This window comes from Cyanistes caeruleus, chromosome 7, assembly GCF_971803275.1.
Source record: "Cyanistes caeruleus chromosome 7, bCyaCae1.hap1.1, whole genome shotgun sequence".
Taxonomy (NCBI): domain Eukaryota; kingdom Metazoa; phylum Chordata; class Aves; order Passeriformes; family Paridae; genus Cyanistes; species Cyanistes caeruleus.
Window position 1 is genome coordinate 34,072,492 of NC_141707.1, and position 61,565 is coordinate 34,134,056.

Sequence of the window (61,565 nt, forward strand, 5' to 3'; positions counted from 1 at the left end):
CCAGCGATGGCCATGGCCACAAGCCTGACCTTCTGGACTTCAGCTACAGAAAAGTGATGTGGATTCCATGCCCTGATGTCTGTGGGTCTGCAGATACACTCTCACCATGGCTGGCATTTATAATTCAATGGAGTTTTGATTGTCTCTGGGGGAATTAAGGAAAATGGGGTTACAGTGAAAGATCTGTTTATATTTTAAAAATGTGCCTTGTGAAATCCCTCACAAGATTCACCTTAATGCATTCCTTGAGTCAGGAGTGAGTAATGTGATTTAGCTTCTACATTTTACAGGATCTGCAGCTGTAGAATTAGAAAATGGAGGTAAAATAAATAATAAAAATAAAACAAGTGCCAGAGAGACACAATTGCCATTCTAAGCAGAAGGCAACTCCTGTAAGTGGGAGTGTCAGGTAGAGCCTGCTGGGCTTCTTTAGGGAAATAACAGGACAGCATCTTTCCATCACTGAAACCATCTGGGAAACAGCTTCTGTAGGAAGTACTCCACAGCTCCTCGTTTCTCATGTTGTCTTATGTTAGGCCAGCCACTACTCAGGGACCTGACACAGATTCTAATTTGGCAAATAAAGGTTTGTATGTGCCCAGAATGGGGAGCAGATATGGCAAGAGTGAAAATGGGCAGTGGTGGCTGGTTTCTGGTTTGGGTTTTTACAGCAAGCCCTGCCAGATGCTGAGTTTGTCCCTGCCCTGGGCTGGCCTCTGGGATTGCTGTGAATGCAGAGCTGTGATTGCAGTGCTATGATTGCAGTGCTCTGATTGCAGGGCTGTGAATGCAGGACTGTGATTGCTGGGCTGTGATTGCAGTGCTCTGAATGCAGTGCTGTGACTGCAGTGCTCTGAATGCAGTGCTATGATTGCAGTGCTCTGAATGCTGGGCTGTGATTGCAGTGCTGTGAATGCAGCACTGTGACTGCTGAGCTGTGATTTCAGAGCTGTGAATGCAGTGCTGTGATTGCAGAGCTGTGAATGCAGTGCTGTGATTGCTGAGCTGTGATTGCAGTGCTGTGATTGCTGATCTGTGAATGCAGTGCTGTGAATGCAGTGCTGTGATTGCTGAGCTGTGATTTCAGAGCTGTGAATGCAGTGCTGTGAATGCAGTGCTGTGATTGCTGAGCTGTGATTGCAGTGCTCTGAATGTAGTGCTGTGAATGCAGAGTTGTGATTGCAGTGATCTGAATGTAGTGCTGTGAATGCAGAGCTGTGATTTCAGAGCTGTGAATGCAGTGCTGTGATTGCAGAGCTGTGATTGCAGTGCTGTGATTGCTGATCTGTGATTGCAGTGCTCTGAATGTAGTGCTGTGATTGCAGTGATCTGAATGTAGTGCTGTGAATGCAGAGCTGTGATTTCAGAGCTGTGAATGTAGTGCTGTGAATGCAGAGCTGTGATTGCAGTGCTCTGAATGTAGTGCTGTGAATGCAGAGCTGTGATTTCAGAGCTGTGAATGTAGTGCTGTGATTGCAGAGCTGTGATTGCAGTGTGGGGTCCATCACTGCCCTGGCTGGAGCGCAGCACCAGGGGATGCACAGACATCCCAGAGCAAGCTCCAAGCAATGTTAAAGCAGATCTCTGTAGTACCCTGCAGCGTTAACACATTTTAACTCTCTTCCTTCCCTTCCCTCCCCCTCCAACCACCCATCTGTAATGATTTTGCCTTTCTATTTGCTAATGAAGTCGAAGCAACCGGGAGCAGCAGCCTTAATGCTGGATGAAACGCTGCTCCCTGGAGTGCTGTGTGTGTGACACAGCGGGGGGAGCGCTGGATGTCGGGTTGGTCTTTCTGTGAGATACCTGTGCAGTGAACTTGACATCCCTGTCTAGACAGATAACTTATTTCCTTTTCCCTATCACTTTGCAATGTAAGTCTGAACATTCTTAGTCTTTCAAATACGAATGAAACAATTTTTTTTTAACAGTTTGCAAACTTCTTTCTGATTTTATTCCTTTTCTCCTCTGTCTGGTACTCACTGGAATCGATTTTTAATTGAAATCGCTCCACCTCTAGGTCAGCCTGAAAGGTGCAACCATTACATTTCTGTCTTCTCAAGTTTGGAACATATTTTTCATTTTGCAGCTATAGAAATTAGCTCTCTTTGCTTCCAAAAGAGCAGCAGTTACAAGAAACAAGCAGCCTGAGCAGCCAAAAACCAAAAGGTAGCAATAAGCAAAGCCCTGGCAGAAAGCCTGGGGAGTGCACTGGTGCCCCACTGCTATGTTTTGGGGCAGCTTTTTTGTACATAGCTAACTGGGCCAAAACTCAAGGAGCTCCCTGGGGACTGGGGAAGATGTCTGAACTGAGGGGGAAAGGGTCTGTGAAGGTGCAGCCACAGGGCAGAGGCACCAATTTGCTGTGATTTCCCTTTGGATGCAACGATCAGATCCATACTTCAACGTGTTTGGGCAGATAGTTCCACTTCAGGTTTTTTAGGGGTTTTTTGGGTTTTTTTGGTTTGTTTTTTTTTTATACAGTTCTGTTCAGTTTTCATGAAAATCTGAAAATGATGAAAATTTATATTTCCTATCAGTTCCACTGAACTGATGAACTTAGAGTTACTCCTTTATTTTTCAGTGTGGCCAGAGCTCTGCCTCTCCAAATACTGTGTGCTTTGTCCTGTCTAGCTTCCATTTATTTTTCTGCTTTTGTGCATGCTGTTCACCTTTCACATTCTGGAAATTGCTTTAAATGTAGATACATCCATTTGTGACTCCACACTCAGGATTTTAAAAGTTACTAGAAAATTCAAAGTAACATACGTCAGATCTGAGTCTTTGCTGCTGATTCACATAATTGGTTTTTGGGATTTTGGTTTTCTCATTTTCTTCTTTTATTAACAGATGTTCTCTTCCATTTTAAAGGGCTTGAAAATGTCAATTGTTTAAAGTACCAAGTCTGATCATTCTTTATCCTCTCTGTGTTTTTCAGCTTTTTTTTTCCTGCAAGATCACCAAGCAGCACTCAGCACATTTAATTCACTCTGTAGACCTCAGTTACAGATTAGTAGACTCATTCCCTTCACACAGCAGAATTTAGAGAAATATTTATTTCTCTAAATAATATGGGATTAAAGAATATGGGATTTAGAGAAATAGAAGTAAGCAGAAAACACCGGACTTTAAGCAGGGGCTCAGACACAAAAACAAGTTACCTGGCTTGGGAAGTTTTAAAGGAGCAGCTGGGCTTCAGGAACTGGCTATATCCATGCTTTTAGCATGACTCAGAAAGGAGGATATTGATTTAGTTTTGTCTGGAACACAGAAGGATGGGTGAAGTCCACCTATCTGGTATTTTCAGTGGTTTAAACCATGCACACAAAGATGCACAGCTCAGCTTGGCCATGGCAAATTTCTTCATTTTTGGTCACATTTTGCTCCCTTGAGCTCCACATTGTCATTGACTTGGAATATTTTGGATGGGCTGTCGGGCATATTGTCTGAGTTGTGTTTCATCATTAACCACACATTCATGCTTGAGCTTCCTGTAGGTTTCTAGGCAGGTGGGCACTTCCAAGCTGAAACTGAATGAGGCACTCTGAGTGATCACCTGGAGGATCCTGGCTCCAAAACATGCCTCCAGCCACAAACTTCAATGCTCCAGGGCACTTTCCCTAACTTAGAGCGATGGACAGGTACCTGATTTTGAAAAGGGAAAACATCTTCCCCTTCATTCCTCAGTTGTCCTTCCCAGACCCATTCTGGGGTGAGCCAGAGGACAGCAAAGGAGAGTCCCCAGGGTAGCAGCTACAAAGACATCAGCTTGTTCTTTAAATATTCAGAAATCATACGAAGTGCTCTTGGCCACTGAAAACTGCTGAAGGTCGTCCAGTGATCAGGCAGCAACAATGATGCTTTGCCTCTGTTTCCCCCTGCTGCCTTCCCTGCTCCTTGGACACATCTGTCACACAATGTTGGATATTGAAGAGGGTTTTCTTATCCCTGTAGGCCTGGTTTTTACCCCCAAATAAAGGTTTTGCAAGACTTTAATGGAAAGCACTAGAGAAATTCAACATCCTGTCAGAGCTGGGGCACAGGCTGACTGAGGAGATGACGCACAGCCCCAGGGCTGCCTCAGGGAAGGGTTTCTTGTGCCCTTGTTCCCATTTCTATCCATCTTGCAGCTCCAGCAAAGAGCTCAGGATAAACACAACTTGGGCCTTTAATAATGTACAGCTTACAGTGAACAAGGCAGCAACCTTGTGTGTCTACTCCTTTTCAAAGGGTGCCTCTCTTCTGTTTCCTCCATCAAGGTGAGGGCCAGAGGCAGGTTTAACACTTCCCTGGCTGATAGCAGGAGAGCTTGGTGATGGAGAGGGGAGCACAGAGGTTCTGGGGACAGCCAGAGGGATGTCAGACAGGGATAGGAGACAGCACAGAGGCACGTGAAACCTGCCCCCTTCTGTTGTGTCAGTAATTCACCACTCCTGTTTCAGTGCAAACACATTCACTGTATAATGCACATGCAAGTTGTCATCTCAGGAGGCTGCTCTGCCCAGCAAGGATGCCAAGGGCTCCTCCCTCCAGTTGCCTGAAGTGCCACCTGAGGGGTGACTTGAGGACATCTGAGACCTCCTTGAGGCAGATGTGAAGCAAGGTGCTCCATGAGGATGTCAAATGGCACCAGATCTGTGTTTAAGCAGCTGCCCCTCTGGACTGCCACATGGGAGAACAGCTGCCAAAAATGCACATTTTGTACCTTCACATCATTCCAAAGTCATGTTGGGTTACAAATTATAGATCCAAGTGCCAACTTTGCCTGTCACAATTCCCAGCAAGACATTTCAGCTGGGCCAATTAAGACTCAGTATGGTAACTTTCTGTAAGTTATTTCTTTTAGCATTTCAGCAATGGGCCTGGCTGCCAAGTGACATTTCTGAGCACTTTGTTCTAAGCTGAGGCAGTCTCTGATGATCCAAGCCACCCTGTGAAGACATGAGCAGTAATCCCTTCAAAGACACAACCCTCCTTTTCCTCTGAAATGCCTTTGGCAGTTTGTTCCTTTCTGAAAGAAAACAGCAAGTGCTACAACATGATATATAGTTTATTGCTATTAATTTTTTATATGTTATTTCTAAGCATATCCTATCTCTTTAAGTTTCTTATTAGTTGGAATAATTTTCCTATTTAAGGGAATCTGCCTGTTGAATTGCAGAGTTTTCCTACTTAATTAAACTCCAAATGAATTTCACTGTTAATTTTTCAGATATCCATTTGCTCAGTACAAATAAGGGGAACATATGTCCTGTCAGCATTTTCCTGCTGCAATAATATACATGCAGCTTCCTCACCAGCTCACTCCTATGAGGGTGGGAGATATCCACAAGAGGATATGTCTGAGTGACTGGAAGCCAGAAACCTCCAGGAGCTGTCCCAAATCACTGGCACTGTGTTCAGTCAGTGCAGAGCTGGGAAGGAGGCAGATAATAAAGAGAAGGGGAATTAACCAAGACTTGTGGTCACTGTTCAGATCTTCCTTGAGCAAAGATTCATGCATAGTTTTCCATATCACCTTCACAAATAATTGGGAAAGACCAATTAAACTGCTTGGAGGCAAGCTCTGGAGCAGGAATTATTAAAATGCCATACCCTGCTCACAGCTTGTACCTGAAGCTAGGTCAGGCCACACCACAGGCACAGGAGTCAAATACTACAGTCACTGCTTGGGATTTTCTGAATGGTATTTTGTGTGTCTGTAGAGAAGGGAGTTCAGAGACATTTCCAAATTCTGGAGGTGATCAACTGTGAAGTTTAAATCTGTTTCATTGTTGGGATAGGCCATAACAATATACTGCTTCACAGATAATTCTGCATAACATAGTTTTTCTATCTCATTCTATCAGCTGCAGCATCTCTCTCCATTCTTACTGCAGCCCAAGAAGTCCTCACATCAAATCTTCCCCCACCAGTCTTGTCTGTCACATCTAGACCAGCCTACATGTTATTGTCTCTTTAATTTTGCTAAGCAGGACTTCATCTTGGCTTACACCCTCCTACACATGCTTCTCATATTATCCTCTAATTTTATTTCACATCCCTTATTTTGTATTTCCAGGCAGTTGCTATTTCTCTTAGTTCTGTTGTTTTACATTATTCTCCTGACCTGATTATATGATCATCCTATTTTTCATATGATCACATTTCACCTTCTGCTTTCCCCAGTTCTGATGGGTTTTCATTTATTGTGCTGGCAAGGTTTTGATGTCAATTCACCAATTAATTCTTGCTACCACCACATGTTGTTAATATGGAATAGATGACTATGGAGTTTTGAGAACTTGAGCCCTAATTTCCAGCAGTTTTAAGGGGACACAAGGAGCTCAGGGCTGACCTGCCAGTTTGGGAGTCCAGATGTCTCCAAAGGATGGCTGTACTGAACAGACTGTAGAAATCTGCAGTATCTCACATGAGGAAAAGAACGAAAAGAGGAAACATCTCATGTTTATTACAGCAGTAATGATATCACAGTGGGGGTGTGTTGCCTTATTCCAGATTTATAGCTGGGATCTGTGAATGTCCCAGGGCTCAGCATGCAATCCCAAAGACACTCTATTTGCATGTACTCCACATTCAATAAATAAAAAATGGAAGTGTCAGAGATGCATTTTAAAACACTCTGTTATTAAGCAGCTGCCAGCAGATCTTGTGCTTTTTGGTCATTACTCTCCCACAAGCTCTCCCTCTGTGTTGTGACGAGCTGGAGATGTTTGAGCTTTTCTGCCAGCCTGACAACCAAAACATAGGGGGAAAAAAAAGGATGGGGGAAAAGTTAACTTTAAATCTGTGTGTCTTAAGATGAAATCCTGCCTGCAGACAGTCCCAGCCTGGAAGAAGGAGTGATGAATAAGCCCCATTTCTTCCTGTGAGTAACCACTTCACTGGCAACCTCAGCCATACAGCCCTACACACCAAGGGACACTGGTGGGCCGTGAAATTTGAATCTGTATCAATGATACATTTAACTTCCCATCCTTCACTCCAGTTCCAGATAGACATAATTCATGAAGGACAGGTTTTGCAGTTAGCAAACAGAAACAAAGCCAGTGTTAATGCAAAGGTCAATTTTTTGCCAATCCGCTCTTTTTCTTCACATTCATGTTCTGAGAGGTGATTAAAGCAAGACAATGCTATTACTTGGAATGAAAGTATGAAGATTTTTTTTTTCCTCTGAGGTGCAAAGGATGCAGAGGGAAGAGTGAGACCTGTGAGATCTCTGAGCAGGGCCCTCTTTCACACCTCCACCCCCTTTTCAAGCTGTCTGTTCCCTCCCCAGCCCACTTAACTCACACCTCTAGCAAGGGAGACACAGGACTGTCATTTCTGCAGCACATCCCTTCTTCCCCTAAACCCTGTGTGAGTGGACAGACCACCAGATCTCACAGATCTCTTGCTGGGTCTTGCATGACCCCAGCAAAGCTGAAGCTTAACTTTCATCTAGGCTGCCAGCCTGGAAGAAAAACTCAGGTGGTCCTGAGAGAGGTCCCTGTATCCTCACCAATGTCCACCCCATGGTCACTTGTCCCCTGAAGCTGTCTTCTCCAGCTTCTTCTTCTTCTTCTTCTCTATTTTGCTGTCCCTTTTTCTACTCATTTCTCCCTTGCCAGAACCTTCTGATTTCACCTCTGGGCATCACACAGGCTCATGTCAACTCTATAACCATGGTGTATTTAACCACTGCAGTCAGCTCCCTTATTTTCACCCTCTAGAACATAATCCTTTTCTTCTTTTTTTTTCCAGCAGAAGGCAACACACTGCCACTCAATTACCTCTGAAAGATGAGTAAATTTATAGCTCTTCCACCCCTGCAAAGGCAAAAGCAAAATTTTAATTTGCTTTCTTCAAGAAAGACTTTTCCTGCTCCATTATATTGGCACTTACCCTCTGCCAGGGCCTTACACACTGCATGATGTGCAAGAAGAAGAGTCACAGGGAATAAAATCATTTGTGCTGCAAGGTACCTCAGCCATTCAGTAATTAATCTGAATTATTTTTGTATTTGGGCTGGAATGGAAGGATGAATTCCAGCTCAGTGAGAGCTGAATGTTTCTGTGCCCCAGATGTTTTGTGCATGCCTGCAGATATTTCCCCACTAATTGCCACACCTGGCACCTACACAGGTGACAACAAGCACAAGCTGATGTCTCTCACTTCACCCAACAGCTCTGCCAGGTTTGTTGACTTGGTTGAGATCTTGCTCTTTACCCAGGGCCTTAAAACCACGGTCCCAAAGTGAAGGTGCCTGGATCCTACCACATGTGAAATTACCTGAAATTACCTGAATTACCCCCCATGATTATTTTCCTGAATTACTGTTGGGTCCTCCCAAAAAAAGCAGCATCACAGATGACACTGAAAGTTTAAAATTCGCTGCCTTGGGCTTTTTTATTATTATTCTGCTTCCTCTGTGAGAGATGAACTGCAGTCCCAACCTTGTGTTCTTTATTTGCAGGTGATTTTGACTTAGCTGCACTATTGATCCCAAGATGAATAGGAAGCCCAGGAGCTTAAGCCCTGTCCCCAAAGGTGTGAAAGCTTCATTAGATTTATGAAATTCTCCAGGATATACTGGGGCTCTGCAGTCTATCTAGCAAAGAGGCTTTACATTTTACTCACATTCACATGATTTGTATTCCTTGTTGAATTATTATTTTTTATTATTTTTATTTGGACTCAAGATTTTTCCTCTAGCTCAACTGCACAAGAAATGCAGTCAATCAGTAGGTGGGGAGGTGAGCAGTCCATCCCCCATGAGTCTCAGATATTCCATTTCTCAGACTCGTCCTAGCACTACCATCTCCACATCCTTTCTCTCAGGCAGAACAGATTTGGCATTTTCCTCTGAGGGAATCAATGAGGCTTCATGATTTCCTCTTTTTTTGACCTGGGATAAGCAAAAGCATCTTTAGGAGGGGTCAGATAAAAGCAGGAAGCAATGGTCTTACAGGTGTGTCCCAGTTTTGGCTGGGATAGAGTCAATATTTTTTCACAGTGAAGGTTTTGTTTTGTGTTTTTTATGGAACCAGTGCTGGTAACTCAGGGATGCTTTCCTTATCCCTGGGCAGTGCATGCACAGGGCCAAGACCTTTCCTGCTCCTCATCCTGCCCCACCAGTGAGGAGGCTGGGGGTACACAGGGAGTTGGGAGGGACAGGACAGCTGAGCCCAGCCCAAGGGATACCCCAGACCACAGGCTCAGCACACACAGCTGGGGGAAGGAGGAGGAAGGGGAGGATGTTTGAAGCAGTGGTGTTTGCCTTCTCAAGTCACCTCTGTGTGACAGAGCCTGGCTTTTCTGGAGAAGGCTGAACACCCTCCTGCCCACAGGAAATGGGGAATGAACTCCCTGGTTTGATTTTCTTGAGAGAACAGCTTTTGTTTCACCTATTGAGCTGTCCTTATCTCAGCCCACCACTTTTCTCACTTCCTCTCTTCCAATTCCCTCCCTCATCCCATCGTGTGGGAGTGAGTGAGTGGCTGAGTGGGGTTGAGTTGTCACCTGGGGTTAAACCACAACAAGATGCAAAGAAAGCCTGGCATCACTTTGTGACTCAAAGCAGGAACATCAGCCAGCTGTGGGGACAAAGCACCAGGCAGCACAGTGCACACCATGGCTGAGGTGGTGCTGGGGTACCAAGGGGACCACTTAGAACCAACATTTTTTAATAACTTCCCTCACAGTGTGTCATGGGGAGTTAGTGGCAGATCTCTGACATTTGTACAACAGACTAATTCAGAGGCTGAGAAGTCCAGAGAGGATAATGAACTTAGACAGGTATTGTCTAAATGAGAGAAGAAAAAGGCCACTTTGTATATATAAGAAATACAATCCAAAATGTGGAGTTTTTATTCAGAAAGAGAATGAAGCCTTGAAAGCAACAAAACAGAAGTAGCCTGAGGACAGACACTAAGGTGAGTGTAAGGTGAGCAGAAACTGGTAAATATCATCAAAACATGACCACAGATCAGGGCTGTTCCCTGGAATAGCCACAGGTTCTGCTGCTCCACAGGGAAAAGAGACAGGCAGTGCATGGGGTACACTGGCAGGATTGGTGAGGAGGACAGCAAGGACTGCTGAAGATCAGGAAGAAGGAGACATGACAGCTACACACTCGAGGATTTTGCAAAATGGCAACATCCAAAGAAACACAAACAGGTTTCAATATAGCTGTGTGTGGAGGGAATGTAAATCAGCCTGCTGGAAGAGCAGAAAACCCTCTCTGACAGGCAGATCAAGCTGCCTGTGAAGTCACACAGCTTCCAAGAGGCAGGGCAGGAGTGTCCTTCACCCAGTCTGGACCAGCACCAGACAACTTCCCCAGCCACAGCCACCTCCTCTGGGCTGCCCCGGAGAAAACCTCCCACCCCATCAAGGCAATGCTGTGCCAGCAGTTTCCACTTACCTAAAGATAAAACAGAAACATTTTTGATTGCCCTTTTCTGCAGTTTTGGTGAAATTTCAGCATGACAAACTGTTACAGGAATGACATCTTTCTAGGCATTTCTAGCTTTTGTGCATAGCAAGAAAACACAGTTTTCTTCACATGAAATAGTGACTGTTCTCACCATTAAATGGCTGTTTGGATTTTTGTTACATTTTCTGCTTACAAAAACCCTTGGACATGGGCATTATTTTAAGCTAGCTCTAGCAACGATACTTGCAGTCATAACAAAAATGGAGCTTTCAAAGACCCTTTACAGCTCTGATTTTCCTCACTTCTGCCTGGAGAGCATCAAAATTTTTGCTTGCTTGTTCAAGGCAGTATTACTGAGGATATAATATACTTATGGTATATTTTTAAGAAGGCATTTCACAAGCAACATCCCCAGATTACAGGCAGTACCCCTTTTCTACAGGTGTATTTTTGGCTGTACCTGGTGGTACCCTGGAGCAGCCTGGGGTCACAGGGACAGCCACCTGGTCAGAGCATTTGGATGTGATGTGCAAAACTCTTGTCCCACTATCAGCCCTCAGTGGGCTGCAGCCTCATTAACCAAATCCTTCATCCTCCCTTAAATTCACTTCGCTAAATGGTGGCAATGCACCAATCTGGAGCAGGTTTGGTTTGGTTTGGTTTGGTTTGGTTTGGTTTGGTTTGGTTTGGTTTGGTTTGGTTTGGTTTGGTTTGGTTTGGTTTGGTTTGGTTTGGTTTGGTGGGAGTTCCCCCACTTCCTCTCACAGAAGAACCATGGGGTGCACGAAGTGTTGCTGTAATTAAAACCTCTCTGCTGAATTGCACCAGGCAGGCCTGTGCTAAACAAGGACTTTGAGCTCCCAGGCTCCACACACCATCCTGGCTGACCTTTACAGAGTGTTTCTGCTGTGCCATTAATTTTCACAGGTCCCTTAGGTGGGCACTTCAGAGAGCCTTCCCTCGCTTTGCATGCTGCAATTCCCGGGTTATGGCATTTTCAGACACACCAGCCAGAGACCCATGCAGGCTTATTTTATTTAATGGGTATTTTTATATATCCTTTAATCAAATATTTGGCTGCTGCAATCATCTTGGCTAATGAATGTGAGCAGGACCCCTCTGTGTCCAGTGCCTGGCTCCTTCTCTTCATTTCACACCCTCATCACACCATTCCTCCCCTAATATAGGGATATGGATATAGGGCATCTTGTCAGAATCTAATTTATTATTTCTAAGCATTTCTGGAATATATTTCTTCCTCTTGAACTAGAATCTGAAATAGTGAATTTGTTTCCTATAAGGTAGCCCCCCTAAATGATTAAACCTGTGACCACACTGCTAATTTAAATACACTATTTCTAAAAGCTATTGAAAAAGGTCCACTACTCAAAATCATTTTTCAAGATCTTGCTTTATTTAAAGGCACAGCCCTGATAAAAAAACACCTCTGAATCCAACCACTTAAACATATTTTAAGATGTCCGAGAGTTACTTGGGCAGATTTACCAATAATGAAGATAATGAAGGCAAACACTGCAGTGACAAAGGGAGGCCAGGCAGTGTAAGGTCCTGCTTTGGACAATCACATCCCAAGTAGCAGTCTCTGCCCAGAAGAGCTCCCAGTAATTACAGCCCCACCAGAAGCAAAATGGCATGTAATACAGAGCAGTTTATGACACCTGTGGTGCATCCCAATTCTACAAACAACTATGGCAAACATTATATAGCTTTCCTTTGGGGACGAGTGAAAATTACACACAGAGGGACTGGAAATCTATTAAGCCATTCAGCAGGTAATAATTCCTGCCAAATCAGGCAGTAATGTGAGCTGCTTATTAGCTGTATTAGATACCCGCAGACAGAAGGCATCCAGCACCGTTCTGTGGCACAGCATTATCCCTTGATTTGTTTCAGGCCACTTGTATTTGTCACCCACCCCCTCAGGAAGCCAAAGCCACCACCTGGCATCGGTTAGCTGGAGGCTTTCCTCTGTAAATTGATCTTTGTGAATTAAGGCAGCAGAAGCTGTGGGCTGAATTACACCCAGCTGTGTGCAGGGTTGTTTTAAGAGGAGATTGTATTTTCAACTCAGGTGAGCCAAGGAAGGGATGAGCAAGTTTTTCTGCTCCAGTAAATCATACACTGAAGGCTTTGTGGTCTTCCCCAAAACACAGCTTCACACAGACCAAGAGCTCTAGCAGCAGCAGCATCAGACTTAACAATAAAATGATCAATGCTCCTGCAAGAAAAGAGGAGAGAGAAAATGCATCAACAGATATTTTGCAGGCATAAAGTGTAAAAATTAGATTAGTTATGTGACTCCTTGACCAATTGTTGGGTAATAATCTTGGAGAGCAATCTAATTTAAATTTCTATTTACTGTTATTACATTACAGCCACTAACAAGAGCCTTTCAGTCCTTTCCCTCCTTTTTTCCTGATTGCCTTCACCCTTCTACTGTGGAGCTGTTTATCTGAAACGCCACGTGGAGCAGGCAGTCCCACACTTTACCCCTGGGGCAAAGGGCCCCACACTGCAGAGGTACCATCCCCATTTGTGTATAAAGAGCTCAGGCACCTCAGTTCCATAAATGACCCATCCCTCTGTCCTGTAACCCAAAAAAACACACCAGGTTTTAGTTATCACATTATTTCCATGTAATACCTAAGAATCATGGCAGAGGGACACCATATAAAAATATCCAGGAAGTCACTCAAGACTTGCACTCATTACATAAAGACCTGGCTGTTAAATGGTCTTTCCCATCACATCTTAATTTTATAATTTTAAAGGGCAGATCTGGAGTTTTCTGAGCCACTTCTATCTAAAGTCTATTAAACATGATATCTTCACAGTGTGAATGAGTAAAGTGCCTTTTCAATATTGCCTGTGCACATCAATATAAAGATAATATTGAAAAGTCAGTTGTGTTTGCCAAGTGAACGTGCACATTTTACATGCTCACTTAGGGCAGTGCACTGTGGCAGTGGCAAGCCAAGGCTTTTAAGGCAAATACAAATACTATAAAAACTGAATTAAATTTTTCTATATCTTTGCAGTTGCCACTTATTCTATATTCATCTGCTCTTTTTTTAGTCCCCATGTGAAACTGAGCACCATCCCCTGCTGAAATGCTGACACTTGCAGTTATAACTTCATTGCAGCAGAAAAGCCTCAGGAAGAGGAGTCTGGATCCTGCTGCCAGAGCCTGGCTGAGGGGTGGAAGGTGAGGGAGGTCACCAGGCTGGCTGGTGGTGCCACAGTGCTGTCTGAAAGCTCTGGCCATGTGGTTTGAAGCAAGGAGTCTCCCAGCCCTGCAGCTCCTTCCTTCTTCAGCAGGTATTGACTGTTTATCAAATATTGGAAAAGTGCCTTTCCTGATCTACCACCCAGACAGCAAGAGGAGCCCCTGTACCATCGTTACCTTTCTCTTTACGTCTAGACATTTGTCCTGCCTTAGGAATTTCCAGTCCCCCTCTCTTCTCCTCTGCTCTCAAACACACCTGAAATGAAGTATGCAAAGTTATCCCTATGCTGAACAATGGAAAAAAGCCCAAATGATATTTGATGTGAATAGGGGTTAAAGGCAGAAAGAGAATATAAATCCTGCATTGTCATTAATACTCATGAAGAGAAAAATATTTTTTCCTTTTGGAAAAATAGCAGACAGAGCAGCAAAGGGACTTTCATCACTTTCTGGCTTTGGCTGCAGCAGCAGCAGGTGGCAGGGGTCACACATCTGAGGAGACTCAGGGGATTCACAGCAGCCCTACATCCCGTGGTCCTGCAGCAGCACCTCCTCTGCCAGGATCAGGGCTGAGGCAGCTGCCAGCACTGCCCACCAGGAGAGGAAAAACCTGCAGATAGGATCAGACAGGTGCAAATGTTTACTGACAACAAAATTTCACATTTCCAGTGTGTTTTGAATGAAACTTTTAAATGCAATTTTTTTAATGACAGTTAATTTCCCCTCAGATTTTTTTATTTAAACTACTCTGACTTGTTTGAGGTTCTAAAGAGCAAGAACTCTGAAAATTAATAAATTGCCACACTGCTATGTATTTAACAAAAATTCTAAGGACCAACAGCCCATGTACCCAGCAGAAGGCACGTGTGTGGTGACAAAAGCTGTCAGGGAAGATTCTTGGAGGGCTAAGGAGTAAGCAAAGAAAGCTGCTCTGGATGCATACCTGCAATGATCTGCAGGATTCAGCTCTGTGCAATTCCTCTCTCCAGGTTCTTAACCTTGCTTTGACTGCTGGAGCCAAACCTATTTCTCATTTGAAGGAAAATTAACCTTCCAAGTGAAAGTCAGGGTTCCAGGCTGCACAGAGGTGCTGAAAAAAGGAAAACCACAGAGACCCCAGCTGCAGGTCTGTCAGTTCAATTCTCACCTCCCTGCACACCAACCTCTCTCTCTACACAAGCTCCAGGTGTATTTTATCTGTCCCTCCAACACACCCATTTATAACATGGTTAAACTGCTAGGGGATTGGAAAATAGTGTGCCATTTAGTCTCCCTGTCTTTTGGAGGCTGGAAAATTCTCATTTTGGAGGCTGCAATTCTCATCAGAGTTGGAGTGGGTTACAGCACCTGACAGCCATTACCTGGAGAAAGCATCCAACTACTGCTACCCAATTTCTTCAGCTGGGAGAGGAGCTGAGAGAGGAGCTGGGGGCAGGCATGAAGGGGAAGGCTGTGTTCAGGCAGCACACCTGAACCATGAGCACGGTCTGGATGTCACCACCAATGGCACAGAATCCCCTTGTCCCCATGCCATCTCTGCTTCCTCAGCCTACTGCTCACCTCTGCCACTGCCACAGCAAATACATCCCACTCATCAGGGGAATTATGGACATAATGGAATAAGGAAAAAACCCCACAGAGGACAGCAGTTGCAGAGTGCTACAAAATGTGACATCAACCCCACAGGTCACAAAGCATTGTCTCCTGTCATCCCTTTGTCATTAGTTTTCATCTATTCAGCTCTGTAGGGCATAGACAATAAATGAGAAACCCTTTCCCTGAGTACAGGAGGAGCAAGGGACCACAGATATTCATTGGGCAGTACTTGTCCCAGCAAGGAGCTGCCATCACCACAGTTTCCCAGCCCAGAGGCTCAGAGGCTTTTGCCACATCCATGCAGTGAGGAGCTGAAGTATCAAGTGACCGAGTCCACCAGCAGAACAACCCCAGGAACTCCAGGATCACCTGGGAAAACACACGGGCTGTGCTGTGGGATGCACCTCCCATTCCCCTGCTCCATGACCTGTGCTCAGCCCCTCTGGCTCAGCCCCTGCTGCATCAGGCACCGTCTCACCTCTGTCTTGCAGACAGCTCGGTGTTGTTTGACTTGGACAGGCTTTAGCAGCTGCCAGGGTGCTGCAGGGCATGCAGAGGTAAGAGAGTGAAAGGACCATGAGTTGGAGGTGGCTGCTCAAACAGAACAAAGTCATCCCCCTCCCCCAGGGTGTTTCACAGCTGAGGAAAGGTGTATCTGCCCTTTCTGAGCTCGCTGTCAGCTTGCACATTTGGCAGATAAACCACATTAGACATTTTGTAGGTCAGATGAGTTAATGGAGGTGAGAGAGGAGCAGAAGGTTTCCAGGTCATGACTTCATGAAATCAAAGTGCATTAGCAATAATTAGAGGAGTTCTTCTATAAATCCTCATAGCTCTGTAAAATACAAGAGGCACACACAGCTGCTGCCCAGCTCCATTCAGCCCAGGACCATTTCCAGGGTATCTGCTCAGGCTGAACACTGTGATTACACCAGAACAGCCTGGTATGGCCCAGCTCCCCAAAACAATGTAAAAACTTTCCTCTTCCCCAAATCACCCCTCAGGTAACAGCACAATTTGCTCAGAGAAGCCTGGTGAGCCATACTGAGAGCAGTGCCGAGACATCCGTGCAGTATCACCACAGCAGGGTAAGATTATCATTGCCTGCACTTTGTAGGGGACGAGCACAAAACACTAAAGGCACCTCCAGTCTCTGTCAGGACCACGATAAGCAGAGATCTCCCTGGCTTTATCTCTGCTTATGGGATGGGTGCATGCTCATGCCATCTCTGTGCACTCCCTACAACCAGGTGCAAGGAAAGGTTGAGGTAATTCAGAATTGAATCGCAATGAGAATGCAAAATCCAGGCAGTTATCTCTTGGTGTCACATCCTGCATGTGACATGGATTCCCTCTCAGTGCACCTCGGTATTCCCTGTGCCGAGGGGCTCAGTCCTGCTCAGCATCCACAGCTGAGCTCACACCACTTCTGGCTGGAGCATCTGCAGGGAGACATCTCCGGATTCCTTGGCTCCAGGTACAAAGACAAGGCTCTAATCTTCCTCACCTTGACGCGACTACAAAAGCAGCAGCCTTTCCAGGAGGGTTTGTGGTCACACGCTTTCAGTCAGCTGCTTTTCTCCATGCAGGTTGTGCCAAGGGGTTTTCCAGGCTGCAGCCATGCCGGATTTCTTGTAGGAAAGTGCCATCCTGTGGCCAAGTGTGAAGCCCTGAGTGCAGCGAGCCTGCCCACTCCTGCCAGGCAGCCTCGCACAATCACAGCTCATGAAGTGCTGCACAAAGGCCAATTCCCCCCTCCCCACGGTGCTTCAGCTGCAATTCTGCATCACAACAGATTCGTGCATGCTCCTGATTTGCTGGGTTCCTTGGGAGATTTACCAGCTGCTTCCTATTTGTTATTTATTACCGTGTTTGGGGCACAACTTGGGGTATTTTTCACCACTAGCAGTCTAGCTAAATCAGAGTTTGGAAATTGGAGAAAACAATGAAACCAACCCATAGCTAAACACCACCTTGCCGAATGGGTTTTGGGGGTTCCATCTCAGAGCAGTCACTGCTGACACAGCCCTTGCCATGCTGTGGGCAGCCCTGGGCTCTGAAACAGGTCAGGGATGGGGAGACTCAAACAAGACCAGGGGAAAATTTTCCATACAGCTGAGTAGCCAGGGCATTCAGGTGGGAAGGAGAGATGTATTTAAACCCCTGCTCCACTTAATGTTCTTTTATTAAAAAAAATCGGAACAACTCCAAGATGCTAAAAGAGGTTAGTCCTGGGTGCTCAGGCAGGTCAGCTTCTGGGTTTTCATGAAGTGGAAATGGCTTCTTCTGTGCCGGTTTGTCTTTCAAACAAAACAGCTTTCCTGACCTTTTAATTTATGAGAAGCAGAAAAAAAACCCGAGCTCTTTTCTCAGCCGTCTCAGTGTTACATGCTCCATATCAAGCACTACATCTTCAGCTCCTGTAAACTAATTGCTCCCTGGGCCTCCCTCCAGCAGTAAATGCATTTACACTAATATATATATATATTTACAGTGCAACTTTGGGGAGAAAAACCCTACAGCCACTATGTGTGCTGCTGCCCAAACACACAGGGGGGCACTGCTTCCCACGGAGGTGAGAGACACCTGCTGCCAACACTGCAACCCAGTTTTTGATAAAAATGCTGTGAGCAAAGAGACATCTGCAGCATCCACATGGGATCCTGTTTAAAACAGGAAACTCACAGGCTTGTACTGGAACAGGGGACTGGCACTTAGAGCAGATTATTTCTGCATTTTGCTTCTGTGGAGGAATTTTTTTTTAAAAATCAACCAAAACAAGTATTAAGTGATGCTAACAATGTATATATCTTAATTTTACTGTCAGAGGAGTTTTAGTCCTGCACAGAGAACAGCAGCTATCAGGCAGGGAGGCTGCACAGCACTAGCCCACAGCTGGCAGCAGGAGCTCAGCCAGCCCAGCAGTTGCCTCCAGGCAGCTTTTCAAGTGATAACTCATCCATCCCAACAATACCTAACATTTGGTACAAACATTTTCACAAAATGAAGAGATGAGCCTAAAAGAACTTGGCAGTGACCTTTGATTTATTCCAAGTTCAGCTGCATGAAACTACCAGCTTTTAAGCCAATTAAACCTGAAGTCCTACTTCATCTACTGGAATAAAATCAAATTCCTAGAGGAGGGTAAAGTGAGCCAAGTTCAGGCAGGCCAGACTGCAGCTGTTTAGTTCTCTTTGCTATTTTCTGTGCACAGTCAGCACTGCTCCAGCTCATCCTGCAGGCAGCAGGACAGTAGAAGTGTAAGTCTCCTTTATAGAATTATAAAATTAGTAGGTGGGGAATGACCACCTCAGCTTTCAGCAGGTGGGGAGAGCCTGCTCCTGTGTCTTTGAGATTTCTTTCTTGAAGGCCCAGCCCTCCTGGACTCCTCCTCCCTTCAGGATGGTCTCCTCAGGGATTCTGTCATCCAGTCTCACACACAGGACACAAAGCTATGCCCTGACCTCAGTCCCATTAAATCCTCCTACATGGATTTAAAATTGCCTTCTCCATGTAACCTCTCCAGTAACGAGCCTTTGGAGAAAAAAATATCATTTCATGCTCTGTGGGGTTTTTTTAAGCACTTGCCTTTGTAATGAACCTTTTGGATGCTTTAAGGCCACCACACAGAACAATGTGAGATCCACATTTCAAGATTGCAGAGGGTTTTCCTGGAACTGCCTGTGTTTAACACTGTACAGTGTGTGCTTTACACAATCCCTGGGATGCCCTACCCAGGGGCTGCTCAGCCCCTTCACCACTCACCAGCAGAGCTGATGTGCAGAACACTGTGAGCCCTTTCCAGACAGATATTCCCACTGTACAAGACTGAATTTACTACTATGTATGGTGTGTTTAAGTATTGACGACTCTCCATGCAGTCCAAGTCATTAATAGGAGCTGCTCATACTTTTTTTTAGTTCTCTTAACACACCCAAAATTAGCTGTTGGTGTGTAACTTCCCCAAAAGTACATCTAGTTTAAAAAAAAAAACAAAAAACAAAAAACACACTGCAAAAAACTCCCACTTACTCCATTCCATGAGAAAATTAATGTAATTTTAGATGACAGCTACAAAAAAAAATATTAAAAAAAAATATCAATGCTTGTGTAAGGGCATGGTTTCTCCCCCTTCTCTTCTACACAAATGACAAACAGAAGCTTTAAGCAGCTCCCCTGGGGCCCCAGGAAGATGAACACAGAACTTGTGCAACACCCAAGATATCTCTACAGCGGTGTGTGACAGGAAGAGGAATTCACTCCTTCTCTTTGCACTTGCTCACTGTTATCTATCTGTGTCGGGACTTTAGGTTTTTCAAGTGAATTCTTAACACTCTTGTTTTCTAGAGAAGAAAAAGATCCTTGCTTTATCTTCACACCACTGCAGTTATCAAACTATCCTGTCACTAGATAGGATACAGTGGCAGAACCAGGATTGCTGGAAAAGCATAACTCAAATTAACTTTATTTTATATATATTTGCCAATTGGTCTTCCTTACAAAATGAATCAGCCTACAGTTATGACTCAAACTGAGTTTAAAAGTGAGTTATAAGAACTAAAACACTATCACTGTTACAGAGATGTTACCAATATAGTTTTGTAATAAAATTGTTCAAAAATGTGTTGTTTGCATTATGTTCTGTTTGATTCCAGCATATAAATTTTTTACAATGTTTGCTGTAAAAACAACTTTCCCACATTCATCCTTGTTTTGGAGTCACGTGGAGCACCAAGTTATGAAGCTCTGGCAATTGATAAGCTTCTCTGATAAAAACATGAGCCATCTTTGGGCTATCTCCCTCTTGTGGACTTCTATGCAAACAGCCTCAACTCCATCTGTGGCCCAGAAGTGCCTAAAAATTGAGTTTTCTCTCATCAAATATCAACAGAAATTGTAAGCAATTGCAGCCACTACAGAAAGTGTTCTTCCTAGAAAGAATGAGAAAGAGATTGTTTTCACTTTATTTTTATCTACATGGTATTTTCTTGCAGAAAAACCACAGAGATTGAAAACGCAGTGCTGACTCCTGAATAGCACCACCTGCAAGAAAGTGGGGGGAAAAAAGTTACAGAACAAAGTAGATGAACAAAGCCAACAGTGGAGGAGCTGTCAGGCTTCTCTAGGTAAGTGCTAGCTAACTGAACACACAAACTGCAGTTCTAAAATGCTCACACTTGAGTTACACAAAGCACATTACATCTCTACCTCACAGACCAACCTCACTCCTCAAAAGCCACAGCGGATATGTAGGGACCCATGCTCAGAACTTCCCATGTCATGAGATGAACAAGTCTGACACCAACATAAAAAGAAATTTTGTGCCTTTATTGGAATGGTGTTAGGCTTTAAATACACCAAATTTTGATAACCTGATTATTTGGTTTAATTAGAAATGACACTACAGAACTGCAATACTGGTCCAACAGTCTTGTCTTTACTTTTTTTTTTTTTTTTTTAAAGCAAGAGATAGTATGAAAATGCACCAAGTAATCAGAAAGCACTAGCAGGCATTGGTTAATCCAAGATAGTAGCTTCTTAGTTCCAAAAGCACTCGCATTGTATGGAACCCAGGATTTAGACTGGTCATGATTTGCAAGAGCTAGTTGCATGAGTCATGACTTTTTTTTCTTTTTTTTAAATTTACTTTCAAGTTGGTCACTGGTAAATTTTTTTTCCTCAAATATTACAGTTTCTTTTATTCATATTTTTCCTCAAAGTATAAAAAAGTATGAAATATAAACAAGCTCCTGTATTGCACCCATGAAGGGGTACAATGGAAGCATTAGAGAGCTGACTATCTACACACCATCAAATCCCATCAAATCTTGGATAATTCATTAATATACAAAATATCAGGGCACAGAAAGAACTAAAATCCACTTTTTCTTTGTTTTGTTACGCACAGGTTCAAATAATCAATCTAAAGAAAAAACGTGATCCTTTTGGCTTTCCACTACATCCGCATGTTGAGACACTTATTAAAATGATCCTGCTTAATTGTGTTTGGTCTTTTTCATATTGTCAAGTCATGTTTGTTATCTTAATACCAGCCATCAGACAAACAAGTAATCAGAAAGACTCTTCCTCCTCCCCACTTCCCCAGCCCTGACCCCTGCAGGGTCAGCTTTAAGACATGACTCCAAACACAGGGTTGTGACGACAGATGCTAGGGCCAATCTCTTCATAATCTTTTTTGGTATGGCATACTTGGTAGAATTCAGGCTGTAAAGGGAAGGAAAAAAACATTAGTGTATGGTATAGACACCTTGTTTTAACAGTATTAACTTTTATGTAGCCAGTGGAAAAAGATAAAGATAGCACAGAAATCCTAGAATTGAGTTACATCATGCATGGCTAAACACCAATGCAAAGAATATACTCTGCCACAAAACTAAAATGCACTATTTAACAACTCACACAAAGCTTTAATTCAGCTTTCATTTGCTCTTCCACGTCTTTAAAGTCTAATGCAAAAACAGGAAAGGTATATTTACCACCTGAGGTATATCAGAAATTCCTCTACCACACTTAATATACAATTAATATACTATGAGAGATGAGAGCTCCAAAAGCACAGTCAGGATGGCTCAAGCATGCTCAGCTTGACAGCTAAACTCACTGTGGAAGCCAGCATTGATCCTCCAAACCAGACTGCATATCTCTGCATATGGTGTGTAATGACTTGGACATCAATGGGCTTCGGCTGCAGAAAGAAGGAGAGAGAAGCAGCTCATTAGAAGTCACTTCTGCTGGTAAAAACCAGTTCTGGTTTTAAAGGAGTGTATACATCAAGTTACTTTTCATAAATTAGTATTTTTACAAGTGCTGTGTATGTAAATTTACATCTATGGCATCAGACTTTCCCTTGTACAATCAAGAGTAAGAAACAGCTCCTGCTTATAGATCAAGTTATCTGCTTTATCAGACAGAGATACTTCCATTCACACCCAGTTCTTTTCACACAATGTTCTGATTAACTTCTTGATGAGATATGTATTTCTGTATTTATAAGCATTAATCCTTTCTACCTAAACTCTTCAAAAACACACACTTTAGGAAACTGATTTTCAAGCTTCATGTGATTATTCTAACAAAGCATCAGTTGCAGATTGAAAATTTATTCAGGATCCATACAGTCAATCATGTTTTTCTGAACTACAGCATCCATTCCAGTCAGCCATTCCCTTTCCCTCCATAGGGAAACCTGTTGGTTACACAAACTATTCCTTACTGCTGCCCATAGAAACTGCCAGTGTATGTAACAGTTTCAGAATTTATTTGTTACAGCCCAACCTGTTGAAATTTGAAACAGTATCTAACACTATCTAAAAATGTTCTGTAACACATTTGCAAAACTCCAGCCAGGGATTCTTTGCCATGCCTGGCACCTAGAAGACAAGAAGAATCCAATTTCCTTACTCAGATTCTGCTTCCTTACTAAGTGGTATGAGTCTAGTAAAGAAAACATGATGTTTCTTGGGCCAGACAACTGTGCATGACTGAAATTTCAGAGTTGTCTACATGGCATATTATAAAGCTCTGCTGGGGCTTTAAAGGATTGTTTGAGGTTGCCTAGCTAGATTGCTACTAAAAAATAAATGAGAAAAATAATTTCAATTTTGCTTTAAAAGGAAAAACCCACAACTTTTTTTTTTTTTCTCTCTGCTGGTCTTTTATTTATGCAGAGACAACAGAAAGATGCAGCAGTTAGGTCACAGGTCTGAAGTGGGAAGAGCACAAATTAAGGATCATGCCATTTAGTAAAAACATGAAGTTGCTTATAGGAAAATAATTGAGGTGGGAAGGGACCACATGTCTCTGGTTTGACCTCCTGCTCAAGGCAGGGTAAGCTATGAAGCCAGAGGAAGGTATTTAGGGTTTTATCCAGCTGAACTTCAAAGTCAGTAATCTCCCCACATGTACTGAGACACTATCAGTAAAACCTTCTCTAACCAAGACTCCCTCACAGGACACGTGCTCCTGACTCTCCTGGTGGCTCAACAATGAGCTTGATTCATCTCTCTTATCTTCAAGCTCAAAAGACTGAGCACAGTGAAGTGCAATTGATCAATACACAACAATCACAAAGACAGCTGGAGTGGCCAAACCCTGGTATGTGATCAGTGTAATGTATGAATCTCTGAAAAGCCTCTCTAAGAACTTCAAATAAGGTGAAGACATTTCAACAAAGACCAAAGATCAATGCAAGATGTCATTTGCACATTTTCCAGTTAACAGATGCTTGTTAAATGTGTGAGCTGCAGGAACCAACCTTCAGTCTGCCACCACTAAGTTCTTCACTAAGTTTCAGCCTGGCATCAACAGTCCTTTTCAAGTCTCGCTGTAAACGGCGACCGAAGTCCCTGAACATGGTTGAGCCTCCAGAGAGGACAATATTCTGTTTTGAATAACAAAACCTGTTAACCACGTCTGAAAACACAAGTCTCCAGCTTTACCCAGTTCCTAAATTCTAAATATCTAAAAACAGTTTTTAAAGCTACAGTTAAGCAAATTACCTAACATAAAAGCATGACACAACATGAACTCATCAAGGGTTTGCCACATTAAAATAGCCTGTGCTTTAAAATCCATTTATATCTTATTACATCTCACCACTTTTGCTCAGTTTCTTGTTCCCCTAATGAAAAAGCACATTCTGAAAATGTCTAAGTGAACAAACAAAGTCTTTTGCATATTGGATTGATGTCTAGAAAAATGGTAAATTTTATTTATTTTGTTTTGGTTTTTAAGAGTTTCAAATATGTACCTTGATTAAAAAAAATCACAATTCTTCTAATAAAAACCAGATATTAAGCTACTGACCTTATATAGAGGACGTCTAACATCAATGGGACAATTCTGAATAACTTCATCTACTACTTCTGAGATTGGTTGCGTAAAGTCAGGATTAGCAAACTGCAATCAGGAATAAAAATCAAGTCACTGTAAAGGACCACATATTGCAAAGGAAGAGATAAAGAGGAAGAAAAGCAAAGAATTGTTCTATTATACTACAGATGTCATGAAAATTAATAATGGAAACAGTTGTTAAATACTTTTGCTGCCATTTGTAAGTGCTTTGTGTATCAGCCTGGATTTGTATAAAGATTAGTAGCAATCAAGAATCAAACCATGCTGACTTGCAACAATAGCTGGTATCTATTTATAAATAAGAAGAAATGTAAGTCAGGATGATCACCACTTCCTTACAATTTTGCAAATAGGTTTTCTATGCTATCACCTAAAATGCTTTTAAAACAAAGTTTAGTCAAATCAACTTACCTCAGGATGGAAGAAAATCTCTGGCCCCAGGAATCTCTCATAACCAACATCAATGGTAAATTCTTTCTTTGAGATAGCATTAATTCCAGTATATTGTTTAATCCACTTTGTACCATCTGTGTCATACTTGTTAAATTCTTTTACTAAGTCAGGGCAAACATAACTAAAGCGCTCCTGAAAATCAAATAAATACAGTTAAAACTACCTAAAGTATAGAAAACTGATATGAAATTTCAAAAAATGTAGTAATTTAAACTTTTAAAAGTATTACACTGGCAGACAAAGAATATGCCTCAAAACAGCTGAACTGACATTTACTGTACACAGGTAGATAATGGCTCTGCTACTAGAGATCATTTCTGTGCAACACTGAAGGCTCTTGCTGAGCTAAATTACTTCTGCTTTTCCTCTAAACTTCGATGATTGTGAGAAATTAATTCTGAAATACAGTGAAGAACTGCCAGGGAAAAAAAATTTAAGTGTACTTTAAGCTGAATGTCTTCCAGCATTGCTTTGTTCTCTATGTAACGTTATGTTACAAAAAAGAACACATTAATATTCAGAAAGAATGTAAGAGCAATTACAGCTCTTTATATGACACATCCAGCCAACAGTATTTCCAACAGAACATTACAGTAATAATAGCAACAGGATAATAACAACAACAATAATGATAATGGAGGGGAAGAGAAAGGGAAGACAACAGGTGAAGAGTGAAATTCCAGGCCAGACTGAGTGAGTGTAGCCCAACAGTAAACCTTGAGTTTAAGCTATTTCATGTTATTACACTATTAAGACATTTTTATATTACTTAGAATCAGAGCCCTATTACTCAGGAGGACAATTACTTTCAGATATTCTTGTACTTTAAAACCAGATACCAAGTTGTGATATAAAATAACTTCAAGATCTGCAACATTCACATTACCTTCACTGCTTTAGCTGTTTCCAAGGATTGTTCAGGAGGAATTCCTACTTCTCTCTCCCTCAGCAGCTGCTGAATGAAGTATGTGATATCTCTCCCAGCAATTGGAATGTGTTTGATACAGCTGCCAATCACATATCCTTCAGCCTGTAAACAAAATTAATGGGGACAAAGATACTGATAAGAGCTACTTTCACCAAACCTCAGAGGGAGAAAGGCATGGAGTCTAAACTCCTACCCACTACCTGTGATTCTGAGGCTAAAGCCGTTTAAGACTGGCTCATTTAATTACAACAAATCAAATTCTTCACAGTATAACCTTACTTCACTTTGCATAGCATTGGTTCATAATTCTTACCAGGTTAGAAGGAACAGAAAAGTCACTAGCATACAAGGCAGACAAATCACTATACTCACTATTCCTTGGCCTTTTTCTCTTCAAAATGAGGTTACTCTTACCAAAAAGGTCAAGAAACCTTTTTTTCGTGAAATATTATTTTAGAATAACTGATGTGGCCCTGCAGTCACAGCCACTGATGTAAGACGTTACAATCCACATGAACCAAAATTAATTTTCTGAAAGCAGGGAGAAAATGCATCATTTCAGCACATTGATTGGGACTGCTCAGAACATCAGACTGGCCCATCCTCATCCAGCAACCTACCCTTACAAGTCACACTCATCCTGAGGACCACCATCAATGCATTAAAAACATCTGGTCTAAACAAAGAAACCAAGTTTACAAGCTTGGCCTTCAACCCTACTTGACCTGCTAAATCCAAACAGAGGAGTCCAGGTATCACACTCATGCTTCACTTTTCCTAAATCCACACACACCTTACGTTCATACAAAAATGTCTAACACAGAAAACAATGTCATAAAAAAAAACTACCACTACTGTTAACTTCACAACAGAGAAAAGTGTTCGTTAATTCCTTTTTATCTATTTTAAAGTGGTAGAACATTGTTGACAATTTGTTTAACATGTTTAAAAATTTCAGAAGTAAATGACATTGTGCAAAGGAATTTAATGCTTCAAATGATACAGAATACCTCCTCTTATTTCAATTTAAAAAAATCCAAACCCACAAATCAGGAAAAGCTCAACTCTTTTAAACTGTAATTTGGACTACTAAGCACAACTTTTACCTGTAGAAGGTCAGAGATGTCAATTGTTTCCCAAGTCTTATTAAAAATACACTAACTTGGATTAACAGTCTGAATAAAGTTCTAGCCATTAAATTCCACCAAAATTAATAAGAAATTGCCACATGGCAGTGTGTGTTTGACCACCACCAATGCTACTGTTTCTAAAAAATTGATGTTACTGGGCACGATAAAACTTTGTACAGATCTTTGTCTTAAAAACTGTAATCTAACTTCATTTTGAAAATACAAATGTATCTAGTACATAGACAGGAATTTAACACCCCCAGGAAACATGGGCAGAGAAATCTATTATCAGCCACTTGAAATAAAGAACACTATTAAATATTCCAATTATTAATTTTTGAACTTTTAAATTGAAATTTTAAACTTTTGAATGCACAGCTTTTCAAAAGGAAATCCATACCTGCAGAAAACCCAATAATCTGACAGTAAGAAAACTGCAGCTCTAGGTGTTCATCATTTAATAAAATATCACACAATCATCCAAGTTTCTGCTTTAACAACTTTGTATTGGATGTTCAACACTAACCAGCTCTAGGGGTTGTTTTTTCCAGTCAAGCAGGAACTTTGACTTTGCTTGTATGGATGAAGCACTACTAAACACTGGGAACAGATGGAGAAAAAATAAACAATACAACATCTGCCCTCTAATACTTTGTATTATTTCTACTTATATATAAATGGACTGAGTTAAATGAAAACAAAAAGTCAAACTCTTTGTACTGACTACTATAAAGAGCCTCTTTACTCTTACCAGTAAACCAAATTGGAAATATGTTAAAGCAATTTCACCCATCACTTAGCATGGCCTTGGCAATTGATCTTTTAAGGTAAGTCACTGAAAGACAATTAGCTCTGCCAAACTCAGGGCTACAGAGTTCTTCAAGAGTTCCTGCACTACAAAACTCACACCCACAGCCCTGGGAGTTATCTGACATTTTCCTATCTACACTTCAGTGTGTGTAGGTGTACACTTCAGAGAACTTAGAGGACAAATTGTTCTCTGTTGAAGCTGTAGTGTAGCTTTGAGGCACACTTACCACAGGAATAACGTGAGTGACACCATCTCCACTGTCTATAACTGTGCCAGTCAGTGTTCGCTCTCCTACTTGTCTTGACGTCCAAGATGCAGCTAAGGCAAGGACAGCCTTGGGGAAAAAACACACCAAAATCAAATATTAGCAAAACATCTGCCTGCAGACCTCACTTTCCACCACCCCTCCCAAGGACAGACTGACACCCTGTGATAATTTATAGCATGGAAACTGATTTAATAATATTATATATGTCTACACAACCTCTTAGAAAAAGAAGCTGTACAAGTGTAATTTTTGACACTTGCCTGATGTTTTTTCAGCCATGCTCAAACATAATTTTTCGTTACTTCATACTGAAAGGGGTTCAGTTCTTGGATTAATAGAATTATTATGATGTGGTGTGGTTTTTTTATTTACTTATGATGCAGCAGATATATAGCATACTCTACTGCTCAGAAGCCTGTAGAGGTAACAGAGGAACAGTATCCAGTAACCACCCACAGAATCAAAGCATGCCAAACATGCAGTGCTGGAACTGCCAACCAGAAGTACATAAACAAATTCAAAACTTACACAGTTTTTTCACAGTGAAATTAGTTTTATCCCAAGGAGAAATATTGCAGCTGTGACTTTCAACAGCCCTGCACTTACCTGAACAGCAATATATAGCCCTGGAACGTTGAAAGATTCAAACATGATTTCAGCAGTATATTCTCTATTTTCTGGAGTATTTAATGGAGGCTCAGTCTGTGAGACAAAAAAAAAAAATGTGAGTTTTACTTACACTGAAACCAAACATATGACTTTAAAAAAAAAAAAAGAACCACCAGCTCCTAACTTTTGTTAAGATGAGTCATTTAACAACAATAGCATGTAAAAATAGTAATGGACAAAGGGTGCTTTTAAGAATTTATGCAAATTGCATGAAAGAAAAAAAAAGTGCAATAAAAACTACATCCATTACTGCTTAAGAATTTACACCCAAGACCTCCTTTGTGGGTTGCTTAGCTCATTACAACTTTTGATTTCACTTGAAAGAATCAAGGACTATCAAAATATGTCAAAGGATGCAGTTTAGCACATTTAAAGAATGACATTTTTTAGATTTCTAAGTGAAAAGAGCTGTTTTCCTTCAGAAGGCAGCCACTGTAACACAAGTTGTTATGCTCAGCTGTTGGAATGTACTCAAGTGAGAGGAGCTGAACAACATAAAACCATACCATAATAGTGTGCTACAGCTTTCAATGAAATATCAAACATACTCAAGGCTTTACTCTGAAGGAGCATTTTGGATAGTGCTACAGAATACTTGAGAAAAGAAAATACCACTCTTCCATTGCAGCAACTGCGTAACAGGAGGGTAAAAAGAGGAGGGAGTCAGATTTGTCACAAAGGTGTTGGGGACAAGGGGCCAGAGACACAAAACTCAACTTGGGAAACCCTAAGCAGGTATTAGGAGGAAAAAAGGTAACTTAAAGGTGGTCAAATACTGAAAAAGGGCCATGGGTTCTTACGGCATTTTGATCCTTTGAGATATTCACAATTTGGCTGGACACAACCTTGAGCAACTGGACCTAGTTATTGCTTCAAGTAGGTGAAGGCATTTAAACAGGTATGGCCAACACCTCTAATTCTAAACCTGGTCTATCAAATAACACACTAAACCAAATTGCCTATTTCAGTGGCCCTAAATAAAATACTAAGGAATGACAGATGCTTCAGAATAACATTGACCTTGCGATCTAATCATCCCAAATATGACAATCAACCCTTCCGGTTTCACAGAAAATAAAAGACAGAAATTTACTCTCTAGATACTTCATCCAGATGGCAGTACTGTAAAAACAAAATAATTGCAATTATGGAAAGTCAAAGCACAAGTATTTCTTTTGTCTCAAATATATAAACTTGACATTATTGAGTTCAGTGGAGAAGGAAAATAAGAAAGTGAGGTATCAGATAATTTGGAGGAAAATGAGAAGAGAACAGAAAAATGTTTGCTGTTCTGACACAATGACATTTTTAGAAAATTAAAGATGGCTTAAGGCACATCAAGAAAGCTCCAGATAATTTATTTACTTTTGCTTTCAAAAGATGCATATTTATATTTGAGAATTTACATAAGTCAGCACATTGTTATTCGTTACATGGAATTTCTTAAGCAGGGCATAAATTTACCTACCAAAAGAAAATAATGGTCCTCAGGTTCTGCCCTTAAATATTTAAAGATTACTTGCTCCATAAACCTCTCCATCAAGTCCCAGTCTTCAACTATACCATGGCGGATAGGCCACTGTTGGAGAAAAATATCCAATTATAATTGGAAACAAGAAGAAAAAAGAAACAAAACCCCCAAAACCAAGCAAAAAAATCTATTTTTCAACTGCAGTAGAAGTATATTATCTACACAGGCAAGAAACATTAGTTTAGGCTTCACCTCTTTAAAAATCTGTTTCTAACCTTGAGTAGCAGGGACAACACACTGCATTTTTTTCAGTACAGCAGAATGGTGGCACTGGGATAAACTGAAAGTTCCCCCAGCCCCACTCTGATGCTGCTGAGAGAAGCCAAGGAACAAGAGAATGTGGCATTTCCACTTAACACCCTCTCAGCGTCCTTTCATTTATCAAGAAATATATATATATATATAGATATATATGTAATATATATATTCACATGGTTTTGAATACTCCCCAAAATCAACAAAACCAATACCAAAGCTTATTTTCGATTGAAACAGAGTTAATATATAAATAAGATTTAAGTTATCCAAAAAGCATTCTTAACATTATATTTATGTACATGTGATGCTTGCTAAACACTATTGAAAAATTACTTTTAAAACTTTTTCTCAATACCTTGGTTGCATAAGTTGGTTTTTCTATTGCTTCGTCCCCAATGAAGAAGTCTAAATCATCCACACCTTTCAAAACCCTCCTTTGTGCTTGATCGACCACTTTTGCCGACTCTTTGATAGCAATACCTTCAACAGGGAACACAAACATTATTGTAGGTCATCAAAAAAAGAAAATCTACACTGAAAAAACAGATACACTCTAATAACAATCATCCTTTGTTTCAAGCATAACTCAGAAAACTACACAGAACACAGATAATTTGACTGCCTGTCATGGGTAAGCATGGTAAGGATTTAAAAAATAATACAGTAACAGACAAATACAAATTTAATTGTTAGACACAACATGTAATCAGGAAGATAAGATATACACAGAAACATTAAAATAGGATATCCCTACACATCTCATTTTATTCAACAAATGTGCTAATTTTCTGCAGACTGCAATAATAACAATTTTAAGTGTTATTAGTGTTGTTATTCTGTTAAAAAGAATCACTCCCCAGCTACCAGCAGTATCTGCTGTATTTTTTTCAAATCCTACTAATTGCTTTTAAACACAATCCTTCACACAGATAAGGAAATTCTAAAAGAATATACAAGCAGCATTAGATCAGCCTCAGCTGTTTGTTCTAAGGTTGTGCTCCAAAAGCCCTCTCAATTGCACAAGTATTTTTCTAGTTCTCACCTTCAGCAGGAAGTTATGTTTGCTCACAACTAAGATTAAGAAAAGTTGTTAAAAAGTTGTTAAATAGCTGCAGTCTGAAGCCCAGCAGCCAGGGCAGTACAGCTACAGGATGTGGAAACCAGCAGCTTGCTAAGGGGTAAAAGCACCCTGAGTTCATGGATCATCCTCCTCCCTTTCCTTCCCACAGAGAGCAACACAAGCAGAGCCAGAGGAACCAAGAAGTTGAATGTTGTGAAAGACTGAACAGGATGGAACAGAAGTCATTATTTTGAGCTCTTCAGGAAGAAAACTGAATCATACTGCAACTTCTGTAGCTGCTTACAGGAGAGCAGAGAGGAAGCAGAAGAGCGGAGGAAGCCAAATAGAAGGGGGGTAGATTTGAAGCAGAAGCTAAAATCATAGGGAAGAAAATGTTGCAAGGCAGGTGCTTGCTTCAAAGCCAAGAGAGGAACCTTGACAAATATTTTCAGGTCATTGTTACGAAGCTCACACATCTAGAGGAACTTTTCTGTCCAGATGTGTACTGTCCTCAAGGACTTTCAAGTAAAATCCACCACTTGCCAGAGGATTATACCAACTTTCAAGCCCAACTGGTTTCATCCTGTTAGAAGCCTAAAACAAGATGGGAGGTCTCAAATATTTTGCTGCCCTCAAGGCCAGCTTGTTCAGCCCTGCATTTGAAAGCCAGAAATTAGGAGCAAACAACCTGAGTCAAGAATCATATCCTGAAAATACAAACAAGAAAATAAATCTTGATGAAACCTCAGCTGCAGTGCCTGAGGATGAGCAGCATCCCAGCAATACTCAGAGCAGTTGCCTTTGGTTTGCTTGGCACAAGAATTAAGAGCTTTTAGGGGGGGGGGAAAAAATAACATCCTTGCATTGAATCAATTTTTGTGCTGAACCACTACTCAAGCCAGTTTTTTCTTTTGGACGTAAAGAACAGGCCATCAGCTATCACAGATAAACTGAAATAATGAAAACTCAAGGGAACTACTGGGTAATGGAAATAAGGTGACTCCCATTTTAACAAACACCAGGAAAAACCTGCTTAAGTGAGTAAAAATCAAGCAAAATTAATGATCTGAGATCTAAATATCAGCCAGGGAAGAAAGCAGTGAACCCAAGCCGCATCAACAAACTGGCTCAATATATTCTCATTTACTTCACTTTTCATGTAAGCAATTATCATCTCTACAGAGGGATATTCAGAATAAAATCAAGAACACATCATAAGGAGATAAAAATTTGTTAAGAGCAGGAATGAATAAGATAAGCTACAAGTGACCAAGGCACAAGGAATGTTGCTCAGACCTGTTTAACAGCAAACATTAATTTTAGGGAAACAAACTATAAAATGCCACTGCTGGAAGTGCCAGGAGAAACTAAACAATTTTTCCACAGGGAATAACATTAAGGAAATCATAGACACCAAAGTGCTTTTTTATAACATTTTACTTTGAAATGTACTTAGCTGTACTCTACTTTTGTTTCTCTATTGTGGATAAACCCAGTGCTATTTTATTTCATCCAAGGCAGAGGATTAAACACAAACTCATGCTGTTACTGTAATTATCTAGCTTGGATTGCAGCACAAATGAGAAAAATGTTTTTTTTATTGAGAGAATTGCAGTCAAAGGCCATTTCAGCTGCAGGAGCATCTAGACTGAGCACCCTGTTTTCCATACACCACACTGTATCAAAAGGCCGTCAAAAAAAACCTCATTTCCCCTCCTTCTCTTCTACTTTAATAGCATCCCTGTTGGATAAATTTCTCTGCTTAATGATCTGACAGGTCATTTCACTCCCTCTGTTTAAAATATCATGATATTTCTTCTTTTTTGGAACGAGAAAGTGATCTTCAAATTAAATAACCAAATCTAAAGATGCAGAAAAAGTATGTAAACTCTATGTATCTGAAATTAAATAACCACTTATATTTTATATATTTTAACATGTGCTATGACGTTTGAAGAGCACTGTAAGGGTTTTTTCAATGTTTAGAAGCTTTTTATATCTAATGTTAAACTAGCTTTTCTGTGAAAAGCAAAACTGTAGAGTGTTTTTTATGACACTGAAATAAAGTTAATGAAGTTAATCTGAAAACCAAATAATGTAAGAAATACCTATCAGAAACCAAAATAGAAGATATGGAATGGATTTTCAGAATCCATTCTCCTGTTCTCATATGTGAATTACCCTTATCTTCCCATGAAAATTACTTTTTGAAGTATGTTTCCTAGAAAAATTAACACAGAGCCTGAACTCCCAAGTTCTATTTTACAGTGACTGTGCTGATGCAGTATTAGTTCCAGCTCTCTTCCTGTTCTATTTGCAAGGAAAACTGGGTGTGCTAATTATTCCTTTTCACCAGGATGTAATCCATGATTACTTTGGCACAGATGAACAATGAGGAATTGCCAAGTGGTGTAGGAGGTCAAAAGGTGAAGCATTTCTAAGGGAAGCTGAGTGAGCTGCACACTCCAGAGCAGAACTGTATCTCTTCAAGTGGAAGAAGCAAAGAAATAAGCTGTTCTACCTGGGGGAAAAAACTGACTTGGTTTCTCATTGTATTTGCAAAACACAGTAAAATAACATAGCTGTAACACTGACAACTTCCAGGCAAGTAGAACATTTTAAACCTTGGAGATATTAAATCACACAATTTTCTTTTTTTTTTTTTTCAGTTATAATCAACTCAATGTTCTACCAAATAAGCCACTAAACAGGAAAAAACCTCCTAAAAGGTAAATGTAGCCATGCTACTAGATTTTTACATTATTTCTGTAACATTTTTACATATTTTCTGTAACATGGCATTATTTTTATGCCATGTTACAGAAAGTCCAAGAGTAACTTCAGCATTGATACATAAGTAACAAATACTTACATGAAGGGATAATGAACTGGGGTTCAGTATTACCCGCATATCCGAGCTTTGTATACCTGTTGAGGCAAAAAAGGATTTGGTTATAATATTTAATACCAAAAATAACAAAGATATTTCTTTTTCTTTTTAATGAGCAGACCCCTCTTCCTGCATCAGGACACCACACTGACTTTTCTACAAAAAGAAGCAAGCAAAAAAAAAACTAAGGGAAACTAAGAATTTCTGTCTTTCAAAGTATAAATCAATATTCCCTGCCACAGATAAAGCATCACTGCTAACTTCTACTCTAACAACATTTTACTAAACACCACAAAGTGTGTAATTCAATCTATCAATGTTTAGGAGTATAATTTTGTCAGTGCAGCTCCTCCCTGCTCAGCAGTCAGCATCTCCATAGAAATATTTTCATATAGTTAATGCTAGTGATAAAAGTGTCTTTGTAATTCTTAACTGTAGGGGGAAAAGCTGCCCTGCCCATGGATTGCCAGCTGGGCATGAGGCAGGGCTGGTCATCCTCATGTCACAAGCAGCTGGTAATGACAAATCCTAGCAAAAGCCATTCCATTTCACAAATGGAAAACAGTGTCAAAATGTGTCTAATAAGAGCAAAGAAAGGAAGAGGAAAATAATTACATGCCTTCACCCAGTTTTCAGGATGTGCTATGGATATACACATTATCTTCATTATCACGATGCAAGAAAACTTAAATTAACTAAGTATTCACGAAAAATAACTACAAAACTCATGGTACCAAAATCAGCTGCTAGAAATACTGTCTCCAAAGCAGCATAGACAAATTCTAAACCATGCAGACCAAAATGCACAGCTCTAGCTCAAGAGTTCGAGCTTACCCACATGTTTTAAACAAACACAGACATGACAAAGTTCTCATTTTCCCTGTACAGTCAGGCAGCTGCACTAAATTAGCACCATCAGCAAAGGCACAAATGCTGTAGTAGCACCTCTACAGCTTTCAGCACTGCGATGAAATCCTGAAGATCACAGGAGGTGTAAGGCAGCAGGAAATCTACCAAAGCACAAATCCATGGCAGTACCACAGCGATGCTGGGCTCCCCAAGCTGGGAGAGCAGGGCTGCTGCCGGAGCTCTGCCTGCGACGCCTCTCCCGCAGCACTGAGCGCCTTGTGCCCAGCAACACCTACACAATTTCTGTCACTGAGGCTGACTGCACCCATCAGCGCTGGGCCAGATACTCAGAGGGAAGGTGGGTTTCTCTTGAATAACAAAGTGGCTAGCACAGGACCTCATCTAACAGCACAAATGCTTTGCAGGAGGTGTATTTTCAAAGCTGTAAACCCTATCTTGTGTGTAACACGCCTTAACAGTTGGGAGTAAGCATGCACAGAAACTTGACTTCACACCAACCAACAGGAATGTTTCTTGACAAAGAAAACTTCACAGGCAGAAGACAACAAATAACAAAGAAAGAAACTAAATATCAGAAAGAATATCACAAATCACAAAAAACATCAGCATTAGGCACTATATGTGCCTCACCTCAGGACACACAACTTGGATTTTGCTCACTGAAGCTGGATTTTCTTAAATCCAAGTTAAAGATCTACTTCCCTAAAGAAATATCAAGAATTCCACAAACTGGTGCTTGTTTAACCTATTACACAGAATAAAACTGTTCATTGTATTTATAGTGCTCTAAGGTTTTTAGTGCCACAATTACTAAGCAAACCAGCAAATACTGACTCACTCCCTCTACCTTCCCCAGCAAACCAGAACCGTGGTATGTAGATTTTAAAGTTAAATCTACACAAGAACTTTGGAGCCTGAATGCTGCGTAAACCTACAACTAGATTAGAAGTGTTTTTCAACAGGTAAAAAGGTTAAAACTGTTTGATTTTTAAACTCAGTATTTCAAAGAAAGCAAAAGCTGAACTGCTGCAGGTAACTGGCAGCTTAGTTGCTTGTGGGTGGGAGTTTGCCCAGCACACACACAGCCAGCAAGACTGAAAGAAAAATAATCTCATGAAAGATGCATTTTACATAAAAAGAGCGTATTCAGACATAAAATCAGCATATATAAAAATACTATGGCCTACTCAGCAAGAAGTGTACTGACTCAGGGGAAAAAAATTGTAGTGCATTTTTAGGTTTCTAAGAAAAGAAAGGGGAAAAAAACCTGCCTGACTTTTGGTCTCCAAATATTAGAGCGTTTTATCAGCAAGTCTCCAGTGCAGTGTCCTACACAAGATTTCACAACTCTCATGTACAAGACTTCATTGCACAGCTGGACCTCCAACACTGCTGGCACACAGGTCAGGGATGGATCCCTGCTCCCCTGGGAGCCTCAGGACCCCAGCACAGCCAGGGACCATGGCACAACACATTATAAACACTAAACCTGATTTTCATAACTAAATGCACATAGAGATACTCTTGAGTTTAAATGGAGTCTAAAAATGTGACAGGTGAGGCAAAGTGAGTGAAAGTCAATAAAAACCTTCAGTTCTCCAAATGCACAATCTAGTCACCATGGGATTCTTTACAAATTAACTTTTGCAGATACAAGGTTTTATTCAGACTGATCAGATCTGTCACTGCCCCTTGAAGTAAATATTTAAATCACATTAAAAGAAGGAAACTATAGGCAATCCAGATTCCACAAGTATACAGTTTCCACAAGGAGTTCATACATGGCAATGTGTGTCTGACTAATGAATGATTCACAGGGGAAAAAGGCACACCCCAGCTTCTTCAGGGTAGGAATTACTGCTGCTACAGAAAAAGAATTCTGATAGTAGAGATATATCATAAGGCAGAACCAATACTGGATTTTTCACAAATCATCCCTTGTCTTGCTACCCAGAATTGATGAGTGGCAGAAGGGACTTGAATGGAGAGAGGCAGGCACACCCCATTAATGAGAGAAACAAGGACTCTGCTTTCCCACATGGAATTTGGGACATTCAGGAGTAAGAACACGAGGCACAAGGAGTGTAATGGTAGAAGCTGCTTTCTATTAAAACCTGTAACACAGAACTCATTTACAAAGTCCCAAAGGTGAAAGCCTTGATTGTTGGGTGTTTTTCTTTATTTCTCTATGTTCAGCTCCCTGAAGTGTTTCTGTAGGCCTATTAGCCAAAGAAACAATCAGCCAAAAAATCTGTTGGATAATTATGGCCTTTAGCTTTAGTTCAGAAAATCAGCTACAGAGTATCCAAGAGCAGTGCACAAAGTCTCTATACATATGAGCATGTCTGTCTACCATATACATCTGCTCCCACTCTCTCTCAGCCCATATATATACAGATGTGTGTGTGTATATATATGTATGTATGGTGCTGATATTCCCCAGTGACTTCCCTCTAACACCTTCTCCAAAAAGCAACTAGTCTACACAGATTTGTGATAAACAAAACTTGGTATTTTTGTAATGGACATTCATAGCACAAACAGGTTTGGGAGAGTAACTAATGAAAGCTCCTTCTGAGTTAACTACACTAACCCCTATCTCACCTATCAGTGGAGAAACAGCTTCAGCATGTGACCACCACCCTCAAAAACTCACATCCTGAAACTGCACAGCAGCTCTGCACTCTGCCCAAGAGCTCTCTGGAAGGACAGCCAAAGGGCTTTCCAGAGTGCTCTCAACAGCACTAATGGGATTTCTTACATGTGCTCTCTCACCTAGAATAGATGTTTCTGGGGCTATGACACGAAAGCAATGTCACTGGAAGGTTACTTGTGCATTAGTCATGCGGACAGTTTTAAAGCCAAAAGGAAGCAGTGCTGAGGGTAAGAACTTGTACTGAGGATGTCATTACCAGAACCTCCATCTGCAAACCACAAACTGTGACCATGTGCCTTTGCTCCACTGCCTTCCTACCCACAACAAATGCCATTCTTCCGAGTTATACACCCTAGTTCAAGCACAACTGCAATTCTAACAAAAGTGAGGCACAGGGAGACAACTGCTCCGTGGGCAATGCAGCTGTCCAGCTGCTCCTGAAGTGCCACAGAGCTGGGGGTCCAACACAAATTGTGCCATTTCTCTAACAGCTCTGCACAAAGACAGGAGTTAAGTGAGCATAAGCAGGCAAGAGCACTCGAGGACAAGAATCACCTGATCTCCAACTCCTATAGCAAATCTGGGTTGCAGCCTATTCCTCAGCTACTCCTAATGACCTGGGCTAGCAGAAATGTCACGTGTTTAAAATGCGCACACAAACAGAAGTAAGGTGTACCTGCAATGCTGGTCCCACTGGGAAGACATAAAACAACTTGAAAAACAAACAAAAGAAAAAAGAAACATTTTTTCTGTGGGAAAGGTAGAGCAAGTGGGATTAAAAAACCCCAGAACTGAAGGAAATCAAAATGGTCTCTTTCTGGTTTATCTTCAAGATGCATCATTAGGAAAACAAGGGCATTTTGTTCAGAGTGCTATTATTTTTTCTTGTTGTTCATCAAACTGCTCCCTTCATGATGGGTCTGAATTACTGTTCACCATCTGAGCCACACACAACCCTTCTGTGCAAGTTCTCACTCCAAATACAACACATCCTTTGCCTGTATCTCACCCTGCAGATGCAATGGGCTTCCCAGGCACCACAGCCAGGACATTACATGTGTGTAACTTCTAAAATTCTGCTTTGCTGTGTACCACAGCCTGTACAGCAAGCCCAGCAAGGCTACCCTACCTAAACACACTTCAGCTCAAATACAGAACACGCCCAAGTGGTCCTGCTCCAAGCAAGTCTAACATCCCATGATTAGATTAGGCTTTACACAGTTAAATGCATTTATTCTTCAGTGTAAGCTGATACTGCCTTTTTGCAAGGTGTCATACTTGCTCAGGCATCAGATCCCTGCTCCATATCCCCTTCCATGCAAATGGGTCTGGAGCAATCTCCCATTTCCCTTGAGAGCCTCTTCCCACGTGTTTATGAACTCTCCTAAGGCAGGAGTGCTTTGCATTTCTTTACTGAAATCACATGAAAAAAGACTCCAGGAAACAAGGGCCAAAGAGAGAAAGCAAGATGATTGCAACACTCATCATTCAACACATGTTCATTGCTGACTAAATTACCTTAACTCAAAAAAAAAAATTATAATTAAGTAAGCAGGGCATAGAAGGCACTACAGAAAAGCTCAGCATGTGGAGATTCTAAGGGGAACACACACTCTTGATAACATATTCAAAAGGGCATGAAATAAATCTCATGGCAAAAACCCCAAGTTTTTTAACAGAATGGAAAGGGATTCAGCTCCTCAATACCAGCTCCTTACACATGGTCTGTCCATCAAAGACTTTATCAAAAAGGGCTTTATCCTTTCTTGTTTTAACCTGGATAAATTCCATATAAACAGGAATTATAAGATAGATACCAAGTTTTTACTGTCTGATGTCTTCTGAGAACAGATGCCTTAAAAAAAGTGGAACATTTCTCAAACATGGATGAATTCCTAGTCTTCATACACAGAGCCTCATGTGACTTAAAAGTCTGAACAAGCCCTTATGTTTTTATGTGATGCTTTTCTTCTTCCATCCTTCTTCTATCAGGATTGTTCTCTCATCCTGATGGGATTGAAAAGCCTAGGAAGTATTTACTTTTGAAATCCCTGTAAAGAGAAATGATGAGAAAATTACAGTGAAGGAGGAAAGCTGTCTTGCCCCTTTAAAAAAGGTCCCAGCTCCAGCATCAAGTGCAAATTGGTTAAGCAGCAGCAGAAGTCCCTGAAGGACTGATTATATTAGGAAAATGGGACTTGTATTAATAAATTAGTTTACTATCTCTTTTTAAATGTCCTTGATAAAACGTAAGACAGCAAGATTTTGAAATTAGCCATGTATTTTATATTTTACATCTTTAACTGATACAGCTTACCTTTTACACGTTACTAGTTTACATTTTTAAATAGCAGCCACTTCTGTCAAATTCTGAAACATTTTTGATCAACAACTGTTTTAAGTAATCAGCAGTGGAAACCAAAGAATTTTCTCTATAAATGGAAAAAACCCACAAGATTAGAGGCACTCTCAGGTAAAGAGAACCTTCTTAAACCGTAGATCAGACACATGAAGGGATGGTAAAAGGGAGTACAATATTTCAATGGCATATGGGACCTCTCTAGGTAACAGAGACGTTAAAAATATCACAGTCTACAAGCTTGACCTTGGAATTAAGTGTATTACTGTGTGTTTGAAACTATTATTTTACAGTATTTCCCCCAAAAAGTATCAGCCCACTCAAGCAAGAACCTTCACCTTGGCAACAAATACTTCTGTGCCACATACTGAAACTGTCACAGTAAAACAAATCATAAGCAGATTGGTGTGCAATTTAATAAATGAGCTCAAAAGCAGAAAAGTGCTTGAAAGTGCTTCTAGCAAACATTTACTTCCTAAACAGATAAAAAAACACCTTTAAAAAAGGCTGATTTACCTTTAAAGGCATCTATATTTCTGTGTAGAAATTTATCCAGTGCTGCTTTTTATCAGCAGCTACCTCTACAACTCAGCACAGACAACCGTACTGCTTGCTAGTAAAATCCAGCTAAAATGGGGAGTGAAAACCACAAAGACACAGCTGCACAGAGCCAGACCAGAATGGCCAAGAGGAACATGGGGGCAAAAGCAGCCTGTGCTACAGAGCACTGGGAACAAATTCACATCTTCTGAAATACAATTTTTAACACCAGTCTAGAGAACAGAGGGAGTTACTGCATTGTGCTGCTTCTAACTTTACTAACACTTGGATGGAGTAGAAGATCAAAAACATTCAATTTTGCTTTACGTTTACTACCACCAAATCTTTGAAAAATCAACCAACCCAACAAAAATGAACAACACAGGTAAGCTGACTCCGGAAAAGTTCTCTTTAATGAGGAAGATAAGATGCATTTATGTCCAAAAGACTGGCTTATAATTGAACTATGAAAGTGGACTTGAAGCCAGCCCATACTTAAGTGTTCACAACTAACAAAATCCAAATTCTGGCATCTTGATGATACTACCACCTAAATTTGCAGTCTTTGTCAATTTTATTTGTATTTGTAAACCCATTTCTAATGTTTAATGCTGGCACATACCTTAACACTCCTTTAACAGTTAAAGTTAAAGCTTTCCTTTAACTGTTTTCCTCAAAGTAAGAAGAGCAAACGGCTTTGGATATTATCTTTGTATAATGAGAGTTGAGTAGTTTGTGTTGGCAAAGGCAAAATGCTCCCTTTCTACTCACTGCTTCCTTTGAGACTTCTAGACTAATTCATTTTAACAAGTGTCTTAACAGTGCCTCTGTGTTACACCACACCCACACAGCACTCACCTATACTGATAGGCTTTTTAATAAATTTGTATTTCATTTTTCCAGGCTTTCTGAGCATTTTTCACAGCCTGCCTACTCCATGCAGTATTTCCAAATAATGAGGAAAGAATGCCCAAAAGTTTGGCAGTCTTACATGAATAATTACTTAACAGTATAAGTTATTTAGTATGAGGGGGAGCTTTATTTGCCAACTTTCTATATAATTTACCCAAAATAAGCTGAACCTCAGGAGCTGGACTCAATTATCCTTGTGGGTCCTTTCCAACTCAGAATATTCTATGACTCCACAGACATTTATCAGGAAGAAAAAGCCCAAGAAAATAAATTAATTATACATATTTTTCAACAGATAAAGAAAGGAAGGATCAATTGAATAAACACATACATAAGCTGCAAGTAAACAAAATCCTGCACTTGAAGAAATTAAACAGGTGAAATCTAAGTCTTATGATGCAGAAAAAGCCTGACTTGACTTGGAAGTTTCTTCAAGCAAATGTAATAAGGGGCTAAAGCTGTAAAGTTATCCCACATAAAAAAAAAAAAAAGGGAAAAAAGGTTGAGCTTTTGTGCTTGCTATTTGCACAGTTTCAGCACTTGTGAAGCTCCAGCTTTGACCCAAGAGCTGTAGCCCCAATCCCATCAACCTGGGCAGAGGGCAGGATGAACCAGGATGGACTGGGAGAGCATGGATGGAGGGCAGGAGCAGCCAGCAAGCACCAAGGGACTGTCCCAGCAATCCAAATCTGCCCTGTGCACCCACTACCACTTCAGCCTTTCAGCAGGTAACCAAATGTTTTCCATCAAGAGCAGGTTTGCACAAAAGCACCAGGTTACATATTTATCATGTTACACCACGCTTCTAATAGAAGATGGTTCCCGTTAGAAACAGTTGGCATGTAGCAAAAAATGCCCCACTCAGCTGTGGACAAAAACATACCAGTAAATATTGTTTACTATAAAAAGCAAGTCTCATTTAACAGGATCACAGAGATTCTTATGTCTGACAATAAATACGCAAGCAGTTGTATTGTGAAAGTTCTTGCAGATGATAAACAATGTTCTGTATCTAAGGCAAGTCACAACAAAAAAAAATACTAATACCATAAACCTAGATAAAAGATATGGTGTTAAGCAAAGAATTACAATTTGGATTCCTCCATTGATAGCATTTATTTATCAAAATAAAATATCAACAGATAACCTCCTGTCTGCATCTTGCTCTCTACAGCCTGAGAGTGCCAAAACACATCCTGTGCACAGCTGCAAACATTTGCACTGACCACAGGAGAATAATAAAGAGAGAAAGGAAATCCCAGAAAAAATTAAAACCGTACATTTATCTGGAGTTTTTCCGTCTAGTCTTAGAAATGCAAACCCATGATCAGAACAAAAAAAAAAAAATATGAATCATATTATACTCTGTCACATTAAGTCAGTGGATAAAATGATTTTTTTTTTTCCAATTCTGGATATAATTGAATAAACAAAACCCCAGCAATATATCACTCGTTGCATTCGAAAAGGATTGATGCTTCATTTTGATGCCTGAAGTAACCCTGCTATGGGCACTAACAAGTTTGCAATCCAATTAGTATTTTCAAGCATCTACCCAAGGATGATTTCTGTTAGACTGGTACACCTAAATATATTTTAGTTCAGTGACCAAAACCAAAAATTTAAGATTAAAGCAACAGAGATTCCTTTTCTTACATAGAGCAGAAAATAACTTTGAATTTCCTTGAGGACATATGCAAGTATGTTTTAAGTTATTTTACCTTTGAAATTAACCTTGTCTCCCTAAAGTCTAATTTTGGACAAGCATTCGTTTAAGTTTTTTTTAAAAATAAGTTTGCTTGAAATTGTCAAAACACTTTAGCATGTCCCAAAGAAAGTCTGCAATGATGAAACTAAATGTTGAAACATTATGTTGAAACTTTCCAATTGCATGAACTGACAGACCTACTGCAAAGTTTCTTATATGTGCCTATAAAGCAGTACAGAGCATGGATTACAACCCAGAACTGGTGCACTATTTCTAAACTCCTAAAAACTGCATTTTCAACTAATTTAGAGAAGTAAATGTCCATAGGAATCATGCAATCAACACACTTGCTGGGCAGAGAGTCAAACCCAGGTGCTAAACACACCAAGGCACTAGAAGAGAACCTGTCCATCCCAGGCACACCTCAAACCCTGCAGTTCATAGAAGGAGGTTCATTAATCATAAACTTAGAGATCCAGCCCAGGGATGCAAGCAGTTTGTCCTCTACCCTGACATGCCACCACCCCTTTCCTCTTAATCAAGCACAAGTGAGACATGGGCAAGGAGGAGCAGAAACACAAGAGCTGGAAGGTGCCATGCATCTTAAATGGCTTCTGGAATGCACTAAAACAAGATATAAACTGATCCCTATGATGGAATTACAAAAAAAAAACCAAAAAACAGTGTGTCAATAGAAATATATGTCCTCCAAACTGAACTCCTATTATTCCTGACTATGTTACATACTCTCAGCATTCAGTGTTGTAACATGGACTGTAATGGATCAGACTCATCCAAGAGACACCACAGGTCATCAGCAGCCTTCAAAGTCTTCTTGCAAATGCTTTTTAAATGTATTAAATCAATTCTTAACCTAGTACAATTCCTTTTTCCACATGAAGGATGACACATTTTCCCCTCCCTCCCTAACCACACTTCAGCCGCTGGCAAGCAAAAGATACTCTTAAAACCTGGAAGAGTATTTTTTCTAAATGCCATCAAGGAAATGTTTTGCCCATGCTTTTCAGACTGAAAAATTACTTCTGGGATGACACAACACAGAGAAAATTCAGCCCAAAAGAGAACATTTTCATGAAGACTCAAGCCCACAGAAGGTTGTGACAAGATATCCAGTTGAAGTATAAACTGCAAAAATATGTGCTGTAATCTTTATACTAAGCATAAGTTAGGTTTTGAAAAACCTGCAAAAATAACCCATGTCTGGAACAATAGAAAGAAAAATAATTTAAAGGCACTGTATAAAATACTATAAAGTTCAAGAACTCACAAAACAGACTGCTACTTCCCCCTACCTTGATTTTACAGCACTGAATTTCTCACCTCACAGATTTTGTGATCTGTTGAAGATTATTGCCTTTCATGGATCTTGTACTCATTTACACTCTCAGGTCAAAACCCAGAAGAGAAACAGAACGACATAATCCTGTCATAGCTTATCACATCAGAAGACATTCAACCCATAAATACTTTGCTCTCCTTAAGAGCTATAGAGGTGTTGCATGAAGATTAGCTAGAGCAGTAGGGTTTGTAGAGAATTTCCCCAAAGCAAAGCTCACTCCAGCCAGCTTCTGCTTCTCTGAGGTTCTGTGTGCTCAAATGTACTCTTCATTCACAGCACTGGTTAGAGAGACCAAATAGCCAAGAAACTCTCCGAGATGTATGTGACTCATTCCAAAGAACAGCTTGCAACTCCACATCAAGAAACACTGGAAATCCTGAGCAGCCTCAAATCCTCCTGGCTCTCAGCTCAGCAGGAACCCAGACTGCCAGGAGGTGTCAAAGAAATCCTGAGTTCCCATCAAGAACAGGAAACCTTTCTGCAGTCAACCCCAAGCCCTTTAATTCACCCCTAGTATGCAAGAAAGAAGTTTTAAAAACATCACTTTTTGCAACCTGTGCATGGGAAATAAAAAAGGGGCCTAGCTTGGCATATGAGAACATGCAGAAAACAAGACCCGTGACAACAAGTTGGGGTTTTTCCACACAATCATATAACCAATTTACTCAAGAGAAAGGTTACCAGCAGAGATGACCCTCCCACCAAAAGACTCTTGAGTACACTGTTGAGAAGCTGGTCACCACTGACACTCAAGTATTGAATGGATCCACCTGGCAGCCACTAAAAAATGGCACACAAACGTGCAGGAAAAAGAGCTCAGGTATAGAAAATACAAATAATATTCTGTAAATCCCCTTCAGTGCTATAATTAAGTTCTCATTTTGGAAGTGTAGCAGTTGCACAGCCACTTGCTGCAGCTCAGCTGAAGAGCCATTAATTTGAACACTTGCAATTATCTGCCATCCCGAATGAGCTAATTCAGTGTTATACAAGTTACAACTGAAGAAAAAAAGTGCATTCACACAAAAAGACAGTTAAAATCTACTTGTCAACCTAATCAAGCTAAATTCCAAAGTGGCGTAGGAAGAGCTTTTAATCATGACTTGCAGGCAGTGCTGTGTTCGCCTCTAGAAGAGGCGGCAAGAACAATTCAAATACCCAAAAGGCACAGAGCAAAAGACTGCAGCCTACTGTGATTAAAAAATGACTAAGAGCCTTTTCCTTTCTTTGGTACGTTGCTCACATACTTTATGGGAAGCACTCCATCTCATTTTTCTATTTAGAATTTTTGTTTTAAAATGCATGTAATCCTTAGATACACCAAAGTATGAAGTAAGTTGCATTCACAGCATACCTACTGACCTCAGGAAAATCAAAATTTTTCCAGCGTTTGAAGGATGTAAACAGAACAGCACATAGGTGCTATTTCATAACCCATGACTTGGTGCCCATCTTTTGTGGAAAGAAGAGAAAGAGAGGGGTTCTCAGCAGCCAAGTGAAGTCAAATTCACTGTTAACATGGATAAAGATTTCATGACAATAAGGTCCACAGTGTTGCTCTACAGATTATCCAACAGAACAAAAGTATACTTTAAAATAGACAAGGCTATCAGTTACAGAAATAAATAATACTGGCTTTAACAGTTGTGTCAAATTAACTGGACTCTTCAGATTTTTCATCTCATGCCTTTAACTCTACTGTACAATTAAAAGGACAGCACTTCACATCAGTAGCTTCTAAAACCACAAGTATTTACTTGCTCTTACTAGGTATCAATTACCTTATTTTCCAGGTATCAAGTTTGCTTAAGCAAAGAATGCAAATTTCAGGGTAACAAATATAACACTGGAAAAATTTCAGATGCATGTGATTGCCTTGTCACTAATTAAACCCATTTCCCAGCTCTAGCTGTATGACACACACTTAGATGACCCCGGAAAAGTTTGACCTAGCTGTTAAAACCTCAAGCAACAGTCATTATATTATCTCCCCAATCTCTTCTGTGTTTTGGTCTCTTTATGCTTTGAAAGAAGTCCTTATCATTTGTATAATCTGTGTAGACTGATACTGAAAAGCAGAACTCCACTGCCTTTCTCATCTCTGTCTCAACTGGCAAAAATGCACACACACATTAAAAAAAAACAAAAATAAAATTTAACACTGAGATAAACAAACTGAACTGTGGCTACAAGCACAAGACACAGGAAGACACTCTTCAATGCCACTTCTACACCTGCCCTGTTGCTGATTGAGGTCAATTCTCCTGAGATTACAAACTATCAACCCTTCCCTCTAAAAAAGCCTACTTACTGTAAAACCACTACACATTTAAAGCCTGTTCGAAGCAAGGCAGCTCCTTTCACCCTTTCTGTTTTGGCTGTATTTCCAAAACCTCTTTTCCTCTTTTTGGGGGCTATATTTAATTTGTCTGCTTTCTGTCATTTTGGCAGACAGGACAGAACACCGAGAGCTCAGCTGATCTGCGCTAAGCACCAGGCTGACACAGTTTGTGTTCTCACACAAAAAGTCAGATAGACTGGGAGGGCTGCACCAAATTAAAAAATAAAAGCCATATATCACAACCCACTGCACCATTACCCACCTGTTTGCTATTCACCTCAACTATCATATTTTTCCTTTGTAAATTCACCACTTTATATTTTTGTCTACTGAAATTATTGAATTCAAACCACCCCAACACTATGTAATCTTTTCAGTGCTACAAGTCTTTACAGCCACTTTCTTGAAGCAGGATTTTATGGAAGAACAACCTTGGATGAGGAAATTCACCTGAAATTAAAAGCCTAGAGAGTAAAATAGGCTGGGCTGCATTTAAAGAAATATATATACTACACAGTAAAACAGCATTTTAGAGCATTTTTTAAAGATTCGTAGAGAAATAAATAAATTAAACAGGAGCAAGACTTGACTAACATCATATTCAAGAATATTACAGAGTATACCCTCTGAAGTGAAGCTGATTAATGGTGTACTTGCATGCACATCTTCCCCAGGAAGACTTAACAGTCATGTCCCTTGGTACACCTCTCACATCAACAAGACAAAAGTAATTTCTTACACATCTCTGTGCTTGCATGCTGCTCCTGCGGGGCATTGCTGAAAGCTTTAAGAGAATTTCTAATCCAGTGGTCACAACCTGCACTTTACAAACCTATAAAAATATAATTATTGCCTTTAATGGGAGTACCGGTGAAACACAAACTTGTGGGATGGCAAAAAGCCTCTGGTGGCATGTGGCAGAGTAGTTACAGATCTTTTGATCTGAAACACAAACAGCACGTACACACATGTTAAACTCACATATACTTCTATTACACTCAGCTACACAACCTCATTCCCACTGTGCTAACTTTCCTCCATCCCACAGAATTCAAGGTTTTAATTCTGCTTTCACTACAGGAATGACTTTTTCATACAACTGTTAGACATGCGGACATCAGACACACACATACATATACCTGATTTTCCTAAAGACATTTTTTAATGTCCTACACCAAACAGATTCTTTTGAGGGGATGATGAGCACTGCTTTCAGAAACCAGTGCTTAGGTTGCAGAAGAACACGCCCTTTCAAGAAAGCACGATAAATATCTGCATCTACAGAGCACTCGCTGAAGATTTCCTTTATTTTTTAGCAAGAAGGAAAACAAAAGTGAAACAATGCCATCAGTAGTACCTAAAGAGCCTTGACTATAGAGCAGCGCTTTCCCTTCCAATGAAACCCTGATGCCTGATGGAGACATTTCCTCTTTCCATGGCCCCGCGGGTCGCGGTTCGCACTTCCCGGCTTCCCACGGCACCGCCGGGGCTGCCGCCCTGCCCCAGCCTCGGCAGCCGCGCAACAGCGAGCCCGGATCCCCGGGGCCTCCTCCCGCACCGCTCCTGCTGCTACGGAGCGCGGGCACCGCGTTCTCTCCACCGCCTGGCAGCTGCTGAACGAAAAGAAGCGTTTCCAAAGCGGATTTGGTTCAGGTTTGACACTGAAAACTGCCTTATAAGGTATAAAAGCCCGAAAGCAGGAAGAGGCTTTGACAAAACTAAGGAAGTTCCTCTGCGCCTGCTCGATGGAAGGGGAGGGGTTTTTTTCTTCCACAGAGAGAAGTAACAGAGAATAAATGACATTATCCGCACATTAAAAAAAAATAATAAATACACACGATCCCCCCAGATGGCGCCGGGCAGAGCGGCGACTCCCCCGAGCCGGAGCATCCCGGGGGCTCCGGGCAGCCACGGGAGCCGCGTCCCCGCTCGCCTCCCCCGGCCCCGGCAGCCGCACAAGGTCCCGCACCCCGGCCCGGGACCGATGGGGGCGGCCCCGGGCGGCCCGAGAGCAGCGAGCCGGGACACGGCTCCAGCCGAGCAGAAAGAGAAGGGAGGCGAAGGGAAGGCGGCTGGATACTCCCTCCGGCCCAGCCCGGCCCATCCCTCCCCACACCGACCCCGCGGCGGCTCGGGCGCGGCTGCCCGGCCCGGCAGCGCGACCCCCGCCGCCATCTGCAGCAGCATCGGCGGCGGAACCCGCCCGGCCCCGCCCCGGGCGGCCCCGAGCTGTCAGCGGCCGCGTCTCACCCCGTGCCGCAGTCCACCACGCAGGCCGGGAGCCGCCCTGCCATGCTGGTCGGTAGCGGCGGTGCTGGGGACGGCGGGCAGCCCTGGGCTCCGGCGGCGCTCGGCGGGCTGCGCTCGGCGGCACCGAGGGACTTCCGCAGGGCGGGCGCTGCCTCCGCCCCCGCCCGCTCGCTCGCTGCCCGGCGAGCCCAAGATGGCTGACCCGCCCCGCCCCGTGACGTGCGGTGGCGCGGCCTCGCCCGCCGGGCGGAGCGCCCTCAGGGCGGCGGGAGCGGCCTCGGGCCGCCCGGGCACCGAGTATCGCCCATACAGCGCAGGGTGGTGGGGCTGGAAAACACCCCCGATGTCAGCGGGTCCGGCCAGTGACCCAACAGCAGCGTGGTACCATGTGCCACGTACGGGCTTTCTTTAAACACCTCCAGGGACCGCCATAGGCAGTCCCTTCCAATGGCAGAACCACAGAACTGCTAAGAGTTGAAAGGCACCTATGGAAAGCATTTGGTCCATCCCCCGTGCCCAGGCAGGGTCACCTGCAGCAGTGACACAGGAATTTATCCGGGTGGGTTCAGAATGAGCAGTGACACAGGAGTTTATCCAGGTGGGTTCAGAATGAACAGTGACACAGGAATTTATCCAGGTGGGTTCAGAATGAACAGTGACACAGGAGTTTATCCAGGTGGGTTCAGAATGAACAGTGACACAGGAATTTATCCAGGTGGGTTCAGAATGAACAGTGACACAGGAGTTTATCCAGGTGGGTTCAGAATGAACAGTGACACAGGAGTTTATCCGGGTGGGTTCAGAATGAACAGTGACACAGGAGTTTATCCAGGTGGGTTCAGAATGAACAGTGACACAGGAATTTATCCAGGTGGGTTCAGAATGAACAGTGACACAGGAATTTATCCAGGTGGGTTCAGAATGAACAGTGACACAGGAATTTATCCAGGTGGGTTCAGAATGTCTCTGCTGTGGGAGACTCCACGCCCTCCCCGGGCAGCTGTTGAAGTGCTCTGCCACCTTCGATATAGAGAAATTCTTCCTTATGCTGAGGTGAAACTTCTTGTTCTTTAGTCTATGGCCAGTGCTCCCCATCCTGTCGCTGGGCACCACTGAAATGAGTCTGGAGCCATTCTCTTGGGACCAGTCTTTGAGATATTTATATGCATTAATGAGATTCCTTCTCAGTCTTCTCCAGACCAAACAGGCCTAGCTCCTGCAGTGCCTACTTGAAAGAGAGATGCCACAGACACATCCCCCCAATCATCTTTGTCCCAAAGAGGGCAAGAGACAGTGCCCTGTTGGGATCAGGTGTTCAGGTGGACAAAATATAGTCTGTACTCTTCTGTCCCTTTCCACCTCCCACAACCCTTCAGGCTTTGAAGGACAGAGTGCTGAGCACGCCAGGTCTGGTCCACTCCTTGCCGTGTGGTGTACTGCAGCCACATACTACTTTTGGTTTGTTTTTGAAGTATCTTAGTGTTTTAATAGTTCTCATATTGGGTATTTCAGGTGTTTTCAGGCTTTGCTCGCTGCTCCTGCCTTGGCAATGAGAAAGTGTGAGCTTCATGGCATAATCGGATGTCAAGCCATGAACAAATTTGGTAATCAAAATGAGTAATTGTCTTTGTCAGGACTCAGCAGGCACTAATAGATCTTAGTGGCTCTAAGAAGCATCATCAGGGGTCTCCACCCCACAGTCCTTGTCCCAGAGAACTTCAGACCCAGTTAAGCTCAGCTCTGACCCTTCTGATTTTTGTGTGAGCTATGCTGTAGATCTGTGCTGTCCTAGCCTTGCTTACTGGTTTCATATTAGACTTGCCTTATCCCTCTGGTAGCCTCCACACTAGTCCTCGTCCTGGTCTGACATCCTGACTTCACCTTGGAGCTGTGTAGCTGCAGGTGGCCCTGTGCCCCTTAAGGAACTCTCCAAGTATTCTCACAGTGTTCTTCCTTAGTTCTTCAAGCATGTTCTCCTCATCTGGTTTCAGCTATCTCTAATTAATAGCCTCTTTGCCTTTTTTCACTGGAAGGATAGACTAGAGTCAGTGCCAAAGCAAAGGAAGGACTAGGTACATGCCCTTCAGGATGAGATAGGAGAGAGCAAAACCATCCCTTTCAGTAGCAGCAGCTACTGGGAAGTTCAAGTCACCATCTGGCTTCCGTGGGCTGCCAGATCTTCCTGAGGAACATAAGCAAGGAATGGAGATATTGAGAATATTAACATTTTTATTTTAATGTCAAAGCAAATTATGACTAGAACATTATGAGGCATTTTACAGATAATGAAAGGGATTTCTGCAGGATATTGTGTAGCTTGTGAGCTGTGCTGAGCTAGAATATTAAAGATGAATATCTCTGAAAGCTTTTCAGAGAAAGTGCAAATATCCCTTTCCTTTGTATGTGCTGCTGTGTATGCATAGGTAAATATTTATCTAAAAGAAATACCTTTAGGATATAAACTACCATGTGGACTTTTCACTCTCCTCTCAATTTTATTACCTGGTAGTCAGGGTTATACATGCAGCAGGTTTCAACTGCTGCATCTGGCAGATGGAATCACAGAATGAGAGAGCAGCTTTGGGCTCCAGCTGCTGGAGTTAAAATATCCTCCCAGAGGAGCACAAAACAAGGTCCAAAAACCTGAGGTATGTGGAAAGGATGGAGCTGGCAGGTCCTGTCCAGGCCATACAGCTCACAGAGCCAGCACAGAGGGGATCAGGACCAGAGTTAATTTACCCAGCTGCAGTGAGAATTAAACAGAACAATAGTTTAGTGTTCCATAGCTGACCAGCCTTTATTACTTAATATTTCAATATAATGCTCCTGATTAGTCTTGCTAAACCTTAATAGCAAAGCCAAAGGACAGAGAGTAGAATGGCTGTAATAATGTGCTGGAGACTTTCTGCTAGCAGAAACATCATTTCACTATAAAACTTTCAATCACACCCAAAAGCACTTAACGTAATGCACTGTACAGAAAATATCCCATCGCTGAATTTATCTTTTCCTCCCTGTGAGTACAAATGTTTTCTGGGAAATGGTGAGGCACTGAGCAGAACAGAAATGTTGAGCAGAACAAAAATGTACTGCAGGTCATATGGAAAGTGAAACAACTCTGTTAAGCAACTCCATTGCAATCTCTTGCTATCAGTGTGTGTTCTTCCTGAGTCTGCATGAAGAATGACATTGAAAAAGAGCAGTGCTGGTGCATTTTAGTTTACTGAATTACAGTGGAATTTACATTTGGGGACCAAAAAGCATAGGATTTCTCTCAGTATCAAGGTGCCAAGTCAATCACAGTTTTGCAAGGGAAGGGATTGAAAGACCGAACTCCCTGGCCATGAGATCTCATGTTTCATTTTATTAGCCTTGCCAGATGCAGTTTTCAGGTGCCTGTGGACTCAGGCACCAGTCCAATAAAATAAAGGGGCAAGATTTCTCTTTAAGCAATATCTCACATTGTTGGACCATAAACAAAAGTTTAATATATTAACTCATCCAAATTCAAATAGGTCAATCTAAATTTCAATACTGGTTTCTGTATAGACCTTTTGTAGTTTTATGCATTGGCATCTAAATTATCTTGGTGGATATTTTTAGCATAGAAGTCTTGTGCTTAAATTACAAAATTGAGCTTATAAAGCTGAAATTCATCTAGATCCAGCAGGATTGCTGTGCTGATTGGTGTATTTCTTTCATGGAAAGGTTTTCCAACCTTATTTCTTTGGTACAGGAGCAGTAGAAAAGCCTACAGTCTGTTTTCATGGTGTAATTTTCTGTCATTTCTGTAATTTTCATCCTTATTTGGCCAGAAGTCAGTTCCTGAGTTATGAAAAACTTTTCATTGTTTCAGGGTGTACCAGAAACAAAGTTTTTAATGTGTGGAGGCAATGTCTTAGTATATTCTCAACCTTACCAATGGAATTAAATGGAATAAAGCCTGAATTGCCTTTATCTGGTACCTACTCTGGAAGTGTTCAGAAAGCATGTGGATGTGGCACTTGAGGACATGGTTTAGCTGTGAGCAGGTGGTGCTGGGCTGGTCTTGGAGATCTTTTCCAACCTATGATTCTGAGGAATCCTATACAACACACATAATCCACCAACAGCATCCTTCCATGGTGCATCAAGTCCAGCTTTTGTAAACACAGTTGGATTGCAGGTGATCTTTTCCTAAATATCCATGATAACAGAAGTAATTACCATTGCAGAGCATCCTCCTTCTGTTGCCATCTGCCTCCAGGCAGTTTACAATGTAAACACAGAGCAAGGGTATGCAGATGAATACAAATGAATAAGGAATGAGAGGATTAAAGTCAGAAGGAAAGTATTTCTATTAATCAACAGGTGAAGAGAGGTGCAGTCTAACAGATGGAAGGAATTTGCAGACAGCTTTCTGCAAGTGTTATACAAATAAGTCATGGGGCTCAAGAGTTTTCCAAGATGCAGGTATGATTTACCGGCTTCAACAGTGCTGAGTATTAAAATTTCACACAAGTACCTCAGCCTGAAGTGTGTACCTAGACAAAAGCATTACAAATCCCTTGCTTAAGCTGTGTGGGAAGCTTTTCAGCATCCTGCCCACTCTGGATTGTTTTCACACAGTTAATGGCCTGCCCTTGAGCATACAGAAAGAACAAGGCTGTGAATCCATATATAGATCCAGGCCCGGGAAGCCCAGTAAAGTGAAGATGAAAAAAAAATTAAAAAACAAAACCAAAAGGAAGTTCCAGGGGTGAAAGGGTTTTGGAAATGCTCAGGAGGGATGAAAATCTGATGCCTGGATCAGCATGTTGCCATTCAGATTGGCATAAACTGAATTTAAAAGGCACCTTAATATAGTACATCACACTGAACAACCCTTAAGCCCAGCTAAACACGACAATAAAAGCTAGAGAAACAGCCAAGAAAAATCATGTCTAGGTTATCCATTAGATGATATTCCTTTATTGTAAGTATTTATTATAAAGTACACTGCTTAATCACTTAACCATCATGTTCTGAATATTTTAATATAAATAAGTTTTCCAATAGTTGAGAGAATACTAGAGAGAGCTAAAAAAAACCCAAAACATTTTATCTACCCAGATAAAGGATGTGTGTATATTTCCTCCAAGAAGGGCCACGAGCAAGATTACAGTGTAATTGGTTGGTTTTGGCATAGCTATAGCAACAGCCATATGGGAAGCATGTAATTTCATGGATCTGCACATGGTGAAGTCATGGCAAATTACCAGGAACTCATTTGATGTGGCTGCTCTCCAAGAGTTCAGAGTAGATCAACTAAAACCATTAACTTTCAAAATATAATTAGTCCAACCATATTTTTTTCCTAGATGAAGGATGGGAAAAAGCCCAGCTATAATTCTTGGTGCACTGAAACAAGATGTGTAAAGAGAGAAACTTATAACCTGGGGCTTGTTTATATCCTTGGACTATCATGATGACAACAGCACTGTTGCCTGTTGTATTTGGTAGGTATAACAGCAAATCATGTATCAAAAGACAAACCTAGAAATAGAATTTGACTGAAAATATGATGCCTCAAGAACCTGATATTCTGGGCTGAGGCAAAATCTGCAAAAGTCGAGGGAAACTGTGTTCCAATTTACAGCTTGCTTTTCCATTCAAAATTGGTTATCTGTATGCTGTTATTTTGTTCTTTCTCATAACATCTTAATCCTTTATAAAGCTATCCTAAGTGAACTAGCAGAGGAATGGCAGCAGAATGCCTTCAACTGCAAATCAGGACACAAACCTCTGCCCTTGAGTTGTATCTGTACTGCGCAGGCTCCACACAGTCACACCTGGGAGCCAAGGAATAGCCGTGCATTGTTTGCCCATGATCAGAAAATCTGGGCTTTCTTGTGTAATAAAAACATTATTAAGTGTTCTCAGATGCACCTATTTACTTGCTTGGCTGGAACAAAGGTGTATTGCTGCCTTTTTCACATGACTTACACACTTCAGTTGAACTGCAAACCCAAATCAATCACAGCTGTAAGTGACTGACCTGCATCAACTTCCATGCTCACTGTGTCATGAACATTAATTTGAGTAAAACCCAGGATAAATCTCAAATTTATGTAAAGTCACAGTTTTTAATTTAGTGGTTCTTTTTTTTTTTTTTTTTCCAAAGATGTCAGCCTTTGAAATGTCAGGTGTGCTAAATGAAACCAGTGTCTCCAGTTTGCAGTTTAGCAGCTGTTTAACTGCTATGTGAGCTTTCCAGCAGTCCACAGAAGCCCACAAGGGTAAATGTGAGCCTTTAAACAGTGGCAAGTATCAGAGCAAAAAAAGCTGAACTGGAAAAGAGGATCAAGGTGAACCTAGTGGGTTATTTCACAAAAGAAGTAGCATGAAGAGTCATAGAGAGTACAATGGCACCATGGGTTTTTTTGCTACCCAACCATTTGAAACTGCAAGTAATTGAATGTGTGACGGGTAAATAAATGGGTTTCTGTTCTGAGACATTTTTCTGGCTTTCACCATTGCTTATCAACTTCTGAGAGGGTTTGGCTGCTAATATTTGACCTCTCATTCTAAATAGCTTTTCATAAGAGGATTGTTTAGAAACACTCATATTGTAGGTGTTTGGATTTTTCCTTGGTGTGTGACTTTTGATAAAAAGTATATTCTCTTCAGTTGACCCAAACTGCTGACTCCTTGGATTAGCTTTCAGAAGATAATAGATGTTTTATGGTTATTATATCACATCTATGGTCATTGTGCCACATTACTCTTATTGTATTTACTTCAAGATAATGCAAGGAGGAGAGGAGGAGAAGAATTTGGAACTCACATGGAATTGTCTGTCCTTCTCTGGACAGGGTGCTGCATGAATATACAGTATCAGTCAACTGGACATTATAACAGGCACAGTTTTATCAGAGAAGCATGGATGAGCACTGCCTCTAGGCAAACGGGGACATAACTAAAAATACCCCTTCTGATGGGTTAAATTATTTGTCTGCCTTCTTTCTAGCAGGATAGGGAACGTTCCCTCCACCAGAGCTGGGGGAAGGCAATGAACAGCTCGTGCAGCATCTTTTTCAATTATCACAGCTATCTGCAGTCCAAGTTTCTTATTAAGATGTATGATTTATTTAGAAACAATACACAATACTACTCTAAGTTAGTCAGCAGTGGAACACTTTAAAAATACTATGTTCTTTGGTAAGTATATAACTCAATCTATTTCTAGTGACAATGCTGCTTGCATACAAAATGGAAACAATTTCAAAGCTCTATTTCTGAATGCAGGGTGCGTCCATACGGGGTTTATTCTATCTGCTTGGTAATACAGAAAGAAACTGTTAACTCATTTCTGTAAAGCTGGGGTTCCTTGCTTGTCCTGCTCAAAGACTGTACGAAATTTTCCTGAAATAATACCTTAATGAATCACCAAAAAGTATGAAAGCTGATTTGCAGCTCTACAGTGCTGTGTCTGACACTGTAAGGATCATGTGGATGTCTTTGAAGAAGACCACAGCAAATTTTTAATGATGTGGTCTTCACATGTCCAGTATTAAAAATATGTCAAAACTAACACATTGTATCCAAGTGTTTCTCTCACTCTGCTGCTTTAAAAAACAGTATTAAAAGCAAGCACTCTGGTAAATTATGATAATGAATATGTAAATAGGACAAAATCTTCTAGACAAATAGATTACATTAATTATGTTAGTCGTTACTGTGGGAATAGGGGCATTAAAATCTTTATTTGGAGCACTACATGCCTGTTCAATTTGGTGTGCCATCCTAACAAGACTTGATCTTTATGAACAATGCACTTTGAAACCTTTTGATCTAAAAAAAATGCACCAGCAAAGCCCCAAACCAGTAGCTTTGTTCATGCAATTCCTCACCTGATAGAATTTCATTTTTGGTGCAGTTTTAAGAGCATCTGCATTGAGAAGACCAGTGGTGTTAAAATTAGAAGATGTGAAAAACAAAACTTTACCTCCTGTGTTTCCCTGCAGAACAGCTTCCAGTTTAATCCATTTGTGTGCTCTCTCTATAGAACCCACACATACACAGGAGGTCTCCCTTGCTGATGGGGTAAGAACCAACATGGGACATTCATTCCTTTGCTTTAGGCCCTTCTGAGGAGAATCCCTGCCTTCTCTGGAGCATTATGCATTCCCAGCAAGGGATCAGTTCCCTATTGCCATATTGGGCAATGCTTCCATTCCCTTTGAATACCACCTTATGTTGCAATGTGCCTCCGTGAATCATTGTGATTATTCACCCAGGAATGTGCAAAAGCACAAAGTAAAAATCTGTTCTGTGTTCTGAACATGCGGGGTCAGATTTTCAGCAGTTCCATCTGATTAGACTTGTGCTGAGAGAGCTGCTTGACTTGACCTTTAGAAGAGTTGCTTTAATGGGGATATTTGAGGTAAATAAAATTTACTTTTGGCTCTCTGTTAAGGTCTTTTCTGTGTTTTTGGATCACATCTCCAGCAGGACAGGTATTCATGCTCACACATGCATTTCTGCCAGCCCTGATGTTTAAATAGCTCTCTTATCAACATGCATGAAGGCTACATGTGCAATCCACTCCAACATATGATTTCTCTCAATAGCACGGTAATTCTGTAATTCAGAACACTTCCAAAAGGTTTACTTTCCATTTACTTTTTGGTTTTCTTTAATAGGCTTTCAAATGGTTTTTAAAATTGTCTTTTTTAAAACAATGATCACAACTCATCTACTGAAAATAATTGAGTAATATCAATTTAGTAATTTTCAGTCTGAGAAATCCCATTGCAATTAAGCTTCCTGTTTTCTTTTGTATTATAAATCAGCAGAGTAAAGAGACTGAAGTAAGTGATGACAAGTTCCCCAAATGAGTTGTTTTACTTATCTGTAATTTTGTTACTAGCTAATATTTGCAAGTAATGTTCAAGAGGAAGCAGAAAAAGCTCTCAGTTCCAATTAATTTTCTACAGCCATTTAAAGTAATGGTTGATAAAAAATTGCATCACAAAAATATTTGTGTTTTTTACTTCTATTAAATCTGCAGAGTAACATTTTTCCTGTAAGTACCAGTAGTTCTCATAGGGGTCAGCATAGATTTTATTCAAAATAAAACATTTTTAAGCACTAAGATTTCTTAGAGCCTTGTCATCAAGTAAAACATTTAAGAAAACAGCCATGTAACAGCTCAACAAGGGTCAAGACCACAAAATATTTGTAAATACACAAAAAAGGGACAGAAAACAGAATGAAAATTTTAACTTTAACAGTCTAACTATATTTCATGTATTCATATGTATGTTTTCATTTTAGTCTCTCAAGAATTGGACTGGAAGGAGAAGAAGGCAGTGAGGATAACTGAGGAATAAAATCATTCCCTCAGTCACAGGAGGCTTCTTGCAAAGCTGGATTTAGGATGTGAGAACACGTCAAGGACAGTTGAGGACAAGCATAAGACAGTTAAAACTCATATAATGCAAAGAAGATGAAGTGGAACAAGGATTGCAAATTGTGTGACAAGATTGTTATCCAGTGGCCTAAACCCAAGCAAAACAAAACATTTCCTATTCTGTCACAAGACTCTGCCTCAATAAATCCATAACAGCTCTTCCATTACTATGTTCACAGAAAGAATTAGCCAAATTCATGGGTCCATCCACTGGTAAAGGCACTGGCTGAACTGCATCCTTCCAGATAAGGATGCTGGTACCTATTTATTTCTAAAAACTAGAAGGATGTGCCATGGAAACAACTCCCTTGTTTCCAGCACCATTTTTCCCAGGCATCCATTATGAGACACTGGGGAGACATCAGGATTCTGAGCTAGACAGACTTTTGATCTAAGCCAGCAGGACAGGGGAGCACCCCACTGTCATGCATCCTACACTGAGTCTAGTCCTGAACCCTCAGACTATATCCTTTTCCTAAGGAGAACAGAAGTTGATCAAAACTGACTTTGTCAGTTTGAATTTTTAGTACAGTTTCTTCTGCTGCTTTGCCTTGTTCATCAACATGAACATCTTGTTCATCAATGATCTGTTCCAAATCCTTTTGAAGGAAGAATTTCTCAAAAATAATTAGATTCAATTCCTTTGTAGAGATCTATTATGAGACCAACAGAGTATTAAATTTCATCCTTGGGATCTGGTCTATTTCTTCCAAATCAGCTTTTATATTCTTGTAAGTAGAACATATAGGAGCAGAAACTAAATTAAAATTTTCTTGATAAGTGCAATTTGGAAGGTTTGCATGTTTTGTAGATGTTTTATCTTATGAAAATATTACAGTGATGCTGGGAAATAGATATAATTTTGCTTTGCCTACGAAAACGCTATGCATATAACTAGAATATTCACAGCAAGAAAAATAAATATGCACTATGTGTATACTTTCAAGATACATGTTGTTTTATTACATGTGTTTACTAAAATCTAATTCCTGAAAAAGGCGCGGTAAAAACAGAAATTAAGTCATTCTCATAATAGTTTATTTCAGGGAAGACGCAAAATCATCATGTGAACTTTTAAAATAAGGAAGCAAATTACTTAATCAAGAGCTAAAAATACAGAAGTCCTGTGGTGTTTTTAAGTGTAATAACTACAAACTTCTGGGCCTCTGACAATGTTGGCCTGTTTATCTCAAAGTGCCCCAGGGACCACAGTGTAAGTGCCTCATCCTGTGACGAAGAAATCTTGGCACTCTACCTGAAGGACAACAGTGACCTCCTGTTTGTCTGCCCTGGTCAAAATGCTTAAAATCAGAACCTTAACAAGGTGGATTTAACTGTGTTTTCACGTTGAGGTGCAAACTGCTGCATTGCCTCCTAAAGAAGGAAGCTCATATACATGAGAGGGCACATGGAACTACACACAGAAAGCTGCTCTTAATTCAGGTGGGATTTCATGTGCTTTCCACTGTCAAAGGAGACTATAAAAAGAGAAAATCTGCATATCACAGGTATTTTTCATCACTACTGCCGATCACTGTGGAAAAGCATTTTCCAGGGGCAGCAAACCAAGCTGAGCTTTTTTGTCTATGCATGATCAGGTAAGACAGAAAAGCCTGGGAATTTCAACCTTCCCTGCTCCCTTATTTATTGTGCCTGTTCAAATGCAGCAGGGTTGGTTGTTTTTTTTTAATATAATGCACTCACCCCATTTTAATATAAATTATGCATAATATTTTTCAATATATTATTTAATAAAGGCACTATTAGCTATAGGAAAGTACTACATGCAGTTTCTCTCTCACAGTACTGTAGTCATGACTCTTTGGTTTTCTCTTCAGGTTTTGCTGCTGATGAACTGACTGACCTTGGATAAGCCATGTAAGTTTACTGAGTCTCTGTATAAATACTAAACAAACATTTGCTAGACCCAAGAAAATTAGATGTTGTGAGATGCACATACATTTTTGCAGTTACTTTTTATATATTTTTCAGCTCCTCTGAATTCCACAGAATGCACCATTACAAGAAGACTTCTATTTTCCTGAAGCATTGCCTTAAGAAATTCAATTTACTTAAAATCTCTTTACAAAGTTGTAAAGTCACAATTTCATGTAAAAGCACCATCTTACACATTTTGGTTGAAAGACTAATAGTGATAGTGAGGCCAGAAGAACAACAAATCAATACTGTATTTATAATGTATACTCAGAGTACATCTAAATAGGACACTTTGAACCAAAAGCATAATTCACTGCATGTCCTTGTGCCATTTATGCTATAAATGCTGTGGGGTAGGGGTTGTATCTTACCACTTCTAACAACCAGTTTTATGGGGCATCAAACTTGCTGGATGTCTCTTACTGCCTACTATATGCAAAAAGTACAGCAGGATTAAGAAATTCAGGCTCACAAAAAAAGCCCAAAGCAGTTCCACACTAAAAGTTCTTCAAGTTTTGGTTTTTTTTGGTTTTTTTTTTGTTTTTTAAGAAGTAACTTTTTTTTTTTATCTACAGGAAATAAGCCCAACAGCAACACTCACCCGCATATATGATGATATCACATTTTTATATGAGAGGGAATGGACTTTTTCAATCACTAACCTATAGGAAGGGTGAAGTATCATGTTTGATTTCAACAGTTTGTAAGTGTGAGTAGCAGTGAAAATAATTTCACAGCTATATCATATGTATCACCTAATAACAATTAAACACCTTTTTATTCTTATGTCTACATTGCTTATTATTGTTTCCTAGCAGTTTTTTGCTGTGAAATTACCAAAATATGTGAAATTCAAATAGCTAAATTTTGCAAAAAGCTTTATTTCTGTTAGCAGGTGAACGCTGAATAATCTGCAAGATGTAACATACCTGGTTATCTTTAGGCTGGTATTGTGAGCTTAATTCTTAAATATTAATCAACACTGACTACAGAGAGTACTAACATTGACTACAAAACCAAAGCAAACTGGACCAGAATCTGATTTTGCAATTTCATCTAAGCCTAT

At 40.9% G+C, this 61,565-nt stretch overlaps 1 protein-coding gene and 2 long non-coding RNA genes across 4 annotated transcripts; 1 reads left to right on the forward strand and 2 right to left on the reverse strand.

Moving 5' to 3' along the window:
• Window positions 1-11,809: 11,809 nt before the first annotated feature.
• On the reverse strand, window positions 11,810-17,088 carry LOC111932298 (uncharacterized). The gene is made up of 6 exons (XR_015289527.1): window positions 16,768-17,088; window positions 15,739-15,800; window positions 14,608-14,754; window positions 14,111-14,274; window positions 13,842-13,920; window positions 11,810-12,656 (listed from the first exon to the last, which is right to left on the reverse strand). It is a non-coding gene; the product is annotated as an uncharacterized LOC111932298 (long non-coding RNA).
• On the forward strand, window positions 15,734-16,348 carry LOC111932299 (uncharacterized). The gene is made up of 2 exons (XR_002866063.2): window positions 15,734-15,817; window positions 16,265-16,348. It is a non-coding gene; the product is annotated as an uncharacterized LOC111932299 (long non-coding RNA).
• A 3,479-nt stretch (window positions 17,089-20,567) lies between the features above and the next one.
• ACTR3 (actin related protein 3) lies at window positions 20,568-49,318 on the reverse strand. Of its 2 annotated transcripts, none has more exons than XM_086898598.1 (12): window positions 49,129-49,318; window positions 34,115-34,170; window positions 30,538-30,662; window positions 29,862-29,972; window positions 28,331-28,426; window positions 27,683-27,790; window positions 25,474-25,617; window positions 24,546-24,719; window positions 24,087-24,179; window positions 23,536-23,661; window positions 21,883-21,966; window positions 20,568-21,485 (listed from the first exon to the last, which is right to left on the reverse strand). In XM_086898598.1, exons 1-12 carry the CDS (start codon window positions 49,170-49,172, stop codon window positions 21,390-21,392), a joined length of 1,257 nt encoding a protein of 418 aa, XP_086754724.1. In that variant the 5' UTR covers window positions 49,173-49,318; the 3' UTR covers window positions 20,568-21,389. The 2 variants fall into 2 exon arrangements, with proteins under 2 accessions (XP_086754724.1, XP_086754723.1); XM_086898597.1 differs by lacking the exon at window positions 49,129-49,318 and adding an exon at window positions 48,236-48,578.
• Window positions 49,319-61,565: the final 12,247 nt, after the last annotated feature.

Bases quoted from the DNA above. Each gene is read 5' to 3' on its own strand.
- ACTR3 (XM_086898598.1), bottom strand. From the start codon at position 49,172: ATGGCAGGGCGGCTCCCGGCCTGCGTGGTGGACTGCGGCACGGG. The intron at 24,180-24,545 runs GTAAGTTGATTT...TCCTGATTGCAG, and splicing joins AGATTTTCTTCCATCCTGAG to TTTGCTAATCCTGACTTTAC. The intron at 21,967-23,535 runs GTTGGTTCCTGC...TTCTTTCTGCAG, and splicing joins TTAGTGGTGGCAGACTGAAG to CCGAAGCCCATTGATGTCCA.